Raw genomic sequence first — 72,089 nt, 5'->3', positions numbered from 1 at the left:
TAAAGCTAACTATATACTTTGTTTCAGATGCTGTAAATTTAATTTGCTTATTTGATTCAACAAAATCTTCCTATTCTAGATGTTTTTCCCTGAAAACCAAGTGTTATTATCATTTTTATATGATTCTTATAAATAAGACTTGAAACGGTGAGATTCTAGATAGTCATGCACATGAAACCTCAGATGGAAGCAGTTTCTGCAAGCTGGCATTGTGTCCCCTGGAGAGGCCATGTCCTGCTGGAACCCTGTCTTGACTGCTGTGTCCCAACTCCACCCCTACTCAGCTTGAAGAATCCAGAGTGGTCACAGTCCCATACTCCCTAACCGAAGTAAGGATCCTTTCTTCTGGGGTAGAGAATGTGAGGAGTCAGATGGGTTGATAGGCTGTTAGGTTGGTTCCAGTGGAAACTGAAGGTGCCAAATGCTTGCTTCCCCAAAAGTTACCTTTAGCAAGATCACAAGATCAAAAGTACCAGCCCCACCACTTAGGAATTTCCACTCTTACCATAAGAATAGCAAGGCAGTAGTAATTCCATCCTTCTGAGTTTCCAGTTTACTGTTAAAAAAAAAATAGGTATCCCACCTTTCTGATGGCTCTTTTGCTTGTCTTGAGCAATCCAGAAAGGGTAAATGGGATTGCAGATAAGGTCTTTTGATGGGTTCCTGCCTTGTACTGATTGATAGTTTTTTCCTCAAAAATTGTGCTTAAAAATCCTACTACCACCAGCCCCTTTAGATGCTGCCTCTTGGAGCTGTACTTCTGGCTGCTCCACTAGGCAGCCTCTGACTTAAATAAATTTTACTTTTAAATATACAACGTAAAGCCAATGCATGAAAAATACTTTAGCATGTTTACATGAGTGAAAAATAATATTATTATTTCTTTCATTGTTGAAGTAGTAGCAATAGTATTGATATTATTGGTAGTCATCTTATGCATATTAATATTAGTACTATGTAATATTATCATGTTGTATTATGATCTGCTATTACTAATCTTACTTCAAGCTACTGTCTATTTCATTACAGCCTTTCAATCCCAACATTATGTGCTTCCTAGCTGTTTCAATCAATAATCAACATTAAAATAAATTTAATCATTGTCATTTTTCAGCTACTTTTGTGGTTTGGTTGCCTTTCTTTTTCCTGTACTCACCCTTTGAACTTATTCTATCAATACTTCAATGTCCAGGTTGTGTCCTACCACCTAAGTTATACCTTCTGCAAATATTAGCCATATGAAGGATTCATCTCTGTGTAACTTATTTGACCTTTAACAGATATACTGCTGCTGTGCTTATAGATGAACATTATTTTTCTCCATTTTAGAGGCTCCTTGAAAATAAGGACTATATTGTATTTTTTTTTTTTTGGTATGTGTAGTGTTTCTCAGTCTGATGTGCCAAAGAGTGAAACTCTTTTCCAGGCCATGTTCAACTTTCTATTTTAATAAATCTGAAAAGGAGCTAATTTAAAACAAATATCGCTTATGTTATTGCATGAAGTTCTTCCATGGGAGTTTAGGAAATTTAGGAAAAACAATCATTGGATCTGGAGTTAAAAATGTAGATAATGCCAGTATCTGCTGATTGTTAGTTATATAATATTGGCCAAGTCCTCTGCTGTATTTTATACTTGAATTCCTCACCTTTTATGAGTTGATAATACTTGTGCTAGTTACGTATTACAATTTTATATATGTGCAATACAATTAATGTTTGTTTAGTTCATAAGAGAAGATTTTGCATTTTTAAACTAACAAATAATGTTAAGAAAAAAACAGATATTTTAAAAATGTTAATCATAGATACCTAAGCAAATATTTTGATTAATAATGAAGATAATGATTTATCTAATTATTTAGAAGAGATGGTAAAATACTATGCAATGTATACTCATATTTTCTCCTTACTTTAATATATTTCTCTATTTTTTCTTCTCCATCAATAAATATTTTGTCAACAATCCATATTATTTTATGTAATGTAAAATGTCTATAGTCATTCATATTTTGAGTAAAATTGTCTTATTTTTGTTGAAAGTGTGTCCTACGTTGTTTAACTAGAATTGTTTGCTTTTATTGTTTAATTCTCTAATAATTCAAATTTACTATTGCATGTCGCCTATTTTCCTGTTATTTTGTATTTCTTCAATTTTGTTTTTTCTTTTTCTTCTTATTTTTTTTAAATAACTTTTATTTATTTGAAAGGCAGAGTTACAGAGAGAGATAGAGTGAGGTCTTCCATCTGCTGAACCATTCCCAATGTCGTTGCAATAGCCAGGACTGGGCCAATCTGGAGCCGGGAGCTTCTTCTGGGCCTCCCACATGGATATAAGGACTTGGGCTATCTTTTGCTGCTTTCCCAGCTGCATTAGCAGAGAGCTGGATTAGAAGTGGAACAGCAGGAACATGAACCAGCACCTATATTGGATGCTGGAGGTTCAGGTTGTAGCTTAACCAGCTACACCACAATGTTGGCCCATTTTCCTATTATTCAAATTTAATTGGGGGACAAAAAATGAAGGATTACAAAGAAAGAACGTGAGGAGAAATTCTACATATCAACTTTGAAACAGGTAAAAGTATTCACTCATACCCTTCATCCACTGAGGATGTGGTGAGTACGATAAGGAACAGGGGCTAGGGGTCAGAGAAGAGTAAGTACTTCATGCCCCATCACAGTGGCAGTGGTACATAATCGGCACTTTGATCACTGCATATAATTTGCCATGGCTGGAAAACAGATATTAATGAAAGCCAACATGTCAGAATGGCAATCATTAATTAGTTAAATAGTTGATTAATCAAGAAAATGTTTATAGAGTGTCTGGTTTTTGTTAGTACAGAATAATGTGCTGAAAACATGAGGTAACCCAAAGAGAAATGATCCCTTCCCACCACAAGATAGCTAAGATGTGCAGTCAACCCAAATGTCCATCAACTGAGGACTGGATAAGGAAATTATGGGATATATGCCATGGAATATTACATAGAGGAAAAAATGAAATCTTGTTGTTTGCAAAAAATATGGATGAAACTGGAAAATATCATACTTAGTGAAAGAAGCAGGTCCCAAAGCACAAATACCATGTGTTCTCCCTGATCTGTGATAACACAGAGAGCACCTAGAAGGTCATATAGAAGTGAAATTAACACTTCAAGATGCAATGACTTTGAACACCCCTCATCTCAACTGTTGAAGAACAGCTTCTTTAAAAAAAAAAAAAAAAAAAAAAAAAAAACACGATTTGTTGAGCTTCTTACTTAGTATAGAGTTAGTCATATATGTATAAAGTTAATTGAAATTACATCTTAGTAAAAAAAAAAAGAATGGGAATAGGAGAGGTAGGAGAGGTAGAAGTGTGGGAGTGAAGGTGGGAGGGCATGTACAGTGGGAAGAATCACTATATTCCTAAAGTTGTATTTATGAAAATCATGATGTTTGTATTCCTTAAATAAAAGTATTCTGGGAAAAAAAAAAAAAAAAAAAAAAAACACCAAGATAGTTCCTTGAGTGACAAGAGTAGACAGTACTAAAACAAAAAGTAACACATACACATACACACACACACACACACATACACATAAACACCACCTGTTAATTACTTATTGTGGTTACTGATTTCAATTAAGTTTAAGAATTTCATAATCTTTTAATGTAGGTAGCTTACCACACAAACGATCATGAGGCGCCAGCAGGGGTAGCAATAACAGGTGAGATTTGAACTATGCACATTGAGAAAGAATAGCATTGCAGACAGGGAAAGGGTAAATATGTTACAGGGGAAGGGTACATAGGGCTTTACCAGAGACTGAAGAATGACAATGGGCCGGTGCCGTGGCTCAATAGGCTAATCCTCCGCCTTGCGGCACCGGCACACCGGGTTCTAGTCCCGGTCGGGGTGCCAGATTCTGTCCCGGTTGCCCCTCTTCCAGGCCAGCCCTCTGCTGTGGCCAGGGAGTGCAGTGGAGGATGGCCCAAGTCCTTGGGCCCTGCACCCCATGGGAGACCAGGATAAGTACCTGGCTCCTGCCATCCGATCAGCGCAGTGCACTGGCCGCAGCGCGCCAGCTGCGGCGGCCATTGGAGGGTGAACCAACGGCAAAGGAAGACCTTCCTCTGTGTCTCTCTCTCACTGTCCACTCTGCCTGTCCAAAAAAAAAAAAAAAAAAAAAAGAAAGACAATGAAGCTGGAAATCTGAGAACAACACTTTGTGGGTGACTAGAGAGGATGCAGGATTCATTGAATAACTCGCATTAAAAATTATATCTTCTACCCTTAGGGCACCGAGGAGCTTTATTTAGTGAGATGCAAGCAGTAAGATTCAGATGACCGTGTGAATCAGATGTAGCCTCATGTTCAGTTTAGAAGTGTGAGTTCCAAGGGAAAACATTGATTTCTCATGTCTCACTAAAGTGTCCTTTGTTGGAGCCGGCGCTGTGGCTTATCAGGCAAAGCTGCCGTCTGCAGTGCCAGCATCTCATATGGGTGCCGGTTCAAGTCCCGGCTGCTCCACTTCTGATCCATCACTCTGCTACCGCCTGGGAAAGCTTTAGAAGATGGCCCAAGTCCATGGACCCCTGCACCCGCGTGGGAGCCCTGGAAGAAGCTTCTGGCTCCTGGCTTCGGATTGGTACAGCTCTTGCACAGCTCTGGCCATTGCAGCCATCTGGGGAGTCAACCAGCAGATGGAAGACCTCTGTTTTACTCTGCCTCTGCCTCTTTGTAACTCTGCCTTTCAAATAAATAAATAAATCTTAAATAAAAAATAATGTGTCCTTTGCACAAATCCATTCCTTAAGGAGAGAAAGGGAACCTACAATACTTGAGACTGCATATTTGCAGTTTTGTTTTTCATGAATCTCTTTGTTTACAAATGATGTGAAAGCTTGGAAGGCAGACTTTTGGATCTTGGGGAGCATTCATGATGGGATTATAAAATCAAAGAGTAAAACTGTTAAGAGTGAAATTGAATATACAGAGAAGTGAGGGTGAACTTAAGAAAGATATTTTATGGATAACATCATGGGATGGTGCATTTTAATGGGTATTGTACATAACAGAAAGGGATAAAGGATGCTTTGCAGGCAAAAATCCTTCTGAAACAGCCTCCTAAAATAAGCCAGCTTGCACTTTATTTTTTAAGATAGGAGAATCCATTGTAATATTTTCAGCATGAAAGTAGCACGATCAAATACACAGTTTTGAATTAATACTCAGAGAAAGATAATAAAGCAAAAGCTGGAGGACCAGTTAAGAGTTTATCAACAGGGCCAGCACTATGATGTAGCCTCCTGCAGCACAGGCCTCACATACAGGAATAGGTTAGAGTCTCATCTGTTCTGCTTCTGATCCAGCTCCCTGCTAATGGACCTGTAAAGGCAGTGGAAGATGACCTGAGTGCTTGAGGCCCTGCACCCATGTGGGAGACCCAGATGAAGCTCCTGTTTTGGCCTGGCCCAGTCCTGGCCATTATGGCTCTTTGGACAGTGAACCAGTAGATGGAAGATCTATCTCTCTCTCTCTCCCTCCCTCTCTCTCTCTCTCTCTCTCTCTCTCTCTCTCTCTGTGTGTGTTTGTGTGTGTGCTCTCCTCTCTGTAATACTGGCTTTCAAATAAGTAAACAATTCTTTTTTTCTAAAAAAAGGCTAACATTATAATTGAATCATAGGTGATAAGAGCTATTGAAATAAAAATATTAAATACATTACTGGGATTTGTAGAAGAAAGACAGTATAGATGAATTCCCCGGTTGTTGCTGAAGCTAAGGAATGAGTGGGATGGCTGTTTACAATCAATGAGATAGGGATATAGAAGGAGTAAAGTTCATGTTAAGAGGTAAGATTAGCATCTGGCATAGTGGTTAAGATGTCAGCTGGGACACAAGCCCCCTGTCTACCCTCTCCCTCTTAAGCATAATATATCAGTACATCTACATTACCTGCTAAGGACATCCCAGTTCATAATGCATGCCCTCACTTATCATTGCCTATGCCCCCACACCACAGCAGAGAGCCTAACACATTCAACGTTCCTTGTTATTCCTTTAAAACTTGTTTTCTTTCATTGACACCCTATTCCTACAACTTAGACCATTGCTTACTATTAGATCCAATTTATTGGCTTAATATCAAGTTCAAGACAGGGAAGTATCAAATAAAATTCTTATGACTACATATCACATAGAAGGGGTAGGATCACAATTTTTAATTGTTGCATGGAAAAGAATCTATGAGACTTTGAAAAGGGGTAGATGAGCCTTCTAATATGGAAAATCCCAAGAATGTCAGTTGAATATAGATTAACCACATATGATATGAAGCTGTTAAAACAGAAGTGTCTACAGTAGATGAATAGAAATCATACTTCTCAGAGAAGTGACAAAGACCAAAATATAGAGACAGAATATCCACATTGCTCTGAAATCCTGACCCAAACTTCTGAACTCTCAAGCGAATAGGTGATTCTGTTATTACTTTCCTTCCACAGTAAGTGAACTGGCAAGCTAAGTAAGAGGGGTTCAGAATTTTCACTTAACTATAAAAAAATTCCTTTTTGCCTTGACTCAGGAGTAATTTGAGACAGGAAGATGATTGGCTCTAAACTCCAAGACAATTGTTTTCTAGCCTAGAATGGCCTGACTGTACCAAAGCCAGACCCAGACAGAAATCAATTACAGATACTGTTATGAGAGAGCCACTCAGAGAGTTTCAAAGCCTGATGAAAAGAGGGCTAAAGATGAGCTGGTACTTGGAGTGGATGACAAGGCCGAGATGTTTCTTTAAAACAGGAAAGTGGCAGATATTAAGAAGCTAGGGGACTTCAAGCACCAAAGGGAAAGAGTTGTGAATAAGGGAGCAGAAGTGTTGAGAAAGGGAGCAAATGGCATCTGAGAAAATTGACAGTGCTCATTTAAGAGACAGGAAGATTTCTCAATTGCTGGTGTAGAAGTAAGGTTGGGACCAAACAGGCAGAAATGGCATGCAAGAGGAGGGGCTGGAGATGGAAGACACTAGAGAAAGTAGTCCATTCCTGTCGGACAGACACCTGTAAAAGTAATTCCTGATTTGAGAGCAGCTGGTACCTCTGCTTCAAGGTTAGAGAAATATAGCTTTCTTGAGACTCTTTAGTACAATATGTATTTGAAATGACATGTGATGCCTTCAAAATAGATATGTGTGAGCCATCATATCATTAAATATGCATTCACTTCTTGTTTGTTTGGGTATTCACACATTCATTCATAAATACATGCAGTTACAGCATTACAATAGAGAGACAAGTTAAACACACAGTTGGTAAGAATAAGCTGAAGTGTTGTAGGAAGATATATGAGTTGTAGCCTAGGGCGTACATCAGAAAACATTCTGGGGAGGAGACTTTCCTGAACTGAGTGTCAAGGTATGGAAAGAAATGGGAGAAGCAACAAAAAGTCTGGGGCTTGGACAGGTGAAAAAGACAGCTGAATATCTATGTTAAAAAAGCTTTTGGTGATATATTTCTAGAAAGTATTATTAGGATAGTGGGATATAAATAAGAGTATGTAGTCAGATAAACATAATTGTTTTATTATTTTGCTGTCATTTACTAGCTTATTAAAATTGCTGTTGAGTCAATTCTCACACTTTTCAAGGAGAATGTAACCATTTTCTTCTGTGGACTATGTGAGGATTAAATATACATATAAATACACACACACACACACATACACACACACACATATATATATATATATAATCTCCTTAAGCATTATCTAGCACATACCATCTGCTCCTAGCATCTATTGCTTATATAATAGTAAGTAAATTCTTTTCCCTAATCTTTCACCTTAATTCTCTCTGGAAAGGCCAGAAGTAGAACAATAGAACACTGCAGCTGTCAATGATGTACTATGCATAAGGATGTAAGTTGCATTGATTAGAAACATTGAGAAGAGGGGTTGGCATTGTCTTCCAGTGGGTTAAGATGGTGCTTGTAATGTGACATCTCATACTGGAGTGTCAGTTTGAATCCCAGATGCTCTGCTTCCAACCCAGCTTCCTGCCAATGCACCTGGGGAAGAAACAGATGATGACCAAAGTGATTGGGCCCCTGTCACCCAGATTGAATACCTGGATGGAGCTCCAGGCTGTTGGATTTGGCCTGGCCCTGCCCTTTAAGGACATTCAAGGAAAGATAGAGGATGTCTCTCTGTCTCTATTATCTATCTATCTATCTATCTCACCTTTCCTTTCACATAAGTAAAGAGATCTTTTTTCTAAAGGAAATATTTAGGAGAAATTTGATAGATTAGATGCAGATCACCATAATAGTAGCTGTCAAGAGGGCGTAAAAGATGATTGAAAGATGAGTGAGATCAAGAAGTTACAAGAAGGCATAAATGAATATAGCTGATTGGAATGGCAATGTGGTTATGGCCACTCCATGTTAGAACTGTAAGCATATAGGAAACTATGATACTCAGAAAAAATGTTATTTAACATACTGAGGAGATAAACTCACTGTTTTGATTTTGGAAATATGCTTTTCATTCCATGGAACCCACCTGGTGTAAAAGACTCTCTCTAGCATTGAGTTAGTGGAATATATAAAACTCAGTTCTTTGCATCTTGAAAATTTTAACTTCCAAAGTTCCACACCACCACACAAAGCTTGGAGATGTGCTCTTGTGCAGGATCGTGGGTCCTCCACAAAGAATTTGCAGTGATATACTCTAAGAATCATCAAGCTGGACCTGTGAGGGCTCCAGAGCCCACTGAGTATCTTCATGGAGAGTGGCTCTTCTGGGCTGGAGCCAGTCAGTGGCAGACTGATTGGGGGGTATTGTATGCACTCCAGATTGGAGTATGCTGAGTGGGAAGAAATCTATTGCCCAGCCCCAGATATTTTCTCATATCAGATAAAAAAAAAATCTTCCCCCGTTCTCTTTAAGGAAGATGTCGCCTACAGCTTGTGTCTCCACTTCTCTGCTTCCCATTCTTCTGCCATACCCTGCAATCAGGCTTCCATTCCATTACTTCACTGAAATCTTTTATGGAAAGGTCACTAATTTTTTTACAACTTACCATGCCCTATGGTAGGTCCTCTGTGTTCTTTTTTACCTCCTAAAATGTTCATACTAAAGACTGAATCCTTCTGAGTTGGTTCTCTTTTTTCTAGGCTTCTTTGCTGCCTTGCTCTTGATTGTGCTGCAGTCCACTCAAGCTGCATCCAGTCTCTACCTGGGCAACATGGAGTGCTCAGAACTCCGTAGAGGAAAGCGTCCCTCTCCTCCCTCCCTTTCTTTCTCTCCCCAGGTCAGTTAATAAACCTATTGCTATAAAACCCCATCTCTATGCTTAGGACATTCAAATTATATCTCAAGACTTGCGTCTCCATTTCTCCAACTGATTGCCACACCACCTAATTAGGTATTTGAAAGACTTTGTCCAAATGATGCATCAACATCAGAATGCTGGATTCCCTCAACCCAAAATATATTCATTCCCCAGCCTGCCAAATGGTACCACCATCTTCATTTTTGCTCAGGCCCTCAAATTAAGATGCTTTATCTGTTGCTCTTTTACTTATAGTCAATAATCAATATATGATAAAATACTGTTTTCACTATTGCTAAAATATGGCACAAGCCTCAAAGTCTCAAATTATGTTCATTTATATAACAATGCCATTTTTCCATTCCAATGACTTCCTAATATCACTTAGAACAAAATTAATATTCTTTGTCATTGCCTATCATTCTGAATCTTGACCCAATTTTTCTTTACCACGCCAATCTACACCTTCCTCAGTACTGTGTTCTAAGAGAATTTTCATATATTTGCCAACTAAACTTTAAATAAAAATTGGACATTTTACTAAAATGTCTCTATGTGACAAACATTTATTGAATATGTCTTTTTGAATTTTATTGCTAACTAGTATTATGGAGTTGGGATATATCTCAGTTTTTTTCTCCACTCATGAGTCAAAAGAGATTTTGGTTACTTCAAAACTTTTTTTTTAAGATTTTATTTATTTATTTGAAAGTCAGAGTTGTACAAAGAGAGGGAAGGCAGAGAGACAGAGAGAGAGGTCTTCCATCCGATGGTTCACTCTCCAGTTGACCACAATGGCCAGAGCTGCACCAATCCGAAGCCAGGAGCCAGGAGCTTCCTCCTGGTCTCCCATGTGTGTGCAGGGGCCCAAGGACTTGGGCCATCTTCTACTGCTTTCCCAGGCCATAGCAGAGAGCTGGACTGGAAGAGGAGCAGCCTGGACTAGAACCAGCACCCACGTGGGATGCCAGTGCCTCAGGTGGAGGATTAACATTCTATACCACAGTGCCAGCCCCCCTACATTAATTATTAATTTGCAACTAATAAATATTTTGTAGATTGTTTTTCCTGAGCTATTTATACACACAAACATTTTGCAAAGGATTTTTGTTTTTCTCAAATCTATACACACTGTATTTTTTTTTCTTGTGTTATTGAAAGGGCTAATACTTCAGTACAACATTGAATAGAAGCACTGATGGGAGACACTGTAGTACTCCAATCTCAAGGAGAAAGTGTTCAGTTTTGTTTTTTTTTTTTCATGCAATGGCATTAGGTGTAGACATTTGCAGAAATGATTTATGAGGATGAACAGTATCATTCTATTAGTTTCCTGATAATTCTTATATTTTCTTTTCTTAAGTTTAATTTTATAAGTTTTGTTCAGAGGTTTTCTGCATTGCAGAGAATGATTTTACCTCTTTCTCCTTTATTTCCTTTATGTGGTAAATTACACTAATTAACTTTCAAACGTTAAACTCTCATTCCTGGAATATATCCCAGTTTAATTGTACAGGCACATGTTTCATGGGAGCCCTGAAAATAACACTATGACTATTAACTTTTCAGTCTCCATCTCATATTCTCCCCCATTCATAAGATCCAGGTGTTACCTCCATGTATGTTATAAATCCTTAAAAAATCATTCTGCTGTTCCTTTAATCAGCAACATGGATTACCAAAAAATTGACATAAATCATAGTGCAAAGAAAAATCAACACTTTCATTTCTACAGATACTTACCATTTGAGGGCCTGAGATTCTAACCCTTCAAGTTAAAGAAATTCTTGTATCATATTTCTAATATGTGTTCATTAACCAGTTGTTGGTTCATTCAGTTTTCTTTTCTGTAAAGAACACCTATTTTTCTTATTGCTTAAGGATATTTTTGGATGTAGAATTCCAAACTAATAATTGTGTTTTTCTTTTTCAGCATTTTTAAAACATTTTATTTATATAAAAGGAACTGAATTCATGCATTTCAAATACATATTTTTAAGAGCATAATGATAACTCCTACTCTTCTCTCCCTTCCTTTTAAAATGTGTTTCCATTTCTTCTCTTCTGAAATTATTGGTTTCCAAGGGATTGACCCTGCAATCATATTGTTCCCTTCAGTATCATAAAGAATGTTTCTCTGTTGCTTTCAGAATTCCTTCTTTATGTATGATTGTCCTCAATTTAATTCTGCTGTATATTTTGTGGGATTGTTCACATATTTTTTTCTTGGCACATATTGAACAGACATTGTAGGTATAAATGATTTTCTGTCATCAAATAAGAACATTTTTATTATTATTCTTGTAGATTTTCTACAAATTCATTCTGATTGCTAACTTTGGAATTTTAAATATATGTATATTAGAACATCTGGTATATATAATGGTATCTGAGCCTCTGTTCTTTTATTTCTTGAGGTCTTTTTTGTCTTTTTTATTTTGAATAATGTTTTAATTATTTATCTTCAGGTTCACTTATTTTCCCATATCTATTTAGGTTTCTTTTCCTCTATTTAGATTGTGTATGTTTTTTCTTTTAATTCAAGTTATTGAATGTGCTAGTTTTGACATTTCTATATTGTCCCTTTTTCTTTTATATTTATCCACTGATAGTTGCTAAGTCTAATTCCTTTGATATATTTATTTTGTATTACTTTATTAAAAATAATTTTAACAGCCACTTGAAAATTCTCATCCGAGAATTTCCATATTTGGCTCATCTGCAATCATACTATTCTGATTTTATATCCTCTTGAGGATTGATTTAATTTTTATGCTCTGTATGTTAGATATTTTGAGATTACATGCTTGACAGTAGTCAAGTTGTGTTGGAGGTATTTTGGATTACTTTTCCTTTAGTGAATGTTATTCTTCCTTTTGGCAGGTAAATCTCTGATAGATTTAAAACTCCAAGCTCCTATCTTAGGCAGCAGATTTCATCTTTGAGATATACTTATTTCTACAGAGCTGCTTCAAATTACTCAGCAATCACAAGGCTCAAGATCAGACATGCCAAGAGATAGAATCTGAAACATCTTTGTGTCCCCTCCCCTTCTAAGATTCTCCCCCTCACTTTATCAGTGGTTTCTTGGTTTAGGTTTCTGAATCACCTCATCAAAAAGAAGCTGGGCAATGGGAGGGATAAAAGGAGTTGGGATAAAAATGATAGGGTAATTTTGTGTGGTTTATTAATCATGGCAAATATGTCATACTCATATGAAATATTAACAATAGGGGAAGCAGGGTGTAGGGTACATGGGAACTATTTACTACTTCCGAAATTTTGCTGCATAAATTTAAAAGTATTTTGAGATAAAATATTAAATACAAATGTTTTTTAGTGAGGCTGATGCCTTCACTACTGTAGGACTGAGTGTATGACGTGCACATATCCCAGGCCTGAAACTGTGTAGTCAGGGACTGTTTTATGCCACTCCCCTCATCCACCAGATTTGACTGCCTCTGTTCACCCCAAAAGACTTCATATAGTTACCCTTAGGACAACGTCTGAATTTTATAGATATTTTCTTCAGGAGTTGACCTCCCATTAGGACTTTCTCTTTCATTAGGGTATCATAAGGTACATTTCAAGTATTTTGATAGCACTGAACATAGTATCGCTTTGATTTTAATTTCATTTTCTAACTATTTATTTGTTGGTATATGTAGTGACATTACCATATTATGTATATTGAGCTTGCATTCAGCAAAATTGCTAAACTCATTTATTGGAAACTATCTTCTCATTTCCTAGAAACATGGATACATTTTCTGCAAATAAATTTACTTTTACTCCTTACTTCCAATCTATGTGCTTTTTTTATTGCTTTATTATGTTTCCCTGAACTTCCAGTACAATGTTACATAGAAGTCATGAGAGTGAACATCTTTGGCTTATTCTCTTTTTCAAATTTTTAAAATTTTAAATTTAATTAGTTTTAACAGATCCAATGTGCTTTGTAGCTACAGTTCTAAGAACACAAAGGTACAAACTTCCTCCCTCCCTCCCCACTCTCCCTCATACTCCTCTAACTTCAACCTTTTTTAATGATTTGAGATAGCACATTTTAAATTTGCATTACAATAAAAGGCATAATACGTCATTGAATAAAAAATTTAACAAGTAGAAAGCAAAAACTCTGGTTTGCTGTAAATATAGACAATAGCTATAAAGAATTTTTGAATGGAAAAATGGCCATTTAACTCATTTACAGTAAATTTAAAGTAATCCCAGATCATTAAAATTATAGTAGTATAACATTCTTAACTGTTGATATAAAACAAAGTTTTGGGGCTGGCACAGTGGAGCAGTAGGTTAATCCTCTGCCTGAGGCACTGGCATCCCATATGGGCACTGATTCTAGTCCAAGCTGCTCCTCTTCCAATCCAGCTCTCTGCTATGGCCTGGGAAAGGAGCAGAGGATGGCCCAAGTCCTTGGGCGCCTGCACTCATATCTGAGACCCAGAAGAAGCTCCTGGCTCTTGCTTTGGATCAGCTCAGCTCTGGCTCTTGTGGTCATTTGGGGAGTGAACCAGAAGATAAAAGACTTTCTCTTTCTCTCTCTCTGGCTCTACCTCTCTCTGTAACTATCTTTCAAATAAATTAAAATAAATCTTTAAAAAACAAAGTTTTACAAACCTATATTTTGAGCTATATAGATATGTGCAGACATTTCAATCTTTCTTTCTTCTTCTTCTTCTTCTTTTTTTTTTTTTTTTTTTTTTTTAATTTTAGCTCCCCTACTTAAAGGAGAACATGCAGTATTTGATTTTCTGGGTCCAGATTATTTAACTCAACATTATGTCCTCTAGTTGTGTCCATTTCGCTTGTTTATTCCTCTTGTCTCTACTATAGAGTAATAGTGTTGTTTTCTTAATACTATTTGTTGAATTCTACTTTGTGTATGGCTAAGCGTATGAGTATTAAATATACTAAAAATAAATCTATGTAAAAATTAAGACTGGGAATTGGAGATTGGAGGAGAAAAAGTATTGAAGCATGGGCAGGAGGGAGCATAGGGTGGGAAGTGTCACTATGCTCCTAAATCTGTATATATGAAATGTCTGGAATTTGTATGCTATAAATAAAATTAAAACAAAAAAAAACAAAAACAAAAGGAAGTAAAGGTCAGACATTTGACATGAATTTTAAGGCAATTAAGAGAGATGGTACACTTGAGTAATCAGGGTGTATTTTTCTGGAGTAAACTCATTTTTATGATTATAAAGAGTACAGTCTATAAAGTATAACATAGGAAATGCATAAACTAGTAACATTTAACATAACTGCATATGCTCTTCTTTTTTATAATTAATGGGTTTGCAACACCAGAAACATATGTAATCCATAATTGACTGAAAAACTGTTATGCAGCATATAATGGTACATGCTTGTAAATATAAAAAGATTAATAATCATATGCAGGGTACTTGAAGTTTTTCTTTTTTAATATTTCCTGTTGTAGAACATCTTTAATGCCTGTCAGTCAAGGATATGGAAGTTTGCCCACCAGCCAGTCTTCACACTTTGGAGAAATGAATCTGTTTCTAACTAAACACATCCCCTGATATTCTCTCATGAAGGTTTCCATTGTAACAACTGCAAAGCAGAACACAGGATGGAGCTATAAACTGTCAGAAGCCCAAAGACCCTTTTGCTGTCCTCAGCACTAACAAGCTAACTCACTCTACCCACAGGCCTGTCAACACAAGTTTTATGGTGGAATATTTTGTCTGAAATAAACACAGACTCACTTGCCATTTGAAAGCACCAATTTTTCCCAATGTATTTATCCAAATAGAATTTTGCTTTCAGGAAAAGGGTGCGTGGGTGGTCGGAAAAATATGTTATTACGATAATTGAGACTGTTCCCAAGATCTGTCTCACATCAATATGGTAGATTAATTCCTACCTGCCAAGATTTCAAAAGAGTTGAATAGTTTCCCTTGGCTGAGAAAAAACTCTCTCCCCTGTTAGCTAATCTCTGAAATTTCAAATCCTAGGGTGATTGAAAATTTTAAATCCAGGGTGATGTTATTAATACTGGGAAATGCCTCAACTCCAGTCATTATTCATAAGGTCTACTTCCAAAGAATAATATTATCATGCACTCAAGAGTCTTTCATATCTAATATATGAGAAACGCCAGTCTAATATTTAATGCTTAAGACTTTTTCAAAAAGAGATTCGTTAATGACTGGACCTGTTGTCCTATTTGACATCCCGCAGCCCACTGAATTGGGCCCTGGTATTAGTAAAGAGGAACATTTCCCGATAAGAATTGGAGCAGAGCTCCAGACACCAAAGGGCTCAGTCAAATGTGGGGTTCACAGTTAAACACAACAAACCTCATCTATCTTAGTATTTTTGCATAAGAAATTTTACTATTGCACGTAATTCAGTTAGGTTAATAGTTAATGATATTGTCTAACGTTTATGTTTTCATGACATGTTCCAGGTGCCAAGTAAATAAAAGCATTTTCCAGAGGGTAAACATTTAGTCAACGGCAGTTAAGATGCCAATATCTCACACCACAGTTCAATCCCGACTTTGTCTCCCAATCCTCCCTCCCTACAAACACAGGTGCTGGGAGGCAGTAAGCGATGCCTCAAATAGTTGAGTTCCTTTCACCCACGTGAGAGACCTGGCTTGAGTTTCCATCTGCTGGCCTCAGCAGAACCCATCTGCCCATGGTGGGAATTGGGGGAGTAAGTCAGCAAATAAGAATTCCCTCTCTCTTTCTATCTGCTTCCGCAATAATTTTTAATAGTACTTTTAAGTTTGTAGATTTCAAAGGCATTTGAGGCTCATATATTTTCTTTTTCCCTTACTTCTGGCTTTCAATATGCTTTTCTCTCTCAAGGAGAGGATTTCCCAATTTGGCTGCACACTAACATCACCAGGAAAGGCAAAATTGAAAATGGTGCTCTTCTTCAAGTTCAGTAATGGTTTCACTGTAAGATTAGTCTTTCCCTCAAACCCAAGTTCACATAAATAATTTTTAATCTCCTGAGTTTTCATAAAATTCAACTTGGGATTCTCTTATCCTGCTCAAATGGTTGTGTGTGTGTGTGTGTTCTGAGATGGGAGCCATGAATCCACGAAGACCACTTTTGTTCCTATTAATCCTAATTGTTGATCACTTACATTCAAACCGTGAAAAGCCTTTGTACTGAATGTGCCTAGCACAACATTCTTTGGACTGAAATGGGTCTAGAAAACAAAAGCATTTGCTGAAGGTGATGAGGCAACAAAGTGGGAATCTCTACTCATTCTTGAAATCACGCACAGAGTTTATATCTGGACCATGTCCAGTGCAAAACAATATACAGAAATTAATAGATAGCTCTAACCCGTATGAGAAATGTGTCATCAATGGAACGTAATAGAGCAGTGTGATAAAAAGTGCAGGCCCTACAGCTATACCTCCTACTTTTCAATTCTGTCTCTAATATATATATATATATATATATATATACACACACACACACATATATACACACACACACATGTTGGGCAACTTGCTAATCTAATATTTATTTTTTAAACTGTGAATTATTATCCTGATATTAATGATCTCATATTATTGGTATATGACAGCGTTTAAACTGTTGGTTATAAATGTTCAGTATACATCAGGCACATATAACATTTAGATAGTTAATAATGCAGAGAGTAATACTAGCAAACTTAGTCATTTTGCTGAAGAAATGCATTCATATTGTCCATTGTCATGGTAGAGTATAACATTGGTGATCAATAATACTTTTTATATTGATAATTTTACATAATGTATTAGTTAATTTCTTCTTGCTGGGTGTTGCTTGTCATTTGTTTATCAAATATAATAAACTTAATAGAGATGCATGTTTATTTTAATAGAAAGTTTGAGAAATATGTTTTCAATTTCTTCTTTGAAGATTGCTTCAATACCCTGAAAAAATATTTGTATACACAAATACATGTGTGTATATATATATATATATTCTTGCATCATTAATAATAATAAATACAATTAAATCAAACCAAGTGTCTGTAACTGAAATATGGCTAAATAAGATATGATATAGCCAAACAATTGAATATCATTTCAATAATAAAAATGAATGAAGTACTGATCCATGTCACAATACAGATAAACCATGAAACACCAGGCTAAGTGAAAGTAACTACCTTCAGAAAAACCCATTATTTTGTTTATATGAAATGTCCACAATAGAGAAATCTATAGAGATAAAAATCAGATTGTTGGTTGTATAAAAGTTTGGAGTTTGTGATTAGCAAGTGATTATAAATTCCATAGGGCTTCTTTCAGGGGTGATGAAAATGGAAAATGTCCTAAACTTAGCATACAGCAATGTTAATACAATTCCATGAATATATTACAAAGTTAAATTGTACAATTTAAATGTATTACTTTTCACATGAATTAAATCTCAATAAAGCTGTTTAGAAAATGATTAAATGCTATGAAACAAAGAATCATATTCTGCTTCTCATCAAGTGAAATTACCAATCATATAATCACACAAAATACTAAGGCATTGAATTCTCCACTTCTTGCTTTCATCAGCACACTCTTGATTTTACTTTTTACACTTTGTTAATACTGTCTTTTTTTTATATTCACTCCTTTCAGCATAATTCATCACACCCTCCTCTGAGTTCTTGTTTTCTGAAACATATTCACCCGTAAATGAGCATGCCATGGAAAGAGCTGCACCCGATGTTTATTGCTGCACCACAGTGTGGGATCAATCAATGAATGAATGGATAAAGAAAAGTGGTATAGGGAATATTATTCAGGGATCAAAAAGAATATTTGCAGCAAAATGGATGAGACTGTAATTTTTTAAGAATTTTTTTTTTATTAGACAGGCATAGACAGTGAGAGAGAGAGACAGAGAGAAAGATCTTCCTTCAGCTGGTTCACCCCCCAAATGGACGCTACAGCTGGTGTGCTGCGCCGATCTGAAGCCAGGAGCCAGGTGCTTCCTCCTGGTCTCCTATACGGGTGCAGGGGCCCAAGCACTTGGGCCATCCTTCACTGTTCTCCTGAGCCACAGCAGAGAGCTGGACTGGAAAACGAGCAACAGAGACTAGAACCCAGTGCCCATATGGGATACTGGTGCCACAGGCGGAGGATTAACCAAGTGAGTCATGGCGCCGATCCGAGAATGTAATTTTATGTTAACTGAAATAAGCCAGATATATATAGACAGATACTACATTTTCCCTCTCTTAAGTGGAAGTATAAAAATAGCCAATATGAACTTAACCTGCCAATTATTAAAGACTGGGAAGGAAGGGAAGAGGGATTATAGAGGGAAATTAGATAATGGGTATCAAACACAGTCTGATACAAGTAGTGAATTCTAGTGTTCCACAACACAGGAGGTGGGTATAGCTAAAAATTATGTATAATAAACTGTGTAAAGAAGTTGAAGAAAGGAGATAATAGACTCCAAATACAAAGCAAAAATAAGGAACATAAAAAAGCTGATTTTATCAGCTTACATGTATAAATGTATTGAATATTGCATTATACCCCACAAATTTCACACATATTACAAATCAATCTGGTAAATAAAGAACCATTTGAGATAAAATGATAATTGTACACTTACATATGGTATTGCATTGCGCTAGACTCAAGGGTAAAGAAATGTCTTCGATATCTGTGGTGTTTTCTGGGTAGATTTCTTTGGAGCTCATGCTTTTACTCCAGCAGCCATGACCTCATTTGGGTGATTAAAGTGTCTCAGTATGATTCAGGGATCTGGGGAAAGAAAATGAAAGTTTCCATTGTCTGCCAGGCTAGACCTGGAACTTGCCTTAAATCACTGCTGCCTCATTCTGTTGATCTAGTATCCAGAAAGCGAGACCAAAATGGTGGGAAAATGAACTCACTCTTTGATAATGGGGCCAGTGTTGTGGTGTAGCAAGTAAAGCTTCCACCTGCAACCCTAGTAGCCCGCATGGCTGTCTAATATCCTGGGAAAAGGAGTGGAAGATGCTCCAAGTATTTGAGTGGCAATAGAAGAAGCTCCTGGCTCCTGGCTCCTGGCTTCAGCCTGGCCCAGCCCTGGCCACTGTAGCCATCTAGGGAATGAAGTAGCAGATGTAAGATTCTCTCTCTCTCTCTCTCTCTCTCTCTCCACTCTTTCAAATAAATAAAAAAATCTTAAACTTCTGAGGAGAGGAATTGAAAAGGTATAAAGATTTGCTGATATCCATCTTTGCAGACTACATGACACACATGACAATTGCACTTAGTTTTACTAAAGTTTCTCCAGGATTTATTATGACAACATGCTTAAAAATCTGTATTAAGGTACACACACACACACATACACACACTTCTGTCACATCCTTATGAAGAAAACAAATGTTTAGTTTTGTTTTCAAGTTCTTAACACATAGTGGGTATTCAATAAATATTTGTTGAATTCAGTGCGTTGATAAATGCTCTCTGGATGGCAAACACTGAACTGTATTTTGAAAATTGGTAATCCTCACTCCATAGAATATATCATCAAAAGATACAAGAATAAATATGGAATGAAAACAGAGAATGATAAATGCTGTGAGATTGGAAACACAAGAAGGCAGAATGGTAAATGAGAGTATAAATTAAACTAGAGTAGAAAGAATAAAGAAGGATTTCCAAGAAGAGCTAATAGCACAAACTCGAGAGCTTCATAGCAGACTCATTGACTCTGCAGTTACCTTTTTGAATTTGCTGTGATTCCTGAGATGTGCATCATATTTAGTTCACCACCTCCTTCATTGGTATTCTGGCTTGATATAGTTTTATATTCAGTTTTACAAGTCTTGCCCTTGCAGCTGCTCTGGGAAAATGCCCTGAAAGATGACCTGGCTTATGGCTATTGTCATTTCACTTGGGTTGAGTGATCGGAAGTTTAGTCCCTAGAAATATAAAGAATATTAGAGCCTAGTGAAATGATAGGAAGTAGAGGAAAAAGGATTTATAAATCTCACTTGAATTATGTATCCAAAAAAATGTTGTTTTGAAGAAAAGAATCATTATTTATTACAACTTTCCTAGAGAAACGGTGAATGGAACCCAGTTTTTGTCTTACCAAGTTGTTCTATCTTATAAGTATTCTCTATTGTCAAATCTAATTCATGTTTCATGTTTCAAATGTGTCTAGCAGCCTCACTGTAGTATAAAAAGAGGTCATCAGTTGTTTGACCGTGTTTTCAAAGGAATGTGTGTGAGGGTGTGTGCATGCACATATGTACACCTTGTGTGGAAAACTAAAAAAAAAATTCTACTAAATCCTCTGAATTCTTTGAATTTCATGTATTCAGATAACCGATGTCACAATTTTAGAAAGTTAAGCATTTACATCTTTATACAACAAATACGTTATTTGGGAATTTTACCTATATCTGTTAATGACAAAATTAATTATGAAATATTCAAACTTCAAATGATAAGAAACAAATAAAACATCATGTGCTACCATGAAATTTTGACAACTGTTAACATTTTACATATTTTCCTTACAATAATTTTAAATAAATGCCTACAAAAATGAAATGCTATCTTATATTCTTTTTTTTTTAATTTACAAAATTATCTTTAATACTGATTTGGTCATTACAAAGCCCATTTATATTTCAGATGATAACATTTATAGTAGTTATCCAAAATGAATATTCAAATATTCTTTGGTTATGTTAAATTTTTTATAATCTTACATAGAATAAACATACAGATGCACATTTAAAATTTAAAATGTAGATAAATATTTCAACAAAATGATAAGTAAAGGAAAGAAAAATGACTTTGTACTGGATTATGATTGGAGAATACAGCCTACAAAATATCTTTATGGAGGCAAGTGAAGTTTCTGGAATGGTGTAGTAAGAATAGAAAGTTCCCTATCTGTGAAGGTTAAGACTACACAAAGTTATTTTAAACAAACATTTACGAGTTCGGATAATTGAATACAATCATACAACATATGAGAAGTATTCAGAAAAGTAAACAACAGAACTGGGATAACAACAGTGAGCATCTATGATATTTTCACCTACGTTGTTTCAGAGTTTCTTCTCCTTTCCCAACAGTATCAGAGCAATAGTTCTACCAGACAAGGGAAAGACAGAAAACAAAGCACCTGTGCCCAGAGATTAACAAAGACTGGAGAGATTAACAAAGACAGAAAGTTTTGCTGTATCACTGCTGGCCCAGTGTGAGTGTAGCCAAGGCTACACCTGCTAAGAAGTGATGCTCAGGGCTTCATGCTGTGGGAGAAACAGGGTTTACCAAAACAGTACAGTGGAAACAGTACACAACCATGCTAAATAAAAAAGCAAGCATTAAGTGTGAGATGGGAGGAAATAAGAGTGTTCAGATTTTTTTAATGTCCAAGTTTCAACAAAATTTACAAGACAGACATAAGAAAAGGAAAAATACGACCAACACACACACACACACACACAAAAACAGATGGTCCAGAGATGCCCGTAATAGAGTCCACTTTTTATGTATAACAAATAATTCAAAACAGTCATTGTAAATTTGATTAAGAACTAAAAAAAAATCATATTTTAAAACTAAAGGAGTGGGTAAAGCACCAACTGCAATACTGGCATCCCCTACAGATGCCAATTCAAGTTTCAGGTGTTCTACTTCCCATCCAGCTTCCCACGTGTGGCCTGGAAAAGCAGTAGAAGGTTGCCCAAGTATTCAGGACCCTGCCACCCTTGTGAGGCCTAAGGAAGCTCCTGGCTTCTAGCTTTACCCTGACACACCCCAGCCATTGTGGCTATTTAGGTGGTGAACCAGCAGAGGGAAGACATTTCTCTCTGACTCTCCTTGTCTGTCTGTAACTCTGACTTTCAAATAAAATATATAAATGTTTAAAAACTAAATAAATGTAAAGGAATGTCTTACAACAATGTAAAATCAAATATGCAATATAAAGAGACAGGAATTTTTTTGAAATAAGGATCAAGCATATTTTGGAATTTTAAAATATAATGATGGTAATAAAAAAATTCACCCTTTAACTCAACAGGAGATTGAACCAGTAGAAGAAAGAATAACTGAACTAGAAGATAGATTGACGAGAGCATATAATTGCATATAATTCAAAGAAAGAGAGTGAAATAGATTGAAAAAAGTGGTCAAGCATCATAGTGCAGCAAGTTAAGCTCCCACTTGAAATGCCAGCATCCCATATTGCAGTACTGAGGATCTAGTCCTGCCTCTGCTTTCCAGCTCCTGGAAGCAGTAAATAATAGCTGAAGTACTTATGTCCCTGCCACCCATGGGGGAGTTCCACGTGAAGTGCCTAGATCCTGACTTTGACCTGGTTTTACCCAACCTGCTGAAGGTAAGGAGTAAGGAGTAAACCAGCATCTCTCTCTCCCTCTCTCTCTCTTTCTCTCTCTTTTTCTCTCCCTCTCTCTACCATTCCTCTCTCAGACACACAAATGTGCACATGCACACACACATATAAACACACACACACACAAACATAAGGAATTTTCCTTATAGGAGTACCAGAAAATGAAATACTTGAGAATGAGAGAGAGAAAGAGAGAGAGAGAGAGAGATCCCATCTACTGGACTGCTCCCCAAATGCCAACAATGCCTGGGCTGGGTCAGGCCAAAGTTGGGAGCTGAGACATTGATCCAGGCCTTCCACATGGTTGGCAGGTATTCGGTCAGCAGAGTGATCATTGTTGCTTTTGATGGTCTGCATTAGCAGGGAGCTGGAATTACTCACCAATTTGGGAAGCAGGTGTCTACTACATCTTAGCCACTACACCAAACTCTTGTCCCTGTTTAATATTTTGGGACTGAGTATTTGCAAGACATGATAAAGACAAGAAGGAGGAGGAGGAGGAGGAGGAGGAGGAGGAAGAGGAGGAAGGGGGGAGAAGAGGGGAGGGGTGGTGAGTGTAAAAGAAGAAAACATAGACAACAATGAAATTCAATAAGTTCCATGTAGAATAAACACAAATATTTGCATGCAGATACATCAGTAAAAATGCTAGGAATCAAAGAGAGAAAATTCCAAAAGATGAGAAAAAAAGGATTTACTTCCATTGAGAAAAAATGCAGACCAGGAATCAACATAATAAAATATTCAAATTACTAGAGGAAAATAAACCAAAAAAATAAAGGGTCAACAAGGAACTTTCATGTACAGCAAAACCATCTTTCAAAAAAGAAAGCAAAGTAGTGTTACTGAATAAGTGAGAATGAGGTAGTTCATTGCTAGCAGACCAGTCTTAGCAGGAACACTCTACGATCTCTTAGGCAGAAAGCTCATAATCGCAAACAGTAATTATAGCAATTAAAATTCACATAAAAAAGAGCACTGATGAAGTGAATTATGTAGTTAGAAATAACAGTATAAATGCATATTTCTTCTCCCTTCTTATAACTGATTTAAAAAGCAATTATGTAAAATAATATCTACATAATTTATTGTTGAGACTCAAAATATAGAAATGTAATGAATTTGACCATAACAGCAAAATGAAGTGAGTGGGAGTAGAGCTGTAGTGAAGAAAATGGTTAACATTAGAAAATGCAAGGAAATACTTTGAAGCAAGAAGTGATAGTGAATCAGGCACACAGAGATGAACGAAAGAACTGGAAGTGGTAAATATGAAATTAATACAACATACTTCATAAATGTTAAATACATAATCATTTTCTCAGCTTCTTTAAATGATGTAAATTTATCTAAAAATAATAATTATTCAATTTGAGATTTAATACACATGCAAAACACATGAATATTTTTAAAATACTGCACACAAATAGGGAAGAAGAAACTAGAATTAGAAAGAGGTGTTTCAATAGCTAAATATGGGTTCAACCCAGATCTCCATCAACTGATGACTGAATACAAAATGTGTACATATACATAAGGGAATCTACTCAGACATAAAAAAGAATGAAATCTTGTTTTTTTGCAACAAAATGGATGCAACTGAAGACAATTATATTAGTGAATTAAGCTAGACTCAACAACACACATATGTGTTTACTCTGGCTAGTTGTAGCTAATATATTGTTTAAAAAAAAAAAAAAAACCTTCACATTAAGCTAAACTGTCATCTTCTGGTTTGATTGTTGTGTAGAATCCTTGTCTATCTGCCATTGACTTGTAGAGATCTTTGCCTAGAAGAGTGTTGAGCCTCTGATTAAAATGTAAATTGGAAGTATGTTATTGAAGAGCTGGTGCTGTCCCCTAGGAGGTAAAGCTGCCACCTGCAGTGCTAGCAACCTATGTGGCCAAGGGTTCAAGTCCTGGCTGCTCCATTTCTGATCCAGCCTATAGCTATGGTCTGAGAAAGCTTCAGAAGATTGCCCAAGCCCCTGGGCCAGTGCATCCACATGGGAGACCCAGAGGGAGCTCCTGGCTCCTGGCTTTGAATCAGCCCGAAGGTCTACCTGTTGTGACCATTTGAGGAGTGACCCTGTAGATGGAACACTTCTCTCTTCCCTCTCTGCCTCTGACTGTCTGTAACTCCGCCATTCAAATAAATAAATCTTAAAAAAAGAGAAAATATGTTATTGCAAAACATTAAAAGTAAAACAGAAAAGAAAGGAAAGAGAGAGGGGGAGGAAATATTATTGTATTCTTGGAATAGTATCTATGAAATTTTCAAAATCTGTTCTCTACACATTAATAAATGAGTAAGTAAGTTTTTAAAAAAGAAGAGTGTTTACATCTGCCTGTAATTAGGCTAGTGTACATTTAAAGATCCTTGCAATAAGAGATGATAAGTTCTAGAACAACCACTAAGAAAATAACTCAAAAAGGAGAGTGAAAGTGTAATTTAAAAAATTAAAATGCTACACAAGAACAATTCACATAATAAAAAGAAACTATTGAAGAAGGAATTGTGTATAAAAAGACTTGAGAAACTTTGAAACTAAATACTATATTTCTAGGCATAAATTCAACTATATGAATAATAACATTAAATGCAAATTTATAAAACAATCCATTCAAAAATAGTGATAAGCAGAATTGCTTACAAAACAATAACCAACTAAATGTTGTTTATTGTAGACATACTATAAATTTAAAATTACAAATTAAATGACAATGAGAAGATATATAATTCAAAAGCTGAAATGACTTTACTAAATTCAGAAAAAAGACAAAGAAACAAGAGGTATGAGAGATAAAGAGGAAGATTTCTAATGACAAAAGAGCTAATCCTTTCAGTAAAATAAATAACTATAAAATATACATATCTAACCAAAGATCTTTAAAATATGTAAATAAATAAACAAAAAGTTTTCTTGTAACTCAATAATGAAATATAGATAACCAAATTCAAAATAGGGTGAATGATTTGAACAGACATTTTTCCAAACAGCATATATAAATTTCAGTATTCTATGGAAAGATGCTCAATTAATATTCATCAGAAGGCAAGTCAAATCACAATGAGTTATCACTTTATAGCTTGGTTATAATTAAAAAAACAATGATGTTAGTTGTTAAGGTTATAGAAAAAAATTGGAACCCACACATTGCTGATATAAATGTCAAATTTTGGGCAGGCGCCGTGGCTCACTTGTTTAATCCTCTGCTGTGGCACTGGCATCCTATAAGGACTCCAGCTTTTAGTCCTGGTTGCTCCTCTTCCAGTCCAGCTCTCTGCTGTGGCCATGGAAGGCAGTGGAGTATGGCCCAAGAGCTTGGGCCCCTGCACCCACGTGGGAGACCAGGAAGATGCACCTGTCTCCCGGCTTCAGATGGGTGTAGTTCCGGCCGTAGTGGCCATTTTGGGGGTGAACCAACGGAAGGAAGACCTTTCTCTCTGTCTCTCTCTCTCACTGTCTATAACTCTACCTGTCAAATAAAATAAATAAATAAATAAATAAATGTCAAATTTTGAAGCTACATTGGAAAAAAAATATTGTCATTCCCTCAAATGGTCAAACATGCACCTTACCATACGACCCAGCAATTCATTTCCTAAGTATATATTCAAGATAAATGAGCAGTCAGAGCAGCAGTATTCATTATTAAAAATTCTAGGGGTGGACATAGGTTAATATGCCAGTTAAGATGCTTGTGTCAAATTTGGAGTACCTGAGTTCAATCCCTGGCTATGGTTCCTGACTCCAGTTTCTTGCTAATACATGTTAGGAGGCAGAAGTGACGTCTCAGTCAGTTAGGTGCCTGCCACACGTGTGAGAGATTTTGATGACTGTGGGCTCCTGGTTTGGCCTGGCTGAACCTAGGCCATTGGAGGATTTGAGAGATGAATCAGAATGGAACTCTATATACAGCTTGTTCTCACTCTATCAAGGTATTTGTCTCTCTTTCTCTTCCTCTTTCATAAAATGGAAATTAAATTAAATTAAAAATTAGGAATTTTAAATAATCTAAATACTCATCAAGTGAGGAATTGATAAGTAAAGTATGATCAAATGACACATCATTCAGCAATGAAAATGAATAAAATGCTGACACATGTTATGGTATGGATGAATCATTGCATTAGGTGAAGTGAAATGCAACATGCCAGTCACAAAGGACAACAGACCCTCTTATTCCATCCATCTGAAACATACAGAAGAGCCTAATCTATTGAGACAAACTATACTAATTGGGGGGGGGGGGTTAAGGGTTTAAATGGAAACTTATGTGCAGGTGTCTTTTTGGTGTGATAAAAAAGGCCAAAAATGATTATAGTGATGTTTGCATAATTGTGAATAAAACAATAATCACTGAATTGTATACTTCAAATGGGTATACTCTATTATACAAAGGACATATGTTAATAGAGTTATCATAAAACAAATTTGATGAACATCAATGTAAAAGTTCTTGTGTGGTTATCTGGCCTCAAGCTTCTTTCTAAAGCAAACCCTGGATGGCAACTTTAACAGCTCAGGCTCAGGTTACTGTGTTCTTGCCACACCTGTGGGAGACCTGGGCTGAGTCTCCAGCTCTTGAAGTTATCCTGAACTAGTCTCTTTCTCTCTCTCTCTCTCTCTCTCTCTCTCTCTCTCTCTCTCTCTCTCCCCCACCCTTTCTCTCTCCCTCCCTTTCTTCTCTCTCCCAAATATATAAAGATAAAAACAATTAGCTGTTATATAAGCATTATTCATATTGTAGGATAACATTTGATGTTTCACTCCATGGACACATTTTACTATTTTAAAATCAAGATAATCATATCTATTTACTCAAAAATCTATATTTTCTTTATGGTGAACAATAATTTCTGTGTTTGATGGAAAAGTTATAGAGGACTGTTGTTTTGGAAAATAACTAGACTTAAACAAGTATACATGAACAAAACCTGTGCACAAATTAACAGAGTGTGCCTAGGGAATTCATGGGTAAAAAAAAAGTGATTAGACCACTATGCAAAGGAGGGTCATCAATTTCATTTTGTGTCATTATCCTTGGATATTCACATCATCCTTTGGAGATAAGAAATCAATAATTGTTTTACCCTTGTTCACTTGGTTTCTAATCTGGGGAAAAAGAACTTAATGGCAGAAGATGCATCATTAATTAGCTTTTATTCAAGAAAAGAAGATGAAAGATCAATATGCCCTTCCTGAACCCTGACATAGGCTGATAGAAGTGCGTCAAAATTTCAGTGAGTTTCTTAACAAGAAGTCAGAAATATTCAGCAGATCCCATGACATTCTTGGAGTTTTGAAGCAATTTCCATTTTTTAATGCTAAGAATGCATATGTAATTCCTATTTTCTTCATTTCTATGAGTAATTTATTAATAAATTACATATATACAAAGAACCTATGAGATAACCGGACAAATCAGTTGCTAACATTAAAATACAAAGGAATCTAAGAATTGTAGTGGTATGTATAATGACAGAAGTACATTATACATTTTAGGGAGCAGATGAAAGGATTTTAAAAGAAAAGAAGGATCAAGGAATTTTATAATAAAGTTAAATACTGAAGTTTAAAAATTTGAAATTATCATGTTTCCTGTAATTTAAAATCAAACAATTTCAGTTCAGTAGGAGGATTTGAAATGTGTATCCAGATGAATAGGCATTGTTAAATCTTCCCAAAAGTAGACAATGAAGCCCTTTGGGTGGAGTTTGCTCTAACTCCCTCCACAATGCTTTGAAATTATATCAATGTGTTTAAACATGCATTAGACAGAAAGAAACCTAATTTCTATCCAGGAAACACAGGTGCCTTAATTACAATCTGTCCTTGAATTCTGCCTGTTAACCTGGAACTTTGTGGAAATCTCGAAAGGAATATTAATTCAGTCAAGTCTAATTTATACATCAGTGAACTTTATACATTTAATTGGTTCTGTTAATAACATTCATTTTTAACTTGGAGAAAATTAGACCTGAATTATAAAGCTTATATAAATGGAATCTTGAGTTTTCTGAACGTGAAGTGAATATCATTGTTCACAAGAGAAAGTGGCTTCAACCACAAGAGAGTATCTCTTAGGAAGAATGAAATTCCCCTTAAGTATTTGGATACTTCTGTTGTTCATGTGAAGGTAAAAAGAATATTTCATATTGATATTTTGAGCAATGATAAAGGTAGACTCTTCCTTTTCACCACCAGAGAATTAGGCAGGCTGCCTGCAGCCTGTCTTGGCTGAAGAGGGGAAGTGTGCCACCCACCACTCAGCCTCCCTGAACCCAGAGGACAATCAGATGCGGTGGGGGGAAGGGGAAATGTTTATAAGGCAGGGGTACAGAACTGACGCAGGCAAGGGGTGGGGTGATGGGGTTTAGCAGAGCCAGCACCACGGCTCAAGAGACTAATCCTCGGCCTGCAGCGCCGGCACACCGGGTTCTAGTCCCGGTCGGGGTGCTGGATTCTGTCCCGGTTGCCCCTCTTCCAGGCCAGCTCTCTGCTGTGGCCAGGGAGTTCAGTGGAGGATGGCCCAAGTGCTTGGGCCCTGCACCCCATGGGAGACCAGGAGAAGCACCTGGCTCCTGGCTTCGGATCAGTGTGGTGCGCTGGCCACAGCGTTGGAGGGTGAACCATCAGCAAAAGGAAGACCTTTCTCTCTGTCTCTCTTTCTCATTGTCTACTCTGTCCAAAAAAAAAAAAAAAAAAAGAAGGGTTTTAGCCAATCCTATTATACCTCCTCAGTGATTGTTAGGCAAAAAGCGCTCTGGGGCTGGGTTGTTTACCTCCAGGGATTCGAAACTTAAATACTTCAAACTCCAGAAAGGCTTAGGAAGATCCGCTAGGCCTCTCCGGATTCAGCCTCCCCCACAGCAGTAGAACACTTACGTATATAAGAAAGTCATTCAATTTGGGTTGTGTTCAAGGTTAATGATTACTATGCCTTGTAAATCTTCATTCTTTTTTTTTATCCTTAAGTTTATACTTTATTTCGTTTTAACTTTTATTTAATGAATATAAATTTACAAAGTACAGCTTATGGATTACAATGGCTTCCCCCCAATAACTTCCCTCCCACCCGCAACCCTCCCCTTTCCTGCTCCCTCTCCCTTTCATTCACATCAAGATTCATTTTCAATTCTCTTCATATACAGAAGATCAGTTTAGTATATATTAAGTAAAGATTTCAACAGTTTGCACCCACATAGAAACACAAAGTGAAAAATACTGTTTGAGTACTAGTTATAGCATTAAATCACAATGTACAGCACATTAAGGACAGAGATCCTACATGAGGAGTAAGTGCACAGTGACTCCTGTTGTTGACTTAACAAATTGACACTCTTGTTTATGGCAACAGTAATCACCCTAGGCTCTTGTCATGAGCTACCAAGGCTATGGAAGTGATCAATTTCTGTTCACAATTGATCATAATGATAGGACTAAGAGCCAAAGGGATCACATAAATAAGACTAGTGTCTGCAAATACTAACTGATAGAATAAAAAAGGGAGAGAATGATCCAACATGGGAAGCGAGATACACAGCAGACTCAATAGAATGGCAGATGTCCTAAACAGCACTCTGGCCTCAGAATCAGCACTTAAGGCATGCGGATCTGGCTGAAAAGCCCATGAGAGTATTTCAGGCATGGAAAACCAAGACGCTCTTGCAAAAAACAAACAAACAAACAAACAAAAAACCAAAAACAAACAAACAAACAAAAAAAATAAAACCTAAATGAAAGATCTCCGCGAGTGAGATCCCAGTGGAAAGAACAGGTCATCAAAGAAGGAGGTACCTTTCTCTGAAGGGAAGAGAGAACTTCCACTCTGACTACAACCTTTTCTAAACATGATCAGAGTCGGTGAATTCCTTCTTTTGTATTGCCAAATAATTCCATCATGTAGGAATTCAGTTGGGCATTTGTGTCAGTTATAGTTTTTTTGGCTACTAAAGAAAACATAAAGGTAACTAACAACGCAAAAACTTAAGCATCTTTGTGAATTGATTTTAATCTCCTGAAAATATGGATTGGGTAATTTAAGGATTTCTGTGAATCCTAGAAGTCTACAATTAAATATATTTCATAAAAAAGAAAAGTTTAAAATATTTAAAAGTTTAAATCAAGTTTTATCAGAAAGTCTGTGTGCTTTTAGGTTTAATAAGAACAGCAATCAGTTCTTCCCAGACCAATCAAAATAGCAGCGTACACTATACTGCACAATTATATTATACTATAATGTATTATACAATATGATACTATAATATTCAAGCAACATGAATGTTTAGAAATGTTTTATTCCCAAGTAGACCAAAGTGATCTAGAATATTATAGAATATCCAAAAAGCAACAGAAAGCTAAAATATTGTCCTGATTTTTAACTGTTTTAATAATTTTTAACTGCTTTAATAATTTGGACATGGGATTTTATATCTTTGATTTCCTCCAGAAAGGACACATTCTTACTCTCTAGTGGAAGGTAAGTGAGCTTATTTATTTACTTAATTTGCATGCACTAATAATATCACATGTGATTTCCTGCCCATGGCCTCTTAATAATTCTTTCATAGTTCCCTGATTATTTTCTGAATAAGCATGCCTTTCTACCCATGCATTTCTACTGGAGTAATCTCAACTGCTAGCATCCAGATATGAATAATTAGAATAGGGGACTTCAAATGACCAAATGTCCAGTGCCATGCCTAGGTGTTTCTCACACTTCTTAAGTGTGTGGATGTTAAATTTTTACATAATATTTTCTGTCCTGATGTAAGCATAAAGATGTTACTTGTCAACCTTCTCACAATATAGATAGGAAACAAAGATGAAAAGTTAATCAGAATAAATTCCTGTTGCATCATTTAGCACCCCACTTCTAGTCTGCAGGTCCATTACCTGACTGAATATCTAATTGAGATGCTGTTGATCCCTTCTTTCTTGGTTTAAACAATTTCCACTGGTTTTCTTTCACTTGTACAGAGGAGCTCCTACTTCATGACAATGTCAAATGTGGACTGAAACTCAAGCACTTTAGTTCCCAGTTTCTGGGAATTGCGGATTACTGGACTTGACTTCATGATTTATGGAATGAGTGATGAACTCTATAGCATTTAACAGGTCATATTTATTCAAGTAATGTATTCCATTGACTGAAAAAAGCAGCAATAATCCTGAGTGCCTGTTCTTGCGATTACACAATCTGAGGAATGAGAGCCATATAAAATTATTATGTAATAATGTACCTGGTAACAAATAGAAGCAGAAATTAACAAGTGCAATGGATGAAATTATCATCTAAAGGACATCTGAAAGCAAAAACAATTTACTAATGTAAATTATCTGATGAAATTCATTTTCTTCAGACCTATAAGAAAGAAATTAGTGCTGCTAAATACAAATTAATCCCCCAAATAATTCAAGGACAGCATAGGAATAGTTTATATTTTAAACATCATTTTCAATATTGTATCCAAATTCAATCCCTTCCTGAATGTGAATGTAACACAGCTTTTCCAAATTCCAAATCAGGGTTCTGATCACTTTTAAAATACAATACATTATAGGACAGGTGAAACTGGTGAAATCAAAGTAGATTAGGCATTGCCAGGCACAATCAATTCACTAGTTGTCCTTCAGGAAAAAAGAGGACAAACGTGACTCCTAACCAGTACAGAGTAAGCGTGATATATTTTCTATTCATGGAGTTGCAAAATTCTATAAAAGTATGAACTTTAGAAATCCATAGTGCAAATATCCTAAGGAAAAAATAGTTCAAATTATTTTTGTAAATGTTGCATAACATGTGCATTTCTCATGAAAGATTACTATAGTTTCAAATATCAATTTTTTTCACAGCTTAGAAAAACTTGTTCTCATCCTCTCCTTTTTAATTCTATCAGTTAGTATTAGCAGACACTAGTCTTGTTTATGTGATCCCTTTGACACTTAATCCTATCATTATGATCAATTATGAACTGAAACTGATCACTTTGACTAGTGAGATGGCATTGGTACATGCCACCTTAATGGGATCGAATTGGAATAACCCTGGCACGTTTCTACCCCATTAGGGGTAAGTCCAATTGAGCATGTGCCCAACTGTACATCTCCTCCCTCTCTTATTCCTACTCTTATATTTAACAGGGATCACTTTTCATTTAAATTTAAATACCTAAGAATAATTGTGTGTTAATTAAAGAGTGCAACCAATGGTATTAAGTAGAACAAAAAAAGTACTGAAAGGAATAAAATAGTAACTTGTTCCTTGACAGTCAGGACAAGGGCTGATCAAGTCATTGTTTTCTCATAGTGTCTGCTTCACTTCAACAGGTTTCCTTTTAAGTGCTCGGTTAGTTGTCACCAATCAGGGAGAACATATGATATTTGTCCCTTTGGGACTGGCTTATTTCACTCAGCATGATGTGTTCCAGATTCCTCCATTTTGTTGCAAATGACCAGATTTCATTTTTTTTAACTGCTGTATAGTATTCTATAGAGTACATATCCCCTAATTTCTTTATCCAGTCTTCTGTTGGTGGGATTTAGGTTAATTCCATGTCTTAGCTATTGTGAATTGAGCTGCAATAAACATTAATGTGCAGACAGCTCTTTTATTTGCCAATTTAATTTCCTACCAGTACAAGTGGAATTTATTCCTGGTATGCAGGGATGGTTCAATGTTTGCAAATCAATCAATGTGATACACCACATGAACAAACTGCAGAAGAATACCATATGATTATTGAGAAAAACCATATTATTATCTCAATAGATGCAGAGCAAGAATTTGATAAAATTCAATACCCTTTCATGATGAAAACTCTAAGCAAATTGGGTATAGAAGGAACATTCTTCAATACGATCAAAGCAATTTATGAAAAACCCATGGCCAGCATCCTATTGAATGGGGAAAAGTTGGAAGCATTTCCACTGAGATCTGGTACCAGACAGGGATGCCCACTCTCACCACTGCTATTCAATATAGTTCTGGAAGTTTTAGCCAGAGCCATCAGACAAGAAAAAAAATTAAAGGGAAGAAAAGAGGAAGAAGTCAAACTATCCCTCTTTGCAGATGATATGATTTTTTTTAATTAGGGGATCCAAAGAACTCTACTAAGAGACTATTGGAACTCATAGAAGAGTTTGGCAAAATAGCAGGATATAAAATCAATACACAAAAAACAACAGCCTTTGTATACACAGGCAATGCCACAGCTGAGAAAGAACTTCTAAGATCAATCCCATTCACAATAGCTACAAAAAAAAATCAAATACCTTGGAATAAACTTAACCAAGGACATCAAAGATCTCCACGATGAGAATTACAAAATCTTAAAGAAAGAAATAGAAGAGGATACCAAAAAATGGAAAAATCTTCCATGCTCATGGATTGGAAGAATCAATATCATCAAAATGTCCATTTTTCCAAAAGCAATTTAAAGATTCAATGTGATACCAATCAAAATACCAAAGATATTCTTCTCAGATCTGGAAAAAATGATGCTGAAATTCATATGGAGGCACAGGAGACCTTGAATAGCTAAAGCAATCTTGTACAACAAAAACAAAGCCGGAGGTATCACAATACCAGATTTCAGGACATACTATAGGGCAGTTGTAATCAGATGGATAGAAACAGATGGATAGACCAATGGAACAGAATAGAAATACCAGAAATCAACCCAAACATCTACAGCCAGCTTATATTTGATCAAGGATCTAAAATCAATTCCTGGAACAAGGACACTCTATTCAACAGATGGTCCTAGGAAAACTGGGTTTCCATGTGCAGAAGCATGAAACCAGACCCCTACCTTACACCTTACACAAAAATCCACTCAACATGGATTGAAGATCTAAATCTACGACCTGACATCATCAAATTATTAGAGAACATTAGAGAAACACTGCAAGATATTGGCACTGGCAAAGACTTCTTGGAAAAGCCCCCAGGGGCACAGGCAGTCAAAGCCACTAGTTTCACATGTGCATCAGTACTGAACCATGAGACATTTGTTAAAATGTACCATATTTTTTAAAAATCTTAAAGTTGTTGTTCTATTTTAAAACATTTATCACATTAAATTTTGAGTAATTCTACTTTATGGTATTTTCCAAAATATTTGCAGGAACAGGATGTGTCATGTAGGAGTATGTGTGTGTTTTGAGTGTGAGTGCGTGCGTGTGTGTGTATGGAGAAGGCGTGATTACAAGAAGATAGCAGCATGTGAGTGGGTTCTAGTGCGACCTATCCTGAACAGTAGTTATGGTTATTGTTTCATAAATCTTTAATGGAACTGTGTAGCAACCAATTATATTATAATTTGAAATATGCATTTTAACTCATTACAAAATATTTGATTTATTTGGGCAATCATCCAAACTTTTCCCTTCCTTGGACAAATGTCAAATGTTCATAAACGTGAAAGGAAAATAAGATACAATATTGTTTCAAAGACTTGTTGGTTCCATTTTTTAGCATGTTAAATGCCAGATATCACTTTCAGTCAACTTCTCATGCTTTCCATACCTATAAAAATGGAATCAATTGTTTCTGACTAATAAGAAAAATATGTTCATGTTAAAAGAGGCTATAATCACAGAGAAGACATTATCCACGTTTTTTATACATTTTTGATAAAGTTGGTTAACAGAATTTTAAGCTTAAATGATCACGATTGTATTTACTTTTCCAAAAAACAATATATGCTAGGAAATAAATATAATCTTTAAATTTAAATTAAATGTCATAACCTTTCAGTATTGGTATCCTGAGAAGAAGTTCCTTGGATCCAGATCATTGTCTGTCACATACTGATCATAAAATCAGGCAGCAAAACTATTAATCTCATTTGGCAGATTTAAAAATTAAATATGATTGGGGCCGTCACTGTGGCACAGTGGGTTAATGCCCTGGCCTGAAGTGCCTACATTCCATATGGGCACCAGTTCAAGACCCGGCTGCTCCATTTACGATCCAGCTCTCTGCTACGGTCTAGGAAAGCAGTAGAAGATGGCCCAAGTCCTTGGGCCCCTGCCCCAACATGTGAGACCTGGCAGAAGTTCCTGGATCCTGGCTTCAGATTGGTGTAGCTCTAGCCGTTGTGACCAATTAGAGAGTGAACCAGCGGATGGAAGACCTCTCTATATATACATATATATACATATATATCTCTCTCTCTTTCTCTGCCTCTCCTCTCTCTGTGTAACTCTTTCAAATAAATAAATAAATCTTTAAAAAGAATTAAATATGATTAATTCACGAAAGAGATTGGAGTACCAACTAACATGCCAGCTCAAGTCTGTATTTTACAATGAAGAAAGCCAAACTCAATCAGAAATACTAAGCAGATAGCCTAAGTTCTTGCCACTAGTAAGTGGGACAACTGGTATAAAAGAGCATGATGAGACCACGAGCGGCTACAAAGGCAATCTGGATTCCCACATCTATTCCCAGCTCCTCAGAACTACATAAAAGAAAATGCAAAGGATTCCTTTATGTTTCTTTGCTAGCTACTGGAACATCAGACATAACCAATATGCCACAGAAATGTTCTGTAGCTTCCAGAAAACAATCCAAAGGATTCTTAATTCTTAATTGATCTATAGTTTTGTCATGCTCACCTTTGTCCATAATTCATTTCAACAATGTTTCTAACTTTTTTCTAAATTGATACAAGTTAAGTATCCCTGGGAAAAAAATCCATGACAAGAAAACACAATCTGAATACTAAGACATTCCCATGCGAGGACATAAAAGCCTCAGTGTTCAATTTCATGACAGAACTTTTTTTTTTTTTTTTTTGACAGGCAGAGTGGACAGTGAGAGAGACAGAGAGAGGTCTTCCTTTGCCGTTGGTTCACCCTCCAATGGTCGCTGTGGCCGGCACACTGCGCTGATCCAAAGCCAGGAGCCAGGTGCTTCTTCTGGTCTCCCATGCGGGTGCAGGGCCCAAGCAGTTGGGCCATCCTCCACTGCACTCCCGGGCCACAGCAGAGAGCTGGCCTGGAAGAGAGGCAACCGGGACAGAATCCAGCACCCCGACTGGGACTAGAACCTGGTGTGCCAGTGCCACAGGTGGAGGATTAGCCTATTGAGCCATGGCGCCGGCCAACAGAACTATTTTAAAAGTAGATTCATACCCATAACTTTACAATGCAACATCTGTGTCATACAAAATAACAAATATTGAAATGGTTTTTGTACTATATCCACTAATACCAATATAACCAAGGGTACCAAAGGAGAAAATGAAAATATTCCAACAGAAAATGACCACAGCATTAATAGGTAAGTCACTAAATAAAAACTAAAACCAATAATTAAAATATAAATGATCAAAAATGTGTAATAAATAAAACATGAAACATAAGATTCTAATTTAGGTATGTCATATCATTTTTCATAATTTTCTCTTTTAGATTGATTAACAGTGAGTCTGTATCAGTTTATTTTTAAAAATCATATTGAAAACTATGTCTTAGGGACAGGTATTGTGGTACACAAGGTGAAGCCCCTACTTGGGATGCTCACATCTCATTATCTGAGTGCATAAGATGAAATCCTGCCTCCCTTCCAATCTAATTTTTCACTAGTGAGAAGCCTAACAGTTACTGACTCCTGGTTTTGGCCTGGTCCAGCAGAGATTGCTGTTAGCATTTGGGATGTGAATACTAGATGGGGCGGCGCCGCAGCTCACTAGGCTAATCCTCCACCTTGCGGCGCCTGGTTGCCCCCTTTCAGGCCAGCTCTGTGCTGTGGCCCAGGAGTGCAGTGGAGGATGGCCCAAGTACTTGGGCCCTGCACCCGCATGGGAGACCAGGAGAAGTACCTGGCTCCTGCCATCGGATCAGCGCGGTGCGCCGGCTACAGCGCGCCAGCTGTGGCGGCCATTGGAGGGTGAACCAACGGCAAAAGAAGACCTTTCCTTCTGTCTCTCTCTCTCTCACTGTCCACTCTGCCTGTCAAAAAAATAAAATTATAACTCTGTAGATACTATACCAATTTTAAAAGTTACACATAGGCCAACAGATGTCCATCAGTTCATCTGGATTGATCTGACACTCCAGCTGGATCACTGAGAACAAATCAGGCACACGTGGAAAGAGAATCCACCTGCTTATTCTGTTCACTGACTTTACTGATGGGCACACTGCACTCCAGGTCCATGATGGCTGCTGCTTCCTCATCAGAGCTATCATTGTAGGCCTCGCACCTCTGACCACCTCCTGAGCCTCGTGTGCTATCAGATTCCTGAAGCTCTACCTCCTCCATTTCTCCAATTATGTTAGGAACTTCTGGTCTAGATGGCAGAAATCTTCTAGTTCAGAAAGCTTGTCTGGGTTGATCCAGTTGTTTTCAGGAAACTGCACATCAAAATTTATGTAAAGATCCCCCTTTTCAAAGGGATTAGGATACTGTGGCATTCCTTCACCTCGAACTACACGAACACATCCTGGTTCAATGACTTTGCCAGGAGGGTATTTCACCACAATCTGCCGGGCATCAGGGTGCTTAAATGTGAACTGAAATCCACACAGGGCTTCAACAAGTCCTATCTTATATGTCACGTGTAAATCATTCCCATCTCTCTGGAACACCTCATGTTCTTTTTCCTGCAGCAAAAGAACAATGTCCCCTGGTTCCACCCCAGGAGCCTGGTCTGCTTCCCCAGTGAGTGTAATTCTCTGTCCGTGTTTCATGCCTTTGTCTACATGGACTGCAAGAATTTTGACTTCTTTAATCATCTTCTTCCCTTCGCATTTTTTACAGCGGTCCTTTTCATTAACTACTTCTCCTTCGCCTTTGCAATCAGAGCACACAGACTGCATCTGCTGTACCATCCCTGCAGCCAGCTGTCTGATCATGATGGGTACACCTTGACCTCGACAAGCACTGCACTTCTGAACTGCTCCAGACTTCCACCTTGGCCGCTGCACGCACTGCAGAGTACATTCTTGCTAAGTTGTAGTTTGGTTGTCTTGCCATTATACAGATCTTCTAAAGATACTTTGAGTGGATGCATCATGTCCTCTCCTCTTCTTCTGCCATTTCGACTTCTACTCTGATTGCCCATAAAGCCAAACAATCCCCCACCAAAAATGTGAGAGAAAATATCCATGACACCACCGCCGCCACTACCTTCCCGAAGCCCTTGTTCTCCATATCTGTCATACAATTCACGCTTCTCGGGATTTGATAGAACTTCATATGCAAAGCTTATTTCTTTGAATTTGTCTCCAGCATTTGGATTCTTATCAGGAGGGTATTCCTTGGCTAACTTTCTGGATGCCTTCTTCAGCTCATTCTCGCTGGTGCCCGGCGGGACGCCCGGGATGTCCTACACTTCGTGTCGGCCACGTTCGCTATGGTGACTGGCCGGGCAGCGCTGAGCTAGGAAAGGGGCGAAGTGGACAGAGCGAAGCCGGGCCCACGAGCAGGGGCGGCGGCGGCGGCCTTATTTTGTTAAATGTTTATTTATGTATTTATGTTATTTTATTTTATTTGAGAGGTTGAAGAGCAGAGAGACAAAGAGGGAGAGACAGAGACGGAAACAGACGGAGAAGAATCTTGCATTCGCTGCTTCTCACCCCAGATGCCCACAACAGTCAGGGCTGGACCAGGCTGGAGCCTGGAAAACAGAACCTCCTGTGGGTCTACTTGAGTCCTCACCTGCTGCCTCCCAGCCTGCACACTGGCAGGAGGAATCGGGAGTGGCGCCAGGAGTGTAATCCAGGCACTCTGATACAGTGTGTAGGTGTCCCAACTGACATCTCAACTTCTACCTCACACTCGCACCCCATTGCTTTGCATTTTTTATTAAAATTCTAGTTCTATTTACTAATCAATAAAAATAAGAATTATTTAATGGATTAAAGTATATATTTTTGTTTTTGACAGTTTTCAAATGAATAATTTAGATATTTATAATGGATTCTAAAATATTTTCCTGTGCATTGCATTAATCAGAGTCAGCAAAAATATTGGGGCTTTATTATTCAACTAACAAAGACGTACAGCATAAATATCATGGCAAGAAATCTTACTTGCACATACTATCCTAGAATTGAAAAAAAAAACTGTGAATATTTTTATCTTCTGTCAAACAGGAATATTCAAATAGTCCATTACACTCCAGCATTAATTTAATGAACTTTAATGAGTCATCATTAAATGAGTCATCGATTCAGTCCAACAGAGCACAATAAATGCCAACAATATTTGTGCCTATGAAATTCACATTCAAGTTCCCTGGTTTATGAAACCATTCTTCTACTTTTAATGTGCACAGTTTTACATTCAAAGGAATACAAAGAACTAGAATATGAAATGTTTTAAATGAGACTGAAAATCAAATGTGCTAATTTTAGATGGAAGTATTATATTTATATTAAAATCTTCATGTATTCAGGTTTAATTTGCTCCAAAGTACATAGTCATCAAACTATATTAAAGTGAGTCATAAGACCCTACAGACTAATGGAAATTTTAGAGATAATAATACAGAATTGAGAAAAAAAAATAAAAACCTTGGAAAGTGGATGAAGACAGCAGTAGTATTACATTAACTTTATTCTTTAAATTTTTCCCATTAACATAAAAATGATTTCCTTATATCAAATGAAGATGATGCCCAATACTGCTTTTAATTTGTGTTTTAAACATAAATTTTGGAGAAAATAATTTTCTTTGATATTTGTAAAGAAATGCCTATACTCACCACAGAAATTTATTGCTGAAAAATGTTTCCTAAAATTATATTTATTTATCAATTACTATTCATCTTACTGTTTATAATATAAATATCAATTAATTTTATTTTTATATTATTGTTATTTTGCTAAGATAATTGGACAGTAAAATTAAATATGTTGTCAAAAAATCCTGAAATTCCTCCTGAGAAAATTACAGATTCTGAAACAGATATTGGATTAATCCTTGTGACTGAAGATATTGTCCCCAGAAGACATACTTCAGATTCTAAATTTGTCCCTGGTGTGCATCCATGAAAAAGTAGATAAGGGTGAAATGCAGATGTCATTGATACTCATTAAGATGTCTGTCTTCAGATAAATTATGAATCCAATGAAAAGAAGTAATACTACAAATAATGATGTAACAGGAGCGAATGGAACATACCAGAGAATAGTTATACACAGAAGATAGTCCTAATTTACTTACTTTTTAGGAGCTTTGGTGATGATTTTGTAAATTCATTCCATGAACATTTATTCAACAGCCATATGCTAGGAAAAGTTTTGGACAAGGATGACAAATAAAAACCACAAAAAAATTCTTTTTTTAAGATTTATTTGTTTATTTAAAAGTCAGAGTTATACAGAGAAAAGAGAGGGGGAGAGAGAGAGACACACACACAGAGAGAGAGAGAAAGTCTTCCATCCACAGGTTCACTCCCCGCTTGGCCACAACGGCCAGAACTGGGCCAATCGGAAGCCTGGAGCTTCCTCTGGGTCTTCCCATGCAGGTGCAGGGGCCCAAGAACTTGGGCCATCTTCTACTGCTTTCCCAGGCCATAGCAGAGAGCTGGAGCAGAAATGGAGCAGCCGGGACTCAAACCAAAGTCCATATGGGATGCCGGTTCTGCAGGTGATGGCTTTACTAGCTACCCCACAGTGCCGGCTCCATATATATTCTTTTTTGTTTGTTTGTTTCCTCATTTTCATCACGAACACCACCAACCTTCAGAATGGACACTGTCTTCTGTTTAACTTTCTCTTTTTGCTGCCAAATTCCTCTAAGGTAAAAGTGGTCGCAAATAGTATTATATCAAGGTTTCTGTTTTCTCTATAACCTTGGTCTCTTCAATCTCTCAAATGTTAGTAGCTAGAATTTCTTTAAAAAAATCGTTTTGAAGAGATTTTCTTAATTAAATAAATAAGCAAAATAATAAGATCAGTTTGTCAAAAATACAGGAAATAAATTGTCTAAAATAAGTTGTGTCACATTAGAAACCATGAATTTTCTCTTTAAAAATACTCGTTGAAGGACAGGCATGGCAGTGACTGGGTTAAACTGCCACTTGTGATTCCTGCAACCTGTGTTGGAGTTCCTGGTTTGAATTGTGGCCATTCCGGTGTGATACAGCTTCATGCTGCTACATCCTGGAGAGGCAGCAGGTGGTGGGTCAAGGGTTTGCCACCTGCCACCCACGTGGGAGGCCCCAGTGGAGTTATGGGCTTTGGTGGAGCCCTAGCTGTTGCAGGCATTTGGGGAGATCACTAGCAAGAGGAAGGTACCTCCCCTTTTTCCATCTAACTCTGCCTTCAAGCATCTGAAAATAAATAAATAAACATTTTTAAAATAGATGATAACTTTCTGAACAGAAAATCCACCTTTTTCTTTGATAATTTTAATCTACTAATCTTTTTTTAAAGATTCATTCATTTATTTGAAAGTTAGAGTTACACAGAGAGAGGCAGAGAGAGAGAGGTCTTCCTTCCGTTGGTTCGCTCCCCATATGGCTCCAACTGTCGGAGCTGTGCCGATCCGAAGCCAGGAGCCAGGAGCCTCCTCTGGGTCTCCCACGCTGGTGAAGGTGCCCAAGGACTTGGGCCATCTTCTACTGCTTTCCCAGGCCATAGCAGAGAGCTGGATCAGAAGAGGTACAACCGGGACTAGAACCAGCGTCCACATGGGATGTTGGCGCTTCAGGCCAGGTCATTAACCCACTGAGCCACAGCGCCGGCCCCATAATCTACTAATTTTAATCTATTCCACTGTTTAGCTCCTAGTAAACCCTATTGCTTTAACTGTAGCAGGTCAGCTGTCTTCTATATATTCTTCTATATATTCACATTCTTTAAATAAAATTCTCTATTCCTTCTAATATAGAGATTAGCAGACTTCATAGATGATTCAGAATTCACCCTAGCCTCTAAATTCTTAATTTTTTCATTTTCCATGAGTATCAGTCTCTGAATATTTGTGGCATAAGTCGTACTACTAACTGAATTTCTACTTTAAAGAACACCCTGATTTTTCACTAAGTAAAATTCTATAAATTATCTTATAAAATTATCACTACAAATTTATAGAGAACATTTTCTTGTAGATTAATAATTTCAGCATTTAAAAACTCAAATACACAAACATGTAGCTGATTCTATACTAGATTGCTATTTTGTATATAGAATAATTTAATCCAGTTTCACAAATATTTACCAAGTGATTTTTATAGTTAAGCCACTGAAATAAATTTGTGTTTTTTTGTTTTTTGTTTTTTTGTTTGTTTGTTTGTTTTTGCTTTCCATTAATAGAAATTTTCCATTGGACAGGCACAAGCTGCTCATCTTGCCTGGAGATTCCTAAGGTAATAGAAGATTCCTAAGGGGTGGGCTGGATCCTTGGTTCCTTTGCCCAGAGACTGCTTGCTAATTTTCTGTCTGCCCTATTCAAAGAAGGGAGGAGGAAGATGGGACAAAGAAAGATTGCTTCATTTCTGCAGATCTAAGAGCACACATTTCTCCCAGTTTTACTCTTTCAATTATGCAATATCTGATTCACTAGGATCCTCCACAAATGATGCTGTGTTCTGTTTTGGCCACGTCACAGAGCCCACTTGCCTCCCAACAAAAGCTTTCAGGAGGAGAGGGAAACACAGGGGCATAAAGTGGCAAACAACTATACGCACAATGAAAGGGATTCAGCTTCACTTCAACTCAAGTTGTAGCCATGTCTCCTTTGAACTGATTCTTAGTTGAGATGAACATGTATCATCTTTTACCCATGTGAACTATGTGTGGTTTTAAATCAATGCAACTTTCCTCTTTCTAAAATGCCATGATTCTAGGAAGGCATGGCTATGTAGGTTTTACCAAACCATTCTCAATCCCTGATTCTTTGTGCTTGTTAAGGCAGAGGTCTAGTTCTGTAGACCAAAAGTATTTCTTTTCTATTCTATATTAACGCAGCTTTATTCATATACTGAAGAGTTAAAATTGTATATGTGCAGGTGTAAAAAGTTAAGCTTAAGCTTACAGGTTTAAACCTTCCTGGTACAACCGTAAAAATAAGACAGAGTGAAGTAACACCTTGACAGTAGGGACTCCATTTTGGAGCACTTGAGACTCCATTCTGGGAAAGCACCCCCCCCATAAGGAAAACCTTAAGGAAATTGAGTATAGAAGGAATATTCCTCAACACAATCAATGCAATTTATGACAAACCATAACACACTGAGATGCAAAAATTTTGAATAGCCCTTATCTTGACTGTTGAGGAACTGCATTTTATATTGTTTTTTTTTTCTTCATACTATTTGTTGAACTCTCCTTAATGTAGGGTTAATCTGATGTATAAAGTTAACTGAAAATATATCTTTATAAAAAATAAGAATGGAAATAGGAAGAGGGGGGAAGAAGAATGGTGGTAGTGCATGTGCGAGGGGGGTAGAGTTGGAAAAAGTGCTATGTTCCTAAATTTGTATATATGAAGTGCATGAGGTTTGCATTCCTTAAATATAATTTTAAAAGAAAAAAAAAAGAAAAAAAAAAAACCAGCCCACAGAGAATTACTACACCTGGCATGTCTCTTTCTCACCCTCTATCTCTATCAGGTAATGAGTGTGAAAGTCTCCAGTATATGTGCATACTTACAGCCTCGATTATTTAAGGCCTCTATGTTGTTTTGTTGCATTTCATACCAGGTAGCATACAATCACCTTTCTTGATGACATGAAACAAGATGATGAAATTTGGGGCCATTGGGTTAAGAGAATTCCCAAAAAAAGTAGAAAATAGAAAAATGATATGGATGCTGTGGATATAACTCTTTATTATTTATTTGTGTGAAAGCATAGCCCACCAATGGAGTCAATTAAAATATTATTTCAAAATCAAGAAATATAGATTTTCATTGTTTCAAAACTATGTTTAAATAAATTTAAACTTATTTCAAAATCTATAAATGAGTGTGACTTACTACAGACATTTAGCAAATATATGTGTATGTACCATATTCCTTAGGTGGGATTTCAATACCTTATTGACATACTTGTTATTACATAAATATGCATATATATGTACATGTATGTGTGTGTGCGTGCCTGTGCATGTGTTAGCTACATCAGAAAAAGATGCATATATAAATAATTATAACATGATTATGTAATATATGTATGATCAAAATAGAGCTACATTTTTGTTGATTTTTAAGTTCTTGACAGTATACATTGGCAGATAGTATGCTTCAAGAATGGAAACTAATTATAGAAAACATTAAACACAAATAAAGGTCTACTTCAATCTCTGAAATGTCCAGGTTTTTTTTTGTTTTGTTTTGTTTTGTTTTGTTTTTTGACAGGCAGAGTAGACAGTGATAGAGACAGAGAGAAAGGTCTTCTTTTGCTGTTGCTTCACCCTCCAATGGCCGCCGCGGCCGGCGCACCGCGCTGATCCCATGGCAGGAGCCAGGTACTTCTCCTGGTCTCCCATGGGGTGCAGGGCCCAAGTACTTGGGCCATCCTCCACTGCACTCCCTGGTCACAGCAGAGAGCTGGCCTGGAAGAGGGGCACCCAGGACAGAATCCGGCGCCCCGACCGGAACTAGAACCCAGTGTGCCAGCGCCGCAAAACGGAGGATTAGCCTATTGAGCCGTGGCACCGGCCTATATGTCCAGGTTTTTAAAAGCATATGAGACATAAAAAAAAAAAAAAAAAAAAAAAAAAAAAGGGAACTGCTCCCATAAATACAGAGAAAAAATAAAATAAGCAATAGAAATAGATTTTAAATGGATTGAAGAAGATCAAACAAGCTAGACGAAGTATGTTCCAATAACTATAGGAAATAAATAAAAGAACTCTTAACAAAGTAAAAGAAGGTGTTATGATCTCATGTCATCAAATAGGAGATATTTATAAATATAAAATATTTATAAAAAGGAAATTTTAGAGTTGAAAGAGATGATTTTGCTAACAGAACAAAGTACAATGTCTCAGAAACGTGAAGCATAGTTAAGAAGATCATCATACATATCATAGGAATAAAAGAAAGTGTAGTCAAAAAATGCAAAGATAATATCCAAAAATTACTAAAATATTCCCAGATGTGATGTAATTCATTAATTTATATGTCTACAAATTTAACACCTCCAGTTAGAATCACACAGAGATCTATATCCATATATAGCATGATTAACAGGAAAGAAAAAAAGAAAATCTTGTGGGTTTTTTTTTTTACACAAAAAAACATGTATTTATTCGAAATTCAAAGAAACAGAGACAGAGGGAGAGAAAGAAAGAGGGATCGTTAAGTAATGCAGACATCTGGAGTGAACCCAGACAGGAGCCCTATCCATCATCTATCTGTCACCCAGTGTAGTCCTGCTTCTAGTTCTCCAGTTCAGCGGCAGCTAGGACACACCAGTCCCTCTTCCTAGAAGAGCATTGGCGGGACAAAACACACCTTGTTTTTGCTATTCTGACCTGTTTAGTGGCTCCCTGAAGGATATATTCAAAAGGCTTGCCTTTTCTCTGTTACTTTAGAATTCTCCCTGAACTGAGGCAGCTACCCAGGGAGCATTTGTCATAAACATCTGAAGGTAGGTCCATCTAAAGCAAAAATATAAGTTCCAGCAGAAACAAACCAACAAAAAACACTGGGAGAAAGGCTAAGCATTAGTATAATTTAATAGGAAAAACTTTCAAGTATATGGAACACATTTGTCAAATAAAAGGCAGATATTTGAAGAATGTATTTTAAAATACAATTAAATGAATGTAAATAGGGAAATCATTTGAGATTTAATGACTTAAATAGGTTGAAAGTTAAATGATGGAAAATATATTCTATGCATACAGTAACCACATAAGAATTGGAATGACAATGCTGGTATCAGAATAAAAAATGGATTTTAATTATTAAGACAAAATACAGGGCCTGTGCTGTGGCATAGTAGGGTAGGCCTATGCCTCTGGCACCGGCATCCCATAAGCACACTGGTTCATATTCCAGCTGCTCCTCTTCCAATCCAGCTCTCTGCTAATGGCCTGGGAAAGCAATAGAAGATGATCCAAGTGCTTGGGCCCCTGCACCAATATGGGAAATGGAGAAGAAAGCTTTTTTTCATTTTTCTCTTTATACTATTATTGAACTCTTTTACTTAGTGTAGGGTTAACTATATGATTATTAATTACACTGAAAATAGATCTTTGTAAAAATCAAGAGTGGAAATGTGAAAAGGAGGAGGAAGAAGGGTTGGAGCATGTGCAGGGGGTAGGGGAGTGTTGTTATGTTCCTATGAAACTTGCATAACAAATAAAATTTAAAAAAAAAACTAAAAAAGATAGTAACTATATTAGATAATGAAGAATCAGTCCATCAATATGCTGTGACCACTGTAAATACAGAACCTAAAAACAGAATCCCAAAGCACATGAAGCAAAAATTGACAACATTCAGGAAATTCAAAGCACATTGGAAGGATTTTTATGTATTCCTGGGCTTATAGAAATATGAAGAATTCAAGTTCCTTGATGGATGAGAGAGAATAACGTTCAATATATAACCACAAATGTAGAGTGTGTTACAAAAGGGGAATGGCAGATGACAGAAGATAACACATAGTGTTTTCCATGAAGTAACTTTTCAGCTGATAATTACAAAACTAATTGAGCTAAGGACTGGATATGGGTTAAAAGATTGGGAGAATTTAAGTATGATTCCCACATTTCTGGCTTGAATTATGGGGAAACAGAATAAAGCTATTAAGAACGAATCATTTCTGGAAGAATAAGAAAATATGTTTGAGCTGGGGATGATAGAATCTCTTTTGTTTGCAGTTGAATTTGAGCCTCCTGTGAGACATCCTAGTGCCAATATCTAATAAAATTAACTCAGTGATTTTAGAAAAAAGAAAAAAAAGCATGAAACCAGAGTTTGGACTTCAGAATCATCATTTGTTCATTGTCAATAGAAGCAATGAATAAAAGCAATCATTCAGAAAGAGTTAATAGTGGCTGAAATGGGAAGAGCAAAACCAAGAACAAGAGTATGTTTGTTGAATAAAAGAGAGAGAAAGGGGGGAGAGAGTGAATAGCAAAAACAAAAAAAGAGGAAAAAAGGAGTTTAACATTTCAAAATGTCAAATGATTATCAAAATATGTTTTTTTATTTTTTTCCTTAGAACACTGCCCATTAAGTTTTTGGATTGGATATCAACAATAATGTTGACAGTACTAAGGATGGAAGTTTTAGAGAAGAGTGGGAGGATGGGACCGGCACTGTGGCGCAACAGGTTAACGCCCTGGCCTGCAGTGCCGACATCCCATTTGGGCGCTGGTTCAAGACCCAGCTGCTCCACTTCCAATCCAGCTCTCTGCGATGGCCTGGGAAAACAGTAGAAGATGGCCCAAGTCCTTGGGACCCTATGCCCACGTGAGAGACCTGGAGGAAGCTCCTGGCTCCTGGCTTCGGATTGGTGCAGCTCCGGACCTTGGGGCCAATTGGGGAGTGAACCATTGGAGGGAAGACCTCTCTCTCTCTGCCTCTCCTCTCTCTGTGCAACTCTGACTTTCAAATAAATAAATAAATCTTTTAAAAAAAGGAATGGGAGGATGTACTACTGGAATAGATGAACAATGCAGTGCTATATCACAGATAACGTTTACTTGTGACAATGAAGAAAGCTACTTATGAGAAAGGGCAGTAACAGAACAACACCAGAAAGATGGTGCCAATCATGTGATAAAGGGCAGCTTTCACCAACGGTGGAATGATATATTTCTCTCTCTTTTATTAAAGAAAACATGCAGGTATAACAGGATATATTTCAGCAATTTCTTCCTCCTTCTTCAAAACTATGGGGCCTCTCAACTTTCATTCGGCATCATAAATATATATTTTTTTTTTTTTTGACAGGCAGAGTGGACAGTGAGAGAGAGACAGAGAAAAAGGTCTTCCTTTGCCGTTGGTTCACCCTCTAATGGCCGCCGCGGCCGGCGCACTGCGGCCGGCACACCATGCTGATCCGATAGCAGGAGCCAGGTACTTCTCCTGGTCTCCCATGGGGTGCAGGGACCAAGCACTTGGGCCATCCTCCACTGCACTCCCTGGCCACAGCAGAGAGCTGGCCTGGAAGAGGGGCAACCGGGACAGAATCCGGCGCCCCGACCGGGACTAGAACCCGGTGTGCCGGCGCCGCAAGGCGGAAGATTAGCCTAGTGAGCCGCGGTGCCAGCCTCATAAATATATCTTGACCCTCACCCATTTTTATTTTCTCTCAAGGTTCATTTGATGAAATATTTCTCCTCCTTCACACCATCAAACTCTCAATCTGTGCCCTTCACAATTTCTCAGCTTTTCAGTTATCATGGTATATTTATTTGTCTTTATTTTTTTTTCTTTTTCCTTCAATTTCAGCACTATTGTCTCAGTAGACAATGGAGTTTCACATTTTACATGGTTGGCTCTGAGGACCAGTCGTGTGTGTTCAAATCCTGACTCTATCACTTACCAGATGAGCAACTGGGACAATTATTTGCCATTATTCATCTAGAAGATAGGTGAAATAGAGTTAATCCATTTAAAGTATTTAGAACAATATTTGTACGTTGAGTAGGCATTTGACTCAACAGTAAAGTCACTGTTTGAATGCCTGTATCTCACTTTAGGGTCGCTGGGGTCAAATCCTGGATCCCCTCTGATTTTAGTTTCCTCCTAATCTGCATTCTGAGATGCATCATATGATGGCTCAAGTCTTTTGGTCCCTACCACTTGGGAAATCAGATTGAGTTCTGGGTTACTTGCTTTGGGTTGGCAAGGACAGGATGCTGTAGGTAACTGGGAAGTAAATCAATGAATGGAAGACCTTTCTGATTGTTTCTGCCTGTCTTTGTCCCTGTGCCTTTCAACTAAAAGTTAAAATGAGTAAATTAAAAAAAAGAAAGAAAAAGACCACCTGTTACACAGTATTCAGTGAATATTTTAACTGAATCTTGTCCTTCAACATTTAAATTTCTTGAAGTTACCCTAAAATTTTCCAGTGACAAGTTCAAAACCACAGTTGTAACAACAATGATTTACAAACTTTTCATTAATTCTTTCTAGATGTATTTTTCACGGATTTTTGCATTTTCCCAACCCACATTCTGATGAAATGCTCTACAGTCTGACTGTCCACATATGAACTTGAGACTATCAGAAACCTAGATATATTTCCATTCAAATAGTTATTTACTTTTACTTAATTTTTGAATGATCAATATTTTTAAAAAATTGATTCTGATTCTTTGCTTCACATTAGCATTCATCTGACTCTTCTACTATTTTAATCTATTTTTAATTTCTAAAAAGTGTTTCGTCATTTTTATTTTATTTGAAAGGCAAAGCAACAGAAATGGAATTCAGGGAAGTTAGAATCTCCAACCACTGGTTCACTCCTCAAACGCCCACAACATCCAGGGGGAGGCCAGGCTAAAACCAGAAACCCCGAAATCCAATTGACTCCCTCAAATGGGTATCAGGGACTCAAGTGCTTATGCCATCATCTGCTGCCTCCTAAGAGTCTTGTTAGGATAAAGCTGGATCCAAGGAGCCAGAGGCTGTACTACCCCAGACACTCCTATATGGTCTGTGGGTGTCTCAAGCAGTGTCTTAACACCCTGCACCACAGCACTTTGCCGTAGCACACATTTTTATCATCTGGCCTACACAACTTAAATTTCGTATGCCCCCCAACTCAGCCCTGCATAACTGAAATCAGTTCTCCTAGACAGGAAGAAAAATGAAGAAATGAGTCTTATTTAGTCACTTTTCTGCTTAACATCTTGAAGTAGCTACAGAAAAAAATATATAATGTTCACAGTTTTAATTGCATGTTATCTACCAGTCTCTCTGACTGAATTTGCTTTTTCCTCTATAATTTGCCAATCTAGAAATTCTTAAAATTATTCTCTTGTCCCTGCTATTCACTTGGCTTGGAAATGCTGTTATCACCAAAAGAGTTGGTCTCCTTTTATTTAATTAATTGCCCTCTTGCTCTTCAGGATACAATTCAGACAGCATCCCCCTCGATGTCACCTTCCTGAGCTACTGTTCCTTACACAGCAACTGTGGAGTTCTTTCATTAAACACTCACGTGGTAAGTACTGGGAGCAGAGTCTTCCCTTGTTGATTTATAAGTACAGGTTGCACTAACATCCCAGAATCTTCACAAATTTATTCATCATTGTTTTTAAACAATAGAGTCAGGGGAACCAAGTGTCTTCAGAAACAAAAAGCAATTGTCTACCTCAGAGGAAAAAAGAAATATTCAAGATGGAAAAATAGCCCTTGCAGGGTGTAAACTCCATGTTCCCCTTGCTCACGTTTGCGGCTCTTATTTTTCAGTGCTTTATGTAACCTGATGAAGCCAGCACTGTTTGAAGAATTTTTGCTTCAGGTTCCTTGCAGCAGTCTATGAAAAATTCATGCCCAGCACTTGCAAAGAACGAATTCCAGCAAAGATGTTTCTAGGCAGGAGGAGGGCAGATATGTCCTCATATGCACCTGTCTCAGAGTATCCTCAAAGCACAGGGAACAAGATTTTCCAAACATTTCAATTTTAATTTTTGTTAGATGCCAGTTTTCCAACAGAGATTCATGAATTCCCTTTTATTCAATAAGGAAAATATCTTTTCACTTTCAAATTTCCGTTTCTTAAGTTGTCAAAGAATCTTCACAACTTTAACGTAATTTCCAGAGATTATCTCATTTGATCTGTGTGACCTTGATAAGGTCATTTCCTTTACCTGTTTCAATTTCTTTTCAGCTTCTGCAAGACTATAATAATAATTTTGTGATGACTGAACACAGATGCTGTGATGATACAAAGAAAATAATGAATTTAGGAACCTGTGAACTTAAGATGAATACAAATGTGAAAAACTGTAAATTTTATTATTGTCATTATTATTATTTCTCTCAGAAAGAATAAACTAGCACAGAAGTGACATCAGCAGATGCTTAGTTCATAGACTCAGAGACTAATTTCTTAACCTTTGTTAATTTTCTTGGAAAATATAACAAAAAGCTATTTTTCTGTATAATAATGAAAGGAATACAAAAAAGAAACATATTTTTTCATTATAGTCTCCAAACCAATTCGATTAGCAACAGTGTTAGCAAGTGAACGGGTAAACAGCCTTTTCATAGAAGTTGAACTGCTTCAATACGCCATAGCTATGAAAATTTAAATTCCATCTAGCTTAAACTCAACAACTACATTTTTGGCATCTAAGGGAAGAATCATATACACAAAAACACATATACATTTATGTACACACCTATATATATATGGATATATGGACATACATTAATGTTTATGTACTTATAGGGAATTGCAGTTAAGATATAATTATATATGTACATATATATAAATAGAGGTGAATGTACTTCTCAATATACATTTAGGATGAGAGTATTATACCACATGCATACATGTTTAATTTGTAATTGTTATTCATCAAAAACCAACTCAATGAGCTCAATGTCCATCTGTAGGGGAACATTAAATAAGCTGTATTGTGTGCTTTTCACAGAATCCGATAAGCCATAAATATAATGGATTGACTCTACCACTAACATAGAAAAATAACTTTAACATCAGAGTATTAACAAAATAAATTACAAAAGTATGCCTGTCGCTCCCCCTCTTCGTGGAGGAACGACACTAAGCCCTGCCTAGGTTTCCTATCCGAGTCACGGCACCATTATGTTGCTCCCCGTCTTCGTGGAGGAATGACACAGGACCCTGCGCTGTTCTTTTGTCTGCTCGGCCCTCCCCGGGTTTGCTGCTGGTTCTTCCCGGGTTGGCTACCGACCCTTCCACCTCCGTGGAAGGGCGGTTCCCCCTGCCACTTTCCCCACTTCCGCGGGGGAGCGGCCCCCGCGCGCGCCCGGCGAGGCCCCGCCGTGGGAGGGGGACACGTGAATGTGGCCTTTGCGCAGTCCAACCCGCCATCGGAGATGCACAAGGGCCAAGGGTCCAGAAACAAGCCGACCAGCCTGTGGAACCCGACGTATGGCTCCTGGTTCACGGAGAAGCCCGCCCGAAAGAACAATGCCCCGGCCAAGAAGGAGCCCCTCGACACCAGGGGGCACGTGGGGCGCGCGGCCGGCTGTACTGTCCCGCCCGGGGTGGCGCCCGGCCGCCTGGTGGGGGCCTCGCTGCTGCTGGAGCCGCCGGCGCTCACCGCCGGCATGAAGGAGGTGCCGCTGTTCCGGCTGCGCCACTTCCCCTGTGGGAACGTCCACTACGGTTACCAGCAGCAGGGCCTGCCCCTGGAGGCCACGGCGGCCCCTGGCGCCGGCCATTACGAGGACACCATCCTGAAAACCAAGGGCAGCGGCAAGCAGCCCGGGCCCTGAGCGCGCCGCGCACCGCGCGCCCCTGCGCGCTCTCCCTCCCTCGGGCGCCCCCACGCCAGTGGAGCGGCGAGGGGGGCGCGCAACTCCTCCACCCAAAGACCGGACGTCACTTTTCATCTCATGCCAACTTGTTCTGAAGTGCCACATCAAAAGCTGTACTTTCCAAATGCTTAAGAAAGGTTTTTGCGCATGGGCCCGTCTCCTATCCATTCCGAAGAAGAAAACAGAAACACGAGGCCCCGGATTGGGTTGCCTGAGGCTTCCATGCATGGTTGTTGTACACTCCCTTCCGCCTCTTCCAAACTGTGTGTGCTCAGCTTCACTGTATTCCCACTTAGCTCTTCTGTGTCCCATAGTTGGAGTCCTAGATGTTCCCTTCCCTGGGTGATGCGGACGTGAGCCATTGGAGGGGAGAGGGAACAGAAATAAAGGAGTTATTCCGAATGGTTCAGCATGGGGAAAGACATTCTTTACTTGGGAAAGGAAAAACCGTAGGCAGCGGAGCGCCCCCTGCAGGTGACGGTTAGATGCTGCCCTTGGCGCAGGTTCTAACGTCGTCGTAAATAGTCCCGGTCGTGGTAGACAGAACACATAGGTGTGTATATACTCCATGCCCAGTGCTGTGGCTAGAAAACATTCATTGTAGATCCAGATTCCAGCATCTTAATAATATACCTCATGCCTTAAGAGAATCCTCCTGCTAAAAGTGAAAAGCTCAGTGTGAGGTTGAATCTCAATTCAGGTAAGGCCTGATCTTAAAACTTGCCACTGATGGTACTAAACTCAATCCATTTCAAAACAACAAAACTTTTAAGCGGCAGTGCTGAGGTCAGACAGACAGCACAGAACACTCTCTGTTTGTGGACATAAGCGGTGGCTCGTCCTAAGCCAGAACCTTGCCAACAGTGTCAGTCCTGGAGCCTACAGAACTGGAGCAACCATCTGAAAGGTCTCTGGGGACCACAGACTCCAGTGCTCCTCAGGGGAGGCTCAAGTGCAGGCTCCTCCTTCCACCGTTCACCTGAGGTTTCGCTCCCTTGATCCTGGGATCCCGCCATGCCCCGGGGGGGACAGGTCTGCTGAAACGGTCACAGTATCACTGGTAGGCTATGGCACACACACAATGAAGAGGTTTTCCTCTAGGTGGCAATGCAGCGGGAAACCCAGGACAGCGTGGAGAGTCCAGGTGGACTGATGTGTCACAGTGGGAGTGCCGAGCTTGGTTTTCCCCGATGAAATGTCTTCCACCTAACCAAGTCAGGAATCAGTCAGATTTTACACACGCATGTTTAGGCAATGCTGTTCTGCTGGCACGTTTCCACTTGGTTCTCTCTTTCTGCATCGCCACTGTTTTCATGGCCCGTTTCTTTCCTGGTGGTCGCCGTGCCAAGGTGTCTTTCTCTTTAGGAGAAAGCATTTCTAGCGCTCACTAGGTATTAAGCGTTCCCAAGCAAAAGGGCTATGTGCACATGCGACACGTGTGTGTGTCTGCCCAACTTCTCAGTTCCACCTAGGTCCACAGCATCACTTTGAAGGAAGGAGAGCCACTACGTTGTAAGCCGGCTCTAGGCAGTGGTTCATTTCTCCGAGGCGGTTGCCTTATGCTAGAGTTGGAAGTTCTGTGCACCTGTAGATGCCCTGGTACCCTGGGGACTGCGTTTCTTTATGTCCTTGATGGCCAGCAGTGCTCTCATAAGACACATAGGCAGAGATGTTTCTTCAGTGAACTGATCTCTGAATAGCCGTCCAGTATTGCCCTAGTTACACAAGCACTATTCCAACTCCCGAACCACCAAGGGACTCAGTCTCCCTGTGGGACGCACTCCCCTAAAGGATGCAAACAGAGGAGCTGTGACGACACTCTCATCTTTGTCACATTGGTAACCAGTTAAGCAGGGAGCATGGGACACGGTTAAATGGCCAACTCTATTGTCATTCATAGAGAGAAATCTAACCCCTTTCAATTAAAAAAAAAAAAAAACAAAAAAAAACAAAAAACTACAAATCCATTACATTTTCAGGTTGTGCCTTACTATCACTAAGATTGGTTTGTCGATATTCTCCAATCGTCTTTACTGGTATCAATTTTCATGTAAATGATAGTCAAATCATAAAAGCCTGTATCCATGGATAAGTAAATAAACAACTCCACACTGAGATATGATGACCTCAAGGTGTTTTCATTTCAGTCAGCATAGCCCTCAGGGGTCTGTGTATCAAACTTGGCTGATGTCCACTCAACTGCTGCTCCAGCTGTGTGGCTCCAGCAGTTCACATAGATGCTGTGGACCGCAATGAATTCACCGACTCTGCCAGAAACTCCCTCCAAGAAGGTGAGTGGGCACAGGTAAAGTGTGCAGAAGGGCTGTGAATGAAGCCGGCTCTCTCGGGGGCTGCTCAGATGTTGCTCAGGTGTTCCTTCAGATGTTCCTGGTGCATGTTGTCTCTCTCCTCCTTTATAGTCCGCTTCCACCAATCCGTGCTCTGCTGCCCACATGCCAAGCACGCTGTTCTCCTCCAATCAGGAGCAGGTCCTGCTGTTAATTGGTTGAACTGGAGGCAGCTGTGTAGAAGCTGTTTCCTCCTCTCCCAGCGCCATATTGTGGGAGAGCAGATGCATAGAATAAGTCTTAATTCCAGTAACAGTCTAGTCCGAGTTGCTCCCCACAATTCCCCCTTTCTTTTTATTTTTGGCGTTGATACGCGCCTGTCTTCGGTGCCCCGTGGCACACACTCTGCTCTGCTTGCTAGAGTTGCCCACAGGTGCTTACAAGCCCTACCAATCAGGCAAACCAAATCCGGGTCCTCTCTTCGCCATGTTGTGAGGAGGTTTTTAGGCGCTGATGTGTGCCTGTGTTCGGTGCCCTGCAGCGCATGCTCTGCTAGAACTGCCTGCAGGTGCTTACAAGCCCTATCAATCAGGCAAACTGAATCCAAGCCCTCTCATTGCCGTCTTGTGGGGAGACTTATTGGTGTTGATAACGTGCCTGTCTTCGGTGACCTGCAGCCGCCCACAGATGCTTATCATCTTACTAATCAGGCAGACCGAATCCAAGCTCTCTCATTGCCATGGTGTGGGGAAGCCTTATTTTTCTCTATTTCTCTACCTCCGGGCATTCCTCTCTCTCCTATCCCACTTCTATCTGCCAGCATTCCTATTTCTCCCATTTTACTTCTAAACTTCTGTTTCTCTTATCCCCGCGGCTTCCCGGCGCCCGCCCCGAGGCTGCTTCTTGGCGCCTCACCCCGCGGCGGCTTCCTGGCTCTGTGCCCCTTCCCGGCTTCGCGTGCTCCGTGGTCTCCGCGCCCTTTGCGCCCACACCATGGCCTTAGAGCCAGCCCCGCGTTCTCTCCACTTGCGCCTTGTGCGCTCTCCCCACTTGTGCCCCGCGCGCTCTCTCTGCGCGCGGCGGCTTCCGCGAATCACACAGCCTAGCTCACGTTTCCGCCACCGGTATTCAGTCTACATTCCCCGGGCTAACCTGGCGAAATCCAACCTAGCCTACGTTTCTGCCTTACGGTTTGGCTTCCCGTCTTTTGCTCCCTGGGCTAATCTGACGGATTCCAACCTAGCTCACGCGTCTCCGCCTCTGGTTTTAGCTTTTCGCCTTTTGCTCCCCGGGCTGACTTGAAGAATTCCAACCTGGCTTACGTCTCTGCCTCAGCCTGCCCCCGCGGCTTCATCCTCCCTAACATTTTTCTCTACCTGGTATGTTTCCTAACTTTTCTTCCAACAATATTCCCCTCTCATTTCTCCTGGCTTCTCCCCACAGTCCGTATCCAAGTCTAAGTTTCTTCTAGGTTTCACTTTCGCTTTTAATCTCCTAGCTTCCCCGCCATAGTCCGTATCCGAGTCTAAATTTCTTCTTGCTTTCACTTTCACTTTCAATCCTAACTTCTTTCCCACAGTCCGTATCCGAGTCTATGCCTAGGCTTTCAATAGCTTCTTCCGGCACCTTTTCCGTCCGGCTTTTCCCTAGGCTCTTTGCTAGTCTCTCTCTCCGGTATTTTCCCACTTCTTCCTGCTTCTTCCCTCCTAAGTTTCCTATCCGAGTCACGGCACCATTATGTCGCTCCCCTTCTTCGCGGAGGAACGACACTGGACCCTGCGCTGTTCTTTTGTCTGCTCGGCCCTCCTCGGGTTTGCTGCTGGTTCTTCCCGGGTTGGCTACCATCCCTTCCACCTCCGTGGAAGGGCGGTTCCCCCTGCCACTTTCCCCACTTCCGCGGGGGAGCGGCACACCGCCGGCCGGCTCTCTCGGGGGCTGCTCAGGTGTTCCTTCAGATAGATGTCCCTGGTGCATTTTGTCTCTCTCCTCCTTTATAGTCCTCTTCCGCCAATCCCAACTCTGCTACCCACATGCTGAGCACGCTGCTCTCCTCCAATCAGGAGCAGGTCCTGCTGTTTATTGGTTGAACTGGAGGCAGTTGTGTAGAAGCTGTTTCCTCTTCTCCCAGCGCCATATTGTGGGAGAGCAGATGCATAGAATAAGTCTTAATTCCAGTAAAAGTCTAGTCCGAGTTGCTCCCCACATATGCCTACTATCAAACCAATTAAGGAAAACTATGCATAAAATATGTTGATGTCAAGAAAATGGTGGGATTTATCTTTACATAATTTTACATTTCTGATTTTATGACCAAGTGTTGTTTTTTATAATCAGACAAAAGTCTACTTATATAAAGGAGAAAGTACTAGATAAGGCATTTACATTTTAAGAGATAAAAGGTAAGTATATTAAGATTGTTTGGAGACCATTCTGTCATACCATGAACTAAAAACAGCCATGTGATACAGCAGTTGGAACGAGTATCTTATCTGATAATTGTTCTAACTCTAGCTTACTCAGTGATGCAATGTGGAACCCTCTGAAGGCAAAAGTTTCGCTGGTGTCTTAACTTTAGAGACTATTATGATTTTATAATAGTTAAAAAGCCCTTATGTCTCTGGATTTTGGTCCTGAATTAAAACAGTTTTTTGATAGGGAGCAGTCTTTTGAAGAAACAAGTAATTCAATGGGAATAATTCTCTTGGGGAATTCAGGATCCCCCAATGCTATATCGTGCTGGTTGTGCACTCCAAAACAAAGCTATGTGATGTTGAGTGAAATTTCCTACTCTATTGCTTTTAAGTTTTTAGAAATATAACTCTTAACTCTAATGGGCAAAACAAAGGCAAAGGCTTTGCCCAGTAGCTATGTCTCTGGTATGAACTCTACCTGGAACTCAGATTTTTTTAAAGTGTATTTTATTTTATTTTTATTTGACAGGTAGAGTTATAGACAGTGAGAGAGAGAAACAGAAAGAGAAAGGTCTTCACTCCGTTCGTTCACTCTCCAAATGACTGGCATGAACAGCGCTGTGCCGATCCAAAGCCAGGAGCCAGGTGCCTCTTCCTGGTCTCCCATTTGGTTGCAGGGGCCCAAGCACTTGGGCCATCCTTCATTGCCCTCCCGGGCCACAGCAGAGAGCTGGACTGGAAGAGTATTTTATTAAAATAATTGTACATATTTGTTGTATGCAATGGATGCACATATTGAGAATTAATTAAATCAGAGTAATCAAGTTTTCCTCTTCTTTAATGTATCTTTAGGATTGGAGCCTTGGAGCTTTCTGCTATTTGCTCATAACCATATGACTGGATATTGTTAACTATAGTCATCGAACTAAATTTTGTAAAACTAGGAATTATTCTTGTGATCCATTTTTAATTGTTGTTAATTCAAATTCATTGAACCCCCCCCCCACTCCTCCTAACCTTTGGTAATGACTATCTGTAATCAGATTGAGAACTTTATTATCTTCAACACAGAAGGCAAAACATGCTGCATTTGTCTTTCTATGTAATGCTTATTTCACTTAACATATTGCCATTCAATTCCATCATATCAAGGAAATTAAGATTTCATTCTTTTTATTGCTTAATGGAATTTCATTTTGTGTGTACATGTGTTTGTGTCTAGATCATTTCTTGATCTACTCATCTAATAATAAGCCCCTTGGTTGATTCTAATTGTGGGTGTTGTTAACAATGCTGCAATAAATATGGTGATACAAGTATCTCTTTAATATAAATATTTTATGTCTTTTGTAAATTTACCTAGCAGTGGGATTGCTGGATTATAAGGAATTATCTCAACAAATAAGGTGTAGAAAGAAAATATCTCAAGTTATAAAAGCTGTATTTGTGCAGACTTATAGAATGACAATTGCTTTAAGTAGCACTCTAACCTCAGAATCAGCCCTTAAGGTTTATAGTCTGGCTGAAAAACCTATGAGAGCATTTCAGGGATGGAAAGCCAAGATATTGTGGCAAAAATATTCTACATGAAGGATCTCTATGAGTGAGACCCCTGTAGAAAGAGGCTGCCACCAAAAAGAAGTGCTTTTCTCTAAATGGAGGAGAGAACATCCACTTTGCTTATGCCTTATCTAAATATTGTTGGGATGGAGTTTGTGGATTTAAAAGATTTCCATAACCTAGGCAGCTCATGTCAAGAGCCTTGAGTGGTCACTGATGTCATACATGAGTGTCAATTGTTAAGTTAACAACAGGAATCACTGTGCACTAACTTCCCATGCTAGACCTATGTCCTTAATGAATTGTATTATGAGAATTAACTTTAGAACTTGTTCTCAAACAGTTTTGTCTCTGTGTGTGTGCAAATAATTGAAATCTTTACTTAATATAGAGTTGGTCTTCTGTGAACAAAGTTAATTTAAAATGAATCTTAATGGAGAATGGGACTTGAAAGGAAAGGGGAGAGGGAGGAGGAGGAGGGGTGGGAGTGGGTGGGAGGGCAAGCATGGTGGGAAGAATAATTATATTTCTTTGTATTTGTTATATAAAAGTTTCTTTGGGTAAAAAAAAAGAAATTGACTTTTTAGTTCCCACATGAGTGATAAATGTAATAGTTGTCTTTCTGTGCTTAATTATTTCACTTAAAATAATGTCCTCCAGTTCCACTCATGTTGCCACAAATATCAGGATTTTTTTTCTTTGTTATAGATAAATAATACATATATTATTCATCTATATATATCTATATCTATATATAATATAGATATCATATATATATATATATATATATATATGATTCCATGTCTTGTCAATTGGGTGCTGTGCAGCAACAAATGTGGGAACACAAAGTATCTCTTTAATATGCTGATTTTACTTTCTTTGGATATATACCCAGTCATAAGATGGCTGGATTGTATATCTATTTTTACTTTTTTGAGAATCGTCCTTACTGTTTCCCATGATGGCACTGCAAATTTTCATTGCCATCAGCAGTGCTGAGAGATTCCCTTTCTCCACATCCTCTCACAGCATTTGTTACCTTTTGTCTTTCTGATGACAGTCACTCCAACTGAGGTGAGATAATATTTCATCGTGGTTTTTATTTGATGACTAGTGTTTATGAGCATTTTTCATAAACTTATAGGCCATTTGTATGTCTTTCTTTGAGAAATGTTTAATCAGATCATTTGATTTTTACTGTTCAGTTTTTGTTATTTCCTTTTATATCCTGGATATTGACCCCTTACTGGCTGAGTATTTTGCAAGTATTTTCTCCCATTTTGCAGGTTGCTTACTAATGCCATTGATCGTTTCCTTTGCCATGCAGAGGCTTCCTAGTTTGACATAATTCCACTTGCCTACGTTTGCTTTTGTTGCTTACACTTCTGATATCCTATCCAAAAAAAATGTCATTGCCTATGCTGGTATGTTGAAGTGCTTCCTCTATGTTTTCTTCTGGTCGTTTCACAGTTGCAGGTCTTCCATTTAGGTCTTTGATTCATTTTGAGTTGTTTTTGTATATAATAAGAATTAGGGGTCTAGTTTTATCTTTCTGCATGTGGGTTTCAAAAAGACTATCCTTTGTCATATGTATAATGGTTGAATTTTATACACAAGAAGTTGTTTGTCAGGGTCAGTGTTGTGGTACAGTTGGGTAAGCTGCCACCTTTGCCATCAGCATCTAATACGAGCAAAGGTCCAACATGAGTGCCCAAGCTCTCTGCTAATGCTCCTGGGAAAGCAGCAGAAGATGGTCAAAGGACTTGGCCCCCATCCCTGATGTCGGAGACTCAGGTGAATCTCCTTGCTCCTGGCTTCAGCCTGGCATAGTCCTGGCCACTGCAGCCATTTGGGATGTGAACCAGAAGATGGAAGATCTACAGAGGTGTGTGTGTGTGTGCGTGTGTGTCCCTTTCTCTCTGTAACTTGGGGTTTCAAATAAATAAATAATTTTTTAAAAATAAAAAAGCTATATTTTAACACCCACAACCAACATCATATTGAGTGAAGTGAAGTTAAAGTTGGTTTCCCTCAGATCTGACCCAAGACAAGGATGTTCCATTTCAATCTCTTGTTCAACATATTAAAATATTATCAAGAGAAACTATGATAGAGAAAGAAATAAGGGCATTCAAAATGGAAAGAAGAAGTGAGAATATTCATGCTTAAAGACAACATGATTTTATGCATGGTAAAACTTAAATACTCCACCAAAAAATCATTATCATTAAAACCGATGGACCAATTCATCAGTTCCTGGAAACAAAATCAACATACAATAAATGGCACCATTTTTAGACACCATTTTCATGCTGAAAATGAAACAAAGAAATTAATCTCATTCAAAAATAAGCATAGATAAAAATATTTAGAAATAAATTCAACCAAAGGAATGAAAGATTTCTGCAATGAAAGAAATTATAGAGAATCTAAAACTGGAAATATATTCCTTGCTCATGGACTGGAAAATTTTATATTGTTAAAATTCCCAACTTCACAAAGCAGTATATGTATTCAATGCAATATCCAACAAAATATCAGTGAATTTTTTAAAAGAATTTAAAAAATCATAAAATTCATATGAAAACACGAAAGATTCAAAATAGCCAAAGTAATCACAAGAAAAATAGAAATAAAAATGAAGCTACAGGCACCAACATTCTTGCCTTCAAAGCATACTACAAAGCTATAATAATTAAAATATCATGGCACTGACAAAAGATACTAACAGATAGGTCATTGGAACAGAATAAACAAGCCAAAATTACCCCAACTGATTTTTCCCTCTAAAGAAACTTTTTCTTATAGAAAATTTGATTTTTACTGGGATCTCACTCACGGAGATCTTTAATTTAGGTTTTTTTTTGTTTGTTTGTTTGTTTTTTTTTTTTTTCCCAGAGTGTCTTGGCTTTCCATGCCTGAAATACTCTCATGGGCTTTTCAGCCAGATCCACATGCCTTAAGGGCTGATTCTGAGGCCAGAGTGCTGTTTAGGACATCTGCCATTCTATGGGTCTGCTGTCTATCTCATTTCCCATGTTGGATCATTCTCTCCCTTTTTGATTCTATCAGCTAGTATTTGCAGACACTATTCTTGTTTATGTGATCCCTTTGGTTCTTAGTCCTATCATTAAGATCAATTGTGAACAGAAATTGATCACTGGGACTAGTGAGATGGCATTGGTACATGCCACCTTGATGGGATTGAATTGGAATCCCCTGGTATGTTTCTAACTCTACCGTTTGAGGTAAGTCAGCTTAAGCATGTCCCAAATTGCACATCTCTTCCCTCTCTTATTCCCACTCTTACATTTAACAGCAATCACTTTTCAGTTAAGTTTCAGCACTTAAGAAGAATTGTGTATTGATTACAGTATTCAACCAAAAGTATTAAGTAGAACAAACAAAAAATACTAAGAGGGATAACATATCAAGTTGCTCATCAACAGTCAGGGTGAGGGCTGATCAAGTCACCGTTTCTCCTAGTGTTCATTTCACTTTAACAGGTTTCCTTTTTAGTGCTCAGTTAGTTGTCACCTATCAAGGAGAATAAGTGGTATTTGTCCCTTTGGGATTGGCTTATTTCACTCAACATAATGTTTTCCAAATTCCTAACAAGGATCACTTTTCAGTTAAAATTTAAACACCTAAGAATAATTGTGTGTTAGATTTTATAAGTTCTAACAATTTTCTGTATTCACCTCATACATGAGTATAGTATGTGTATTCACACATACAATTTTCTTGAAGATAGAAATATTAATATCTTGTAATATAGTATTCATGATAAACATCATGAAGTGAGGAAAGAAGTGCATATAATTATGTAGGAAGTATAATTCAGTGTTTTCATGTGAATGTTAACATACAGAGAGATGTAAAATTTGGGAATGCCATATTATTAGGTATATAAATATTTATAAATGTAAAACTTTTAGTGGTCCATATGTATGGATATTATGTGATGTTTCCTGTCACATATACATTGTGCAACATTCAGTCAGAAAAATGAATTTATCATTTCAAAGACTTAGAATTTTCTTATAGTATAAACATCCAAAACGCTATCTCCTTAATTTCTGTGCTTGGCTTATATCACTCAACATAATGACTTCTAATTGATTGCATGTTCCTTCAATGAAAAGCTTTTATCCATGTTTGGGCTAAGAAATATTCCCTTCTTTTTATGTACCATATAGTCCTTATCCATCCATCACTGGATGGATATTTAAAGATCGTTTCCATTTCTTGGCTATTGTGAATAGTGCTGCAGTAAACAGGAGAGTACAGTTGTGTTTTCATCAGATTGATTTCATTTCACTTGGATATATGACCAGCAGTGGGTGTGCTAGTTCTATTTTTAGTTTGCAGAGAAACTTCCATATTGATTTCCACAGTGACTGTACTAGTTTATATTCCCACCAATAGTTTATAAGGGTACCCTTCTCTGTACATCTTTCCCAACCACAATGGCATATCTCCTCATTCTTGTTACAATGGCTATTAACAGTACTATAAGTAACAGATACTGGCCATGAAGAAAGTGTTTGGTGGGAATGTAAATTAAAGCAATCTCTACGAAAAAGAGTTTGGGTTTCCCTAAAGAACAAAACAATCATGCCTAATGTGCCTAATGTGAACATTTGAAAATCCTTTATAGAATGACCCTAAAATAAATAAGAAAAATTCTGTAACACAGTAAGTTTGAACATCTATCTACACAATTCCCAAAATTGAATGTAGATGAGACTTCTTGTATGATTCTATTTTTTCCTTAATTTAAAAGAACAACAATTTGCTCAACTTTTAAATTGAAGAGCTGGACATTTGGCCCCGTGGTTAAGATGCTGGCTAGGGGCCCAGCATCCCATATTGGAGTACCTGGAGTGCCTCTTCTTGATCCCTGACCCTGGCTTCTGATTCAGTTTCCTGCTGATGGCAACCCTGAGACACAATGATGGTAGCGTCAGCAGCTGGGTTCCTGCCACCCACAGGAATTGAGCCCTTGGATCCCATCTTCAGCTTCATAGCCTTTGCAGACATTTGAGAGTGAGCCGGCTAATGGCAGCACTCTCTCTCTTTCTGTTTCTCTCTGTGTGTCCTTATGTTTGTCTCTCTAAAATCAATAAATGAAAAATTTTAAAAATAAGAAAAATAGAACTCAAATAATCAAATCATATTCAAGATTGATTTAGGCCATCACTCAACAAAATTCTAGGTAAACTGATAGTAAAATTTTAATTCTATAAAGAAATCAGATGAAATTACAGAAATTACTTATATTTTGTAAAATTTTTCTTATATATTGAAATTTACAAGAAGGCACTTGTGAATAGGGTAACATTTAATTTATTGCAATTTTAAATCTAAGTTTTTAAGATTAATGGTGAAATTGAAACATATCTTCCTGGGATAATACATAAAAAACATCATGGTGGGGCCGGCACTGTGGCTTAGTAGGTTAACACCTTGGCCTAAAGCGCTGGCATCCCATATGGGTGCCGGTTCGAGACCTGGCTGCTCCAATTCCCATCCAGCTCTCTGCTACAGCCTGGGAAAGCAGTAGAAGATGACCCAAGACCTTGTGCCCTGACCCACGTTGGAGACCCGGAAGGAGCTCCTGGCTGCGGCCAATAGGTGAATAAACCATCATATGGAAGACACCCCCCCCTTCTCTCTCTCTCTACCTCTCCTCTCTTTGTGTAGCTCTGACTTTCACATAAATAATTAGATCTTTAAAAAAAAATCATGGCAAAATAAATGAGCAGGCCATTTTTCTTTTTAAAGATTTTGTTTATTTATTTGAGAGGTGGAGTTACAGACAGTGAGAGGGAGAGATAGAGAGAAAAGTCTTCCTTCCTTTAGTTCACTCCCCAAATGGCTTCCTGATCTCCCACACAAGAGCAGGGGCCCAAGCACTTGGGTCATCTTCTACTGCTTTCCCAGGCCACAGCAGAGAGCTGGATTTAAAGAGAAGCAGCCGGGACTAGAACCGGCGCCCATATGGGATGCCAGTGCCACAGGAAGAGGATTAACCTACTGTGCCACAGCACCAGCCCCAGATGAGTAGGTCATTTTTTATATCATTATTCTTTTCAATTCCCCTGCCAAACAAAAGATAATTGGCTGGCATAGTTTTCAAACTGTAATCTTTCTCAACAATTTACCAAGTTAATTACAAGTAAAATGAGGTTGAAATTTCAAATATTCATCAAAATATCTTAAGTACATTTCTTCAGCTAAAGTAATATTAGTTTCTGGGACCTGTGCTTTGGCACAATGGGTTAAGTCATCACTTGCTACAACACTGGCATCCCATATCAAAGTGCCAATTCAAGTGCCCACTGCTCTGCTTCCTGAATCACCTTCCTACAATACACCTGAGAAGGCAAGGGAAAAGGCCCCCTGAACTTGGACCCTTCACATCCCTATGGAGACCAGAAGTGAGTTCCTGGCTCCTGGGTTCAGCCCGGTAGAAATCTGGCTGCTGTGGCCATTTAGGGTGTGAACCAATGGGTGATGATCAATCTCTCCCAACCCCTCTTCTCTCTCTCTCTCTCTGGCTATCAAGTAAAAATGAAAACAATTAAATGTTTTTAAAAACTTGTGGAAAGATGGGATTAAGAAAGAGTATAACTTTTTATGAAATTTTTGAAACTCCTTTCATATTTACCATGTCCATCCATGGTTCTCCGATTTTTACACAATTATAACTATTTTCAAATCAACACATTTTTATGGAAGAATAACAAAAATTTTTGAGTTTGTATTTGTTATAGTGACAAAGGTTAATATAATCTAGGAATAACCCTTGGAACCCTACAAAATGGATTATTATCCATATTTAGAAGTAAAAAGCAATCAATAGGTGCTGCATACATGTTTTGTTGCCTAATATTTTTAGTAAAGAGAAGTCTAGAAAGTTTATTTGCTGACCACTAACAGTTTTGGTATTTGTTTTATAATTTAATGACATAAATGACTTCAATACGACTACAAAGCAATGGCAGTAGAAGTGGGATTCAGCCATTATGTGAAAACTCCAAAGCCAATGTTATTTTAAATACTTTCCATTGTATTTTATTTTATTAATTTCTAATGTTGTCAAGATAACTTCAGACATAGAAAGCTCCTCAAATAATATAGAATTCCCACAGACAGTTCACAGATAGATTAAATTATTCCAATTCCAAAATTACATTAAAAGTAGTACTAAACTACAGAGTTAAAATTTTTCAGAAAGGGAAAAAAAAAAACAGATATAAAAAGTACATTAGTTGCCAAGGGTTAATGAGTGAGAATTTTGATGATTCAGTGGATATGGGGTGTTCTTTGGGAATTATGAACATATTTTGGAACTAGGTAGAGGTGAGTATTGCATGATGTGAATTTTTGAAAAATTGACTTATTTGTATCTTTTGGGATGTTTCCTTTCTTGTTTTTGAAGTTTATTCATGTTGAGACATGATCTGGATGGGGCCTGTTACACTCAACTTTTACAACAGTCCAAAGGAGAGATGATAATCACTAAGACTCTCCTGGGAGCAGTGAATAATGAGGGAATTGAGATCAGGGGCCTTTTTATGTAGGGAAATTGTGATGATTAGTTATAGTTTACTTGTGAGTGTAAAGGAGGATAGGTCTTAAAACGACCTGGAGGATTCATTTGAATGATTTCAGCTGATATTTTGGGAATAGGATACTGAAGGAAAATAAGTTTAGTAGACAAATATGGTGTGCTTAGGTTTGGACACTTGATTTTGAAGAGTAAGTGGTGCATCCAGATGGAGACTCTAGAGTTCTGACGTTGAAGGAGCCATGTTTGAGGATCTGTGATGTCCAATGAAATTGGGGACACTGAGACCACTGATTTGTTTGGTAAGAGATTTTTTTATCTTTGTATTTATGGTAGAGGAAGGTTGATTGGACTACATTGTAGAGTGGGAACAATTGACTAATTCAAACATTACTTATAATATAAACGTTCCCTGACTTGCATACTAGGTAATTTTCTGTCATTTTGGACATGGTTCTAGTAATGAATGTGTCAGAGGGAATTATAATGGATTGTTGATTTATTTACCTTGACTTTAAGATCTCAAAGCATATCTTGATATATTAATTTTTGCATTCCCTTTGTTTGACAAAATGTCTATTGAATAATAAACACTCTATGACTTTTGAGTGAAGGATGATTACATATAATAGATTATGGTAGTGATATGTATGCCTGAGAATGTGTTTAAATTTCTCAGTCAGTCTTTTGCTCATGAATATTGTGAACATCAAATGTCCCTCTATGAATTAAACCAATTAAAAACTCAAAATATTAAGTAGTGATGTAATTAAAATATTCTGTGGCACTAATATTATATCCATAGGTATAACTGAGTTGATAAGTCAATGTATATAGTTAATGGGATTAATAAATTGTGAAGAATTAATGTAAAAAATATATTTACATTAAATTCTAATGTTTGAATTTTCCTAAAACAGCCTGATTACTCAGTTACCAAAAGATGAATGACATGGTATAAGTGAGAAACTATAATATTATAAATAATTTAGTTCTTTTGAAATTAGTTGGTCATTGCAATACAATCTTAATCAAATCTTAAAATATACTTCTGGAAATAGACAAATTGATTTTAAATAAGTCTGCAAGAACAAATGTTTTCTAATAACTAAGGAACAAAACTAAATTGAGCATCCATAATCATTATGTAACACGTGATCATTTGAGAACAGACATGCATATCAGCACAAATCACAGTAAATTTTTGAAAAGATATTATACACATATTTTAATATATATTTAAACTGCAATTAAAACTGGTGTTGTGTTTAGTTAATGGATTTTTCAGAAATGACAATAGCACATGGATTGCTCAGCAGACATATGAAGCTGCCAAATAAATACTTCTAAGCTATGCTAAAATAAACTACATCTTGAAGAGTAAGTGATGCATCCAGATTTAATAATTTCTATTCAATTATTTTAATTATTTAAAGTATTTAATTATTTTAATAAAAGCATAAAATAAAATATAGCTAATATTTTTGTTACAGTATTGGGATTTTAGGGGTCTTCAAAATTTTTATGGAATTGTAGATTATTAAAATGCTGTACATGCATTCACTTTTTGCACAAATTATATTTCAATTCCATTTTTCTATGAAACATTCAAATATCCTTGCATGTCACATTATTGTAATACAAAACATAAATTATCTATCAATTAACATATAAAAGATATTTGACAAAATCTGAGGCTTTCATTATTAAAAAACAGAAACTCTAAAAAACAGAATAAAGGACTGTTTCCTCCAATGATAAAAGGTGTTTATGGAAAATCCACTGCTATCATCATACTACTTGGTGTATTAGTGAAAGCTGCTCCTAATATCAGTAACACAAAAAGAATATTAATTTTCACCACTTCTGGTAAGCATTGTAGTAGAAGTTCTAGCCAGAGCCAATACAAAAGAAAAAGAAACAAACTCATCCTACCTAGAGAGACACAAGTAAAACGATCTTTCTTTGCAATTACCTGATTCCTTATTTATAAAATTCCAAAGCATTCATAAGAAAATTAGAGAAACTAATCAATGCATTCATCAGAGCATCGGGAAACAAGATTAGCACACAAAAATCCTATGTGTCTTTTGGGAAGGCTTTTGTCCTGTTGGTTGAGGTGCCAGTTAAGACAAATGGTTATTATGGGAGTATCCAGCTTCAATCCCCTGCTACAGCTCCTGACTCCAGCTTCCTACTAATGTCAATCTTGAGAGGCAGCAGTATTTTGTCAAGTAGGTGGATTCCTTCCATCCTTGTGTGAGACTTTAGATTGACTTCCCAGTTTTGGTTCAACCTTAAATGTTGGGCCAACCTTAAATGTGGTGGACCTGTGAGCACTGAACCAGCAAAAGAGAGTGCTCTCTCTCATTCTCTTTCTCTCTGCTGTGTGTGTGTGTTTGATGCTGTTCCTCTTTCTCCAGCTTTCTCTCTGTATCTGAAGTAAAAAAGACAAATCATATTTTTCTATGTACAAGAAAATTACCTGTCCCAAAAGGAAGTTAAAAAACAAGTCCACTTACAATGGCATCTAAAAGATGTTCACCTGGAGAGCATTAACAATGATGGAAGAGACACAACTTACCATCTAGTCATGTATATCAAGTGAGACATTAGACCTAACGTGGTCATGGGGTGGTTGGATCCAAGATATGTCTCCAGTGCAAGAGAAAGAGTTTGAAGATGAGACATAGGTAAATTGCAGCAGGAAAGGAGTGTAGTCATGTTTAAAGGAAAGCTGCACTCAAGGAGGCTTGAGGTCTTCTTCCTACATAATCTGAAGGCATAGGAAATGGTGTCTGGGCAGGATTAATACGGTATTCACAGAGGGAGGATTTGGGTGCCTTGAGTACCATCCACCTCCTTGCCCTTTTGTTGAAACCTCTGAAATATCATGACATAACGTACAAGATGGGAGTATGAATGTCAATCTTGTTAATTTTATTATAATGACCTATAATGATATAAAGTTCATTGCAAGGACACAGATGGCAGCAATGATGCTTACTTTCATTTGGTGCTATTTCTTACTGCTGAAATTGCAGAAGCTGTGGTTTGTTTTCCAATGCATGGAAAGGGTGGGAGTAGATGACTGAGTTTGGGCAATGCAGCCAGAGTCTGCAGGGAGGCACCAACGACCTCAGATCCTTATTGCTGGCCCTCATCCTCTTCTTCTTCATCCTCCTCCTCCTCTTTTTTATAATTCTAATTCTAATTCTTCTAAAAGCTTATTTATTTATTTGAAAGGCAAAGTTAGAGACAGATCTTCCATCTGCTGTTTCACTCCCTAATGGGTTGCAATGGCCAGAGCTGGGCTGATCTGAAGCCAGGATCTAGCTTCTTCCAGTTCTTCCACTCTAAGTCTTCAATAATGGAGGCTGAAGAAGTAGGTATTGCAAACATGCAAGAAAAGGAATTTAGAAAATAATAATCAGATTACTTAGAAGCAATTAGAAACAGATTCAAGATCTGAATGAAAAGCACTCCCAAGAAATTGGGATTCTAAAGATAAGCCAAAATGAAATACTGGAAATGAAAAATTCAATTGACCAGATAAAAATGTTGTGGAATCTCTCAGAAATCAAATAGAGGAAATAGAAGAGCAAATATCAGAACTAGAAGACAAACTTCTGGAAATAATACAGTCAGACCAAACACAAGAATAAGAAATTAGAAAATTAAAAATCACAGTTGGAGATTTACAAGATTCTATGAAGTGATCCAACATTTGGATCATAGGAGTTCCAGAAGGTGTGGAAACAGAGAACAGATTAGAAGTCCCTCATAATGAAATTATAGCAGAAAACTTCCACAATAGGCAAATAGAAAGAGACATCCACATATAGGAAATATACAGAATTCCCAATAGACACCACCAGAAAAGGAATTCACCATGATACACTGTGGCAACATTCAGCTCAGTGAACCACAAAGAACAGATCTTAAAATGTGCCTGGGAGAAATGACAAATCACATTCAGAAGTAATCCAATTAGATTCACCCCAGACTTCTCATCGCAAACCCTACAGGCAAGGAGACAATGGTGAGATTTATTCCAAGTCCTAAGAGAAAAACACTGTCAATCCAGAAACTATATCCTGAAAACTCTCATTTATGAATGAAAGAGAAGTAAGGATTTTCCACAACAAACAGAAATTAACAGAATTTGTATCTTCACACCAAGACTTACAACTCTGGCTCAAGGATGTGCAACACACAGAAACACAGAAACAGAAACTTCACTACAAAAGAAGATGAATGTAGAAAATGACCCAGCAAAAGTACCAACAAAATCCAAAATACATAAACAAGTCTACTTAAGTAAACACGGCAGGGAAAAGACAGTATTTAACAATAGTCACACTGAATGTAAATGGTCTCAACCCCCCAGTTAAAAAACATAGACTAGCTAAGTGGATTAATAAAGCAGCCTAAAAGAAACATACCTTATCAACAAAGATGCATGCAGACTGAAAGCAATAGGGTGGAAAAAGATATTCCATGCCAACAGAAACAAAAGACAGCTGGTGTGGCCATCCTAATATCAGACAAAATAGACTTTAACACAAAGACTATTAAAAGAGACAGGGACACTATATAATGATTAAAGGATCAATTCAACAGGAAGATATGACTATTATAAATATATATGCACCTAATTACAGGGCACCTGGATATTTGAAACAATTATTAAGGGGTTAAAAGGCAGATATAGACTCAAATATAATAGTAACATGGGATTTTAATACTCAACTTTCAGCAACGGAGAGATCAACCAGACAGAAAATCAACAAGGAAACAACAGAGCTATTTGATGCTGTAGACTAAATAGACCTAGCAAATATATACAGAGCCTTCCAACCTACAGCCACAGAGTACATATATTCTCCCTGGTGCACAGAACTTTCTCTAGAATTGAACATATTCTAGGCCATAAAGGAAGTCAAAGAAAATTCAAAAGATTCGAAATCATACTATGCATCTTCTTAGACCAAAATGCAATGAAGATGGAAATTAACAACTCAGGAATCTCTACATAAAATGCAAAAACATGGAGAATGAACAACATATTTCTGAATGACCAGTGGGTCAAAGAAGAGATCAAAAGAGAAATCAAAAAAATTTCTGGAAACAC

General features: G+C 37.8%; 1 pseudogene; it reads right to left on the bottom strand.

Moving 5' to 3' along the window:
- Positions 1 to 37,703: 37,703 nt before the first annotated feature.
- Positions 37,704 to 52,671, bottom strand: LOC100354510 (dnaJ homolog subfamily A member 2 pseudogene; annotated as a pseudogene).
- Positions 52,672 to 72,089: the final 19,418 nt, after the last annotated feature.

The sequence above is a fragment of the Oryctolagus cuniculus genome, chromosome 2 (genome assembly GCF_964237555.1).
Source record: "Oryctolagus cuniculus chromosome 2, mOryCun1.1, whole genome shotgun sequence".
Taxonomy (NCBI): domain Eukaryota; kingdom Metazoa; phylum Chordata; class Mammalia; order Lagomorpha; family Leporidae; genus Oryctolagus; species Oryctolagus cuniculus.
The sequence above is the reverse complement of the archived record's forward strand: the minus strand, read 5'-3'. Positions and strand labels throughout refer to the sequence as shown.